Here is a 69,211-nt window from a genome sequence, read left to right as displayed (position 1 = left end):
CGAGAGATTGGGCACTGGTGGACTGCCACAGGTATGCGGGGGTGGGGTGGGTATTCACTCCCACCTACCATTTCTGCTGGACTCTGAATCCTTGGGGGTCAGTCTCTGCCAACATCTTGCTCATTCTTCTTCTGCCCTGCAACTTCTTCCCATGGGATCTCTGGTAAGGGGTAAGTAACAGCAGCTTTCCCTCAGTACTTCACCGGGGCTATGGTTTTTTTTTTTTTTTTTATTTCAGCATATTATGGGGGTACAGATTTTAAGGTTTCAATAAATGCCCATTTCCCCCCCGCCCCCCACAAGTCTGAGTCTCCAGCATGACCATCGCCCAGATGGTGCACATCTTACTCATTATATATGTATATACCCGCCCCCCTCCCCCCTGCCCAATACCCTATTACTGTAGTACCTATGTGACCACTTAGGTGCTGTTCAGTTAATACCAATTTGCTGGTGAGTATATGTGGTGCTTGTTTTTCCATTCTTGGGAAACTTCACTTAATAGTACGGGTTCCAGCTCTAACCAGGAAAATATAAGATGTGCTATATCACCATTGTTTCTTAGAGCTGAATAGTACTCCATGGTATACATATACCACATTCTATTAATCCATTCTTGGATTGATGGGCACTTGGGCTGTTTCCACAGCCTTGCAATTATGAATTGTGCTGCTATAAACATTCGAGTGCAGGTGTCTTTTTTGTAGAGTGTCATTGGATCTTTTGGGTAGATGCCCAGCAATGGGATTGTTGGATCAAATGGTAGATTCACTTGTATCGCTTTAAGGTATCTCCATATTGCTTTCCACAGAGGTTGAACTAATTTGCAGTCCCACCAGCAGTGTAGGAGTATAGAATTTTTTTATTTCCATCTTGATTTCTTCATTTTTGAAGTAATCATTTAGTAGGAGGTTGTTTAATTTCCACGTTTTTGTGTAGAAATGTGAGTTTCTGTTAGGGTTGATTTCTACTTTTATTCCACTGTGATCTGAGAAGGTACATGGTATGATTTCTATTTTTTTAAGTTTCTTGAGATTTTCTTTGTGTCCTAGGATATGGTCAATCTTAGAGAATGTCCTGTGAGCTGATGAGAAGAACGTATATTCAATGGATTTTGGGTAGAATGTCCTGCAGATGTCAGTCAGACCCAGTTGTTCCAAGGTTTTGTTTAAGTCCATTATTTCTTTATTAATTTTCTGTTTGGAGGATCTGTCTTGTGCCATCAGTGGGGTGTTCAAATCTCCGGTGATTATGGAGTTGCTATTAATCCATTTGCTTAGATCCAGTAAGGTTTGCTTTATGAAACTGGGTGCACCTAAGTTGGGTGCATATATATTTAAAATTGTTATCTCTTCTTGTTGAAGCGTGCCCTTCACCATTATATAATGACCCTCTTTGTCTTTCATTACTTTTGTTGGTTTAAAAACTAAATCATCTGAAATTAGAACTGCCACGCCAGCCTTCTTTTGGCTTCCACTTGCTTGGAATACTGATCTCTACCCTTTTACTTTTAGTCTATATGCATCCTTGCAGGTTAGATGTGTTTCCTGAAGACAGCATATACTTGGCCTGTATTTTCTTATCCATTCAGCCAGCCTATGTCACTTGAGTGGAGAGTTTAAGCCATTCACATTTATTGAGAGAACTGATGGGTAAGGTAGATTACTGTTCATTCTGTTGGGTTGGATGTTGTTGCTTTGATTTCTCTCTTAAGCCATTGTATTATCTGGCCTTTAATCTTTGGGTTTTGGTTGTTTTTATATTCGTGAGTTTTTATTATGGTGTTCTGTGCATAACACTGTTTTGAGTACTTCTTGTAGGGCTGGTCTTGTCTTGGTGACTTCTCTGAGACTTTGCTTGTCTGAGCATGTCTTTATTTCTCCTTCATATACGAAGCTTAGTTTTGCAGGGAATAAGATTCTAGGGTGGGCATTGTTTTGTTTCAGAAGAGTGAGAATGGGGCCCCAGTCTCTCCTTGCTTGTAAAGTCTCATTAGAGAAGTCTGGTGTTATTTGAATTGGCTTTCCCTTGTATGTCACTTGCTTCTTTTGTCTTACAGCTCTTAGAAGGGCCTCTTTAGTTGATACTTTGGTCAGTCTGATGACTGCATGTTGTGATGTCTTCCTGTTTGCATTGAATCTCCCAAGGGTCCTCTGAGCTTCTTGAACTTGTATATCGAGATTTTGAGCAAGGCCTGGGAAATTTTCCTCTATTATATCTTCAAATAGCTTGTCCAACCCTTGGGTGTTGTCCTCTTCCCCTTCTGGTAACCCTATGACCCTCACATTAGGTTTCTTCACATAATCCCACAGCTCTTGTAGGCTTTGCTCTTTTCTCTTGTTTCTCTGCTCTATCTCTGTGATGGTTTTATTTAGTTGGAGGGTGTTATCTTCAATCTCTGAGATTCTTTCTTCTGTTTGATCTACCCTGTTCTTGAGACTTTCCACTGTATTTTGTAGTACCCTGAATTGATTCTTCATTTCCAGGAGTTCGGTTAAACTTTTCTTCATTGTGTCTATTTCTTTAGTTAACTTTTCTTCTAGGTCCTGGAGACTTTTTGTGGTTTCTTTGTGTTGGTTATTGAGTTGTTGCTGCAGGTTGGTGAGTGTTCTTATGATTCACATACGAAATTCCTCTTCTGTCATTTTGGTTGCCTGATTTGGGTTGGTGTCTATTTCTAGGGGGCTGGTGCTCCTCTTTGGGGGTGTTTTTTCTGTTTGGTTCTTCATATTTCCTGAGTTCTTTCGCTGATTTCTTCCCATGTCGAGCAGTTGTTGTTTCTTTCCTTTAGGTTTTTGTTTGGGTATTCACACGCCTTATTTAGTTTCTGAGCCATTAGGTGGTGTCTGTGGGTGAGATTCGACCACTCCCTGTATAATGAGTCAGTGGATTCCGTGAAAAGGCTGTGCAGGATGCTGTCCCTGTCAGTAGGTGGCGCTTGCTTGGAGGAACAGGCTATGCTGTTGATTTTGTGTCCTGTTATCAGCTCTTGTTCTGGGCAGAGCTGGGTTGGGTAAGCCTGCCCTCAGGCACCACCAATGCTGTTAGCAGGGGTCAAAGTTCTGTTCTCTGCTTCCAGGAAAAGCTGTCAGGGCAGGGCTGGAATGGTCCCGCTCAGCCAGAAAGTCTGGGTGTGGGGGTGGGGCTGTCTGAGACCCGCAGTCTGGAGCGGGCCTCGCTTCTTTCCACCCTCCCCAACTCCGCAGCTACTCCCGGGCCTCTGCCAGCAGGCCAGACCACATGCCACCAGGCCTCCCCAGATTGTGATGCCGTCAGGGAGGTTCCCTGCACAGAAATGCTGCCCAGGTTGGGCACACGGCCTCCCTTTGGTGGGAGGGTTGCCCTCTAGGATGCTGATCTGCCCCTGGAGCCACACACACCTCAGCAGGCTGTTCACAGTTATCCCTTCTGTGTCCCGGGCAATGCTAGACCTGGGTCCATGGGATCTGGTCTGCAGGTCTGACCTCTGGGTCCCAGAGTTCAAACTGTATCCCCACCAGGGAGAGGAGTTCCGGTCCCAATTCACCCACAGGGAGCCCAAGCTGTGTCTGTGTCTCTCAGCCTCTGAGTCGGCACCGTTCTCCTGGGAACACCGTGCCAGCAGCACCTAGGAGGGTGGGCGGGTAGGGAGCTCACAGTCTGAGTTCCCCTTAGTCAGCTGTAGGGTCCCAAAAGGGAAGGTCCCGTTCCCTGGAGGTGCCTCTGGCTGGTGGGTGTATTGTCTCTCTGGGCAGCCGCAGGGAGGGTCGGCGGAGGGGAGAAGGAGGCAATATGGCGCCTGCCAGGCGGCTCGGGTCTGTGCACATGGAGGTGCCCGGAGGGATTTGGGAGTCTGGTGCTGCATCCGCTACAGGCTCACCGCTAGCTGGTGGTGGCCGTCTCTGGGCTGGTGTCCGCAGGTCTCTCCACCTGCTGGGGAGCCCACCAGCAGTCCCAAATGCAGGGGAGGGGAAAGGTGATTTATTCACCTACCCTTCCCACTGATCTCCGGGCTGCTCTGACGGTCTCAGCTTCCAGTTCTACTCTGTAGCCTCCTCCCGTGGAGTCTCCCGGGGTCTCAGGTACCTCTCCTTCCGGCCCTCGTCTGCTGTATGCTCGCCTTCTTGCTTCTTTTTTCTAATTTCTGCTAGAATGTGTCTTTTCTGCAGCGACACTCTTTCTGACGGTGTTTCTCGTCCGCCATCTTGATCCTCCTCCTGGGCTATGGTCTTTTACCTGAAACATTTTTTTCTTTTTTGGGGTGACTAGGCAACTGATGTCTTTAGTTGGCCATCTTGTCCCTCCCTGCAATCCACTCTTCATAAATTATTTAGAATTCTTCAGCAGAGGGGAGTTGTCTCTTTTCCCCCATTTATTTATTGATTCAATTATTTATTTATATGATTATGGACTCACAGATATTTATTTTACTTTATTTGGTTAAAACTAGAAGTCTCCTCTATTAACTTTTCTTCTCCTGTGGGTGGAGCTGTACAAAACTATGCTATTAGTTGGGTAGCTCTGGCAGGTCGTGCAGGTACAAGAGGCTTGGGCCTAGATGCCTAATGTGTCTCCTTTTTGAAACAAGATCTATGGAGCAGCCTCTGTGGCCACTTATCTTACCAGTCACATGGGTGGGGAGTTGGAGTAGAGCACCAGTTCAGCCTTGTGTCTAGTGGGATGGCCTTACTTCTAGTGGGGTGACCTTACTTCTATCGGGGTGACCTTACTTCTAGCAGAGTGGCCTTACTTCTAGCGGGATGGACTTACTTCTATTAATAGCAGGATGGCCTTCACAGAGGCTGAAAATGAGTGCTTCCAAGAGTGTGGCCCCAGCCCATCCTGAAGGCAGGCCTCTCTGTGGCTTGGAGCAGGAAGTAGCCAAGAGCACACTATGTCAAGGACTGGAAAGAAGAAGATTTATTCTGCCACTAGCAAAGCTTAGCCTTCAGAGCTCCTCACTTGCATGGGCTCCTTCCAGCTCTGAACCCAATTTTGTATTTGCAACTTTGTATTTTTTCTGAATGAGGGCTTCCCAGATCACATAAGCTTTAGGCCTACAACCTGGACCTATTGTGCTTTGTTAAATGAAAGAGGAAGTGGAGCATGGCCTGTTGGCCCAGTGAATGTTCTAGATTCTGATCTGTAACGCCTTATTATTTGGGGAGAAACTGGCAAGAGATGCCTTTTCGGATGGGCTGAGGCTGAAATATGAGTTGATGGGAAGAGACAGTTCCATCTTCCCTCTAGAGTAGATGGAAAGTTCTAGAGGTCAGAGGAGGAAACTGATCAATAAAGTTGAGAAATCAGGGAAGGCTTCCCAGAAGATGGGACTCGACTGGGCATATTTGAGGCTGTGGAAGGAAGCTCTGGTGGGACCATTCTGGTATTTTCTCAAGGACAGAACCTGTTTTCTCATATGTGATTGGTAACACATCCTTGGGAATATGAAGCCATGGAGCTGTCTCTCACTGAACTTGTCAGAAATGGTTGTGTCTCTGGGAGGAAGTCACTGGTTGAGGATTGACGCAGGCTACACCAGATCTGGAATGACCTGCTGGGGGTTCAGAGGGAGCTCAGGGGGACAGGCTGCTGAGAGCTTGCCAGGCAATGGCATTAATTAGGAGGCGGACAGCACCGGAAGGAATGTTGGAGACATGACACTGGTTGCTTTTGTATTATTTACTTACACATCATAAGCAAGTGAGAATACCTAGTCAGCCTGCCCCTGGAGCCTTGGGGTGCAGCCTGGCTGCAATAATTGAGCCAGTGGAGGAGGAGCGAAGGTAAAGATTCCGAGTGAACTTGAAGGGACTAAGAGGCCAGAGAAATCTCTTCAGGATAAGATGATTTGTCCATCTATCCATGCACCTTTGCATCCATGCATCCATCCATCACCTATCCATCATCCATCCGTCCGTCTGTCACCTGCCTGCACAGGGCAATGGGCAGGCCACATCCTCAGTGCACACTTGCCAGTCCAGCAAGCCATTTTTTCTGGCCTTCAGGCTTCTTCTGCCTCCATGATCGGTTAGGTAAACACTCTTTCCTGAGTTCCCCCTGCCCCTGGGCCAGATCCCAGAGGGGATCAACAGTAAGAATAAAGACAGCTGCATCCTCAAGAAACTGCACCTGTAATCGGGGAGACGACACATCCACTCTGGAAAGAGTGTACGCAGTATATGAAGATATTTGGTGACATACTTAAACGTCTGTAGACAGCAGTGCCAGGAAGCCCCAGAAGGGAGTCAGCTCATATTTCAAGGGAGAGGTGAACCTTGAAAGGATTTCACAAAGGAGAATGAGTAAGATGAGACCTAAGAAGGGGGAGAAATAATGTTAACTGAGTATCTGCTTTGCAGGTTAGTATGCCCATTTTGCAGATGAAGAGGCTCAATCCTGAGAGGCTAAATAACGTGCTTAATGCCACAGCACAGGGGCAGAGCTGGCTTTGAGCCCGTGTACTCTCAGACTCCAAAGTTTGTGCTCTTTATACTCCTGTGCCTCTCTGGCCACACGTGGTTGGCAGGGTGTCACCACTATCCCTTGTGCAACTCCCTTCCTTCCTATGCTCACTGGAAAACTTGACTGCCACGAACCAGGTGCTGAATAAATGTTTGTTCCACTAGGAAATGAGTTTCCATTTCCAAGTTGGTTTTGATCTGAACAGCCTCTAGCACCCATTGCCTAACACACATTCTTTTTCAGTGAAGGAGAAAATGGGGGGTAGGGTTGTTTATCATTTTTCATTGCTATCTGGGAAAAAGCAAGGTCTTTTAAAGTATAAGATTATTCCTGATCACGGCTGAGTCCACTGTGCACCCCATGAAGGCTCTCCCAGGGTGCCTGCCAGGATACAGTGCCTGCCTTACTGCCTACTGCCATGAGCTCAGACCCTCTTAGGTCTGGCCCCTCCTGGCCAAATCTCAGGAGAACTGGGGGCTCTCGGAAGTTGCTCATGGTCCCTGGACCAAAGTGCTGTGAAACAACCTTTCTTAGCAATGCTCCCCAGGGGCCAGGGACCCCGGGGACCCGAGGCAAGCCCAGTATGACCTCAGAAGTGAGTTAGCGCCTCTGTGGTGTGCATGACTTAAAATAATGAGGCAGTTGTCTTAGCAGGAGGAGACAAATAAATCACCAGGAAGGGTTTTTCACAGGTCAGCAAGTTTGGGACTCAGATGCATTAATATGGAAAATTACTTCTCTTTCCAAGTGGGGGCTTGAAGGTGGGTGGGGTGCCAGGGCTCCTGGCCTGAGCCATGCTGCCAGGAGACGAGTGGGGAGTGGAGTGCTGGTCCCTACAGCCACTCTTGACCCTGGAGTTCACCACACACCCACCTTGGGGACCTCCCACCCCTCCTCACTGACCCTGGGAGGGACTGCCTCCAATTCATCACTCAGGGCTCCCCCCTACATCTGTAGACCTCCTCCTCTTCCCTCTGCCCCTTCCAGACATGTCTCTGTCTCTCTGCCTTTGCTTGGTTGGTCCCTCCTCTGCTCTGACAAGTCAATCCTGCCAGCAACACCCCCCCCCAGAGTGCCCCCTGCGGCCCACAGGGGATGTCTCCTCTTTAAGCCTCTGCCCACCTCCCACCTTCACCCTCCTTCGTGGACCCCTGCAAGTGCTGCTTGGCTGTTTCTTGGCTGCTCTGTCCCGCTGCCTAGGTGGGACTTCCTTGAGGAGAGGGACTGAGTCCAACGCCTAAGAGCTTGGTTTGGGGGCCAGAAAGACTGGCCTGGTGCTTTTGTGACAGTTCTTCTCACGGTCTGCCTTGAGGAAGGGTCCTGCGGGAACAGAGGAAGGACTTTGGATTTAGATCTGGACAACCCTGAGTTTAAATCCTGACTCTGTCACTGTCTGCTTCAGAAACCTGGAGGGGCACTTAACCCCTCTAAGGCTCCTTTTCTATCTGTGTGGTGGGAATAGCCCGTCTTTATCTTCTCCAGTGGTTGTGAGGCTCAAGTGCTACAATGCAGGGAAAGCACCTGAGGCGGCACCTGGCACAGAGCAGGAGGTGCCGGAGTGAGTGGCGGGTAGTGAGCGCTCGGACCTCCCCGCACCCCTCCTGGGGGCCCCTGCGGCCCGGCCATGCTGGCTAAACAGATTAGTCAAACTTGCTAATGCACCACAGGCCTGTGGGAAGAATCCTCGCATCTTGGAAGAACTAAAGCTTGGTTCTTCCAAGACCACCTCCGGCGAGGTGTCTCGGTGTGGGGCAGGCCGCTGCCTCTGGTCTTTCCAGATCCTCCATCGCAGTTTCCGCACGGGGTAGGCAAGGCTGGATTTTCAAGACCTTCCTATGTTCTCAGAAAGAACAATGAGACAGCAGAGAACAGAGTAGCGATGAGAGGGGTCAGAAGCCCCGGGACTTTGTACAATGACCACAGTCCTCTTCCCAGCAGGCCTCGTGGTTAGAAACTGGACAGAGAGGCCCGAACCACCCCAGGGTCAAAGTCAGTCTCAGCCACATGGATGCCGTGTGAGCCTGGGCAAGAGGCCACGCCGTAGTTTCTTGATGTGCACAATGGGGAGTGCGACAGCATGTGCCTCAGTTGGCAGGTGCGAGATTGCAGCATGTGAGGTGGGCATGGGGCTTGGTGCTGAGTGACACAGAGGGAGGAGACCATTGCTATCCACGCACGTGGTCTGGCTCACTCTTCCTAGCTGTGGCTTCCCCATGGGGACCTTTCTCTTGGCTCCCGGTTCACCTGTCCAAGGAACGCGCCCAAAGACATCTCTGCTTCTAGGTGTTTGATGGGAAGAAACCCAGGCCTCCTGCCCGTGGCGGCCGACTGCAGCCAGGCCCCTTCAGCCCCTCAGGGCCACTCACACCTGCCGCAGCAGCACGGTCTCCCCGAAGCAGGTCTCTTCGGGTTGAGCCCTCCAGAATGCGGCACAGTGAGGCCATGTCCACGCATCCACTCAGAGGAGGGGCTGGGAGGAAGAATGGGGGGCAAGTGTTACCCCGTCATCATGCCAACTGCCTCTTCCGCCCTCTGGGAGCCCAAACAGCACTCCTTATGGAAGGAAGCATTAATTTCTGGGCTTCCTGAAAGAATGGAGACACTCTCAACATGTCATAGCCGCAGGGATGACAGCGCTCATTTACTGACCATCTGCCAGGGCTACACCTGCTTCTGAGTGACTGTGAGTGTCCTCACAGCAACTCCAGTGCTGTAAATGCTGTCATCGTTCCTGTTTGTCAGGTAAGGAAACTGAGGCACAGAGAGGTGAAGCACCTTGCCCAGGATGCCCAGGGTTACACAACTAGAAAGTGGTAGAGACGGGGTTAGGACCCTGGCAGGCTGACCCTCGGAATGGCATCCCGCTGCTTTGCTTTCAGGATGGTCACCTATGCCCTTGTTTTCAAGAAAGGGCGGCAAAGAGACCTACCTGCCCAAGGACACATCCAGAGCAGGGCTGGATCAGGGCTGTGGGCACCAGGTCCTAGCCTGGTCTGGCTCTGTTTCAGAATCGCAATGGTCTGCCTGTGCCCATCGGTCCCCAGGGAGCAGGTTGGTTTTGTCAGCTCGGGCTGGTCTGCACGCAGGGCCTGCTGCGAGATGCTGATCCTGGTGGCTGCTGCCGCTGCTGCCGCTGCAGATGGAAGAGGATGGGATGCGGGGCCAGCACCGAGCCTGGGCGTCCTGCCAGAGCTGCCAACACCAAGTTGCATTTTGTCGTCTGCTCCCTTTGCCTGATTTAATACAACCTTAAATAATAATGGGGCAGGGGGAGGGGGGGGAGCAAGGGAGAAACAACCCAGCCAAGACTCTGTGTAACAATCTCATCAAACCCGGCGTTTTCCCTTTGCTATTTGAGAAGCAATTTCTCCTCTGATGTAAACATTTTTTTTTAATGGTGATTCTGGGCTGAGCGGCACCAGGAGCTGCTGCTCGGTGCTCCCCGCCAGCTCCCTCTGGTCCTCAGATGGAGGCAGAAGGGGGCCTGTAACCATGGCAATTCTCCAACGTTCCCTCCCGTAAACCATCAACACAGGGGGAGTTGTCACCACAGCTTCTTCAAGGAGAAAACAAAGCCTCCCCTGAATGGGGCAGGGCAGGGTGGGGCAGGAAGAGTGGAGAAGAGGGAGGACGTCACACTTTCCTTTTTTTTTTTTGCCATAGAGATGAACTGCGTCAGAATCTGCTCAATCCAAAGTATGGTCCCACGTTTCAGCAAGATTCGCAGCCCAGGGACAGGCATGAAGGGGGCGCTTCTTAGGTATTAATTGGAAACAGGAAGGGAGGGAAGCAGGGAGGGTGTGGTGTGGAGGGGAGAGGATTTGAACTCATGGGGAATAACTCTGGGCGGCCAGATGGACACACTGTTTAAAAGGGTTTCAAGTTCCGCCAACCTGTCGAACGGGCCCTCAGAAGAGCAGGATGACGTGCAGATTGTCCTACCCAAAGACAGGGCTGCCGTCTCGTCCTCCCTGTGCCCACCTGTGCTGGCATGTGGCTGCAAATTGTCAGCGTCAGTGAGTGTGGGTACATTGAATAGAGGAATGAAGGAATGAGTGGGCCACATTTTAAAATTTGTTCATAATTCTGCTGAGGATATGCATATAATGAAAACTATGAATTCTTACTCCAAAATTACACTCATGAAAACACATGTTACATGTCATTTCAGGGTGTTTACAGTCACGGATGACCATTCCCAGAATTCACATTGAGAATTTCTGTGCCACGTTAACCTCTAGATGCCCTTGAGTACTGGTTAGATCTGATCACCACTGAGAGAAGGGTCTACTATGCTGCCTCGGTTTCCCCATTGGGACTGAGAACAAATGGCTCTGAAGAGGCGATTTTGCTCCCAATTTCCAAGTTCTAGGAAGTTAATCAGGATTCACTTGAACCCTTTGGAACCTGGGAGCCTCCAGAGAAATTGCACTCCAGGCACTAACACAGAGAATTTGGATTCTCCTCCAGGGAAAGGGGTAGAAGGTAGACCCTGACCCTGAGACACCGCTCAGCCTTTCTGTTGTCCCTGAGGCTGCCTACATTAGTGCTCTCCTTGTTTGGGGTCTCTTTCCTGTTACTAACTGGTCCTGCTGACTTCCCATAATCACAAGCCAGGTACTACCACACATGCAGATATTTCTCATTTATTTTGGTATAGGTAGTTCTAAAAAGCCTCTTACATTTATTTATATCCTCTGTAGAATGGTTTTTGTTTTTTGTTTGCTTAGAGAAAGAGACTGTCACCCAGGCTAGAGTGTATTGGCTACAAGCTTAGCTCACTGCAGCCTTGAATTCCTGGACTTAAGTGATCCTCCTGCCTCAGCCTCTCGAGTAGCTGGGACTACAGGCATGTGGTACCACACCCAGTTAATTTTTTTATGTTTTGTAGAGAAGGGGTCTTGCTATGTTGTCCAGGCTGGTCTTGAACTCCTGGGTTTAAGGAATCCCTGGCCTTGGCCTCAAAAAGTGCTGGGATTATGGGTGTGAGCCACCATGCCCAGCTTATTCTGAGTGTTTTAAGGACTGCCCAATCTGAAAACAGGGAACTGTATCTTATTCATCTTTCTGTGTCTCCAGGGCCCTGCAGCAAAGTTCAGGGATCCTGACACAGGCTTGGATTAGGTGACTTCCCGAATCCTCTTCAACTCTATCATTCAGGGAAACTGGCATCCTCTGGATCCTTATTATCCAGTACAATTAAAGCAGTTTACAATGTCAGAGACACAATGTTAGCCATCATCATCATTGATCTTGGATTTCTTCTCTTGGCTGGTGAGCTAAGAATCCTTTTTCCCTGTCAAAATCATTCTTGTACTTAGGATGTTCCCTCCCTGCAAAGTATTCCTTGACTTTCATAGACAAAATGTGTCACTGCCTCCCCAGTTCCCAAGATCTTTCCTCACGTTCAAACGTCACCTTTTAATGGACCCATTTGTTTTCTCTATTGGATTTTAAGTTCCTTGAGGGTGGAGATGGATTTAATTCAACGTGGTGTCCCATAGTGCCTTGCGTGTCGTGGAAACTCAGCAAGTATGGGGCTTGGTGGACGGCAGGTGGTTCACTTGCTGCAGGAGATGGGTCCTCTGCTCTATCCATGCCCTTTGCTGTCCTACCTTGTAGATCCTCTCACAAAGGTGGACGATACTTCCCTGCCCTCTGACTTGGGTTTGGCCATTGGACTTGCTTTGGCCAACGGGATGCTTGCAGATGCGGTGCAGGCAGAGGCTTAGAATGTGTTTGTGAAGTTGACTTGCCCTCTGCGCTTGACTGTCACCCGACTCACCTTGTCCTCAGGAGGAGGCTGAGGAACACACAGAGCAGAGCTGCCCGGCCAACCTGTAAGCCTGAGAGTGAAAAGTGAATGCTTATTGTTCAATGCCACTGAGATTTGGAGGCTGTTTGTTATACAGCAATTGTTGCTTCATACAACTGCTAGCCCAAACTGTAGGCTGAGAAACACCCATGGCTGTGTGGCATTTGCTGTCTTTAAGGGGCAGTGTGGACATCTGGGAAAGAATGAAACATTGAGGAGTGACTTGAAGTGGTTGGTTATTCCCCAAATGGATATAAACATTTTCCCAAAGAGCTTCCTCTCTAAGCCAAGCTTGTTGTTGTTAAAACCCGAAGGACGATGACTTTTGTGGGAGGAAAAAAGAAATTAGGCTTCTTTGAAAACCAGCGCTTTCTCCCCCATTGTTACAAAAGGTATTGTTTGCCGTTGCTGACTTCTGTGAGTAACTCTGCAGCTTGAAATAATGTCTGTGTGTGTGCGCCGGGGTGTATGGATTTCAGACAAAGAGTCTGACTTAGATGGCTTTTAGAAAATTGGACTTTTCCATCATTCTGTCACGGGGTTCCCTGGCCAGCTCATGGCATTGCCGCGGGTGTAAGGGGTGGGGCACAAGAGGAGAGGGGGCGTGATTGGCTTTCTACCCTCACTGGTGGCTGGGGAGTTTTTGCACACCCTTCAAAATCTGGAGGTGCAGGAGCACGAGGACGGCCAGGCGAGAGGGTGGTGTTCCTTCTCTAGGCCAAACTCCTCGGCCACTCCTGAGCCACAGCAGTTCTCCATGGAACCGGAGCCCAGTGCTGGGGATAGAAATTGGGGTCTGGAAGTCATCCTGTGGGGCCTTGTGGCAGCCCACAGCTGGGAGGGGGGTTTTCACTTGGCATCCATTCTGTGCCAAGCACTGCCCGTCACCAAAGCAGCCCCTGCCCCGCCCCCCACTCTCATAGAGATTATAATGTAGAGGAAGACAGACATCGATAAATTGTCCCACAAACAAATGTAAATTTGTGTCTGTGACAGGTGCAATGTGGGGTTATGAGAGCAGATAATGGAGGAATTTGCCTTGGGGACATCAGGACCAGAAAGTGATTTCTGAAGCTCCACCTTGCCACTCAAAGCCTTTGTCTTACCAAAGCTGGGAGAATGGAGCATTTGTGCATGTTGGAGAAGGGCGCTGGCCGCATCTGCCAGGCGCCCTTGTGCAGTGAGCAACCTGCAGTGCTGTGCACAGCGGCCCTGTTCCCCAGCCCTGCACCGTTTCATTCCTCCTCAGTTCCCAGCCATCTTTTCACAGCCTCCAGACGTGGGTCTGGACCTACCTCCCCGACTAGCGTGTCCAGGGATGCTGAGCTACACGTGTGAGGCACCGAAAGCATTTCCTTTCCTGGTACAGAACATGTAGCTTTTCCATTTTAGCTGCAACAGACCTGGCATCCTGATGAGTGGAAACAAGTACCTTATGTTGCCTAATCAGGGCTATTGCTCAGTTTCCTTTATTTCTGCCCCACTGTACTGCTGTGGGGAATTGTGGGGGCCTCTCTTAAAGCATGGAAATGCAGAAGCTCTCAGCTCTGCACGGTTCCAAGCGACGTCGCCTGCCCACCTGATCCTGCTCGCTTTGCTGCACTCGAGGAGCAGGGCAAAGGCTGGGCGGCTCCCAGGCTCTGGCGTCCGGGAGAGATCCTGACTTGGCCTCCCCTGAGCGCTTCCTGCCAGAGCTTGCTGTGCGTCTGCCATGCCCTCTGTCTAGGCCTGGCCCAGCTGGCCTATCCACAGCCTCTGAAGTGGGGTCCTTTCACCACGGCCACAGTGGGCCCCGCAGAAGGCCAACTAACACTTGATTTGGTGTCTGCAGCCCGTGTAGACTGAGAGAGGAGGCTTGGGGAGGCAGCACACATTGGGTTGCCCCAGCTTGGAGAGGATGAGCCTACGCTCTACAGGGTACCCTGCACAGTGGTCTCCTGTCAGAGTCCCAAACACAGACCCACCCTATCCTCAGCATTGCTTTTGTTTTCTTTTTTTTTTTTGAGACAGAGTCTCGCTTTGTTGTCCAGGCTAGAGTGAGTGCCGTGGCGACAGCCTAGCTCACAGCAACCTCAAACTCCTGGGCTCAAGTGATCCTTCTGCCTCAGCCTCCCGAGGAGTAGCTGGGACTACAGGCATGCGCCACCATGCCCGGCTAATTTTTTATATATATATCAGTTGGCCAATTAATTTCTTTCTATTTATAGTAGAGACGGGGTCTCGCTCTTGCTCAGGCTGGTTTTGAACTCCTGACCTTGAGCAATCCGCCCGCCTCGGCCTCCCAAGAGCTAGGATTACAGGCGTGAGCCACAGCGCCCGGCCAGCATTGCTTTTAAAGAACATAATATGGTACATGTTAAGCTTGCAATGGCTTCTCCACTTATCTTCCTGCCTCTTTCCTCCTAACCTATTCTTTGTATCATTGTTGCTTTAATTATCTTTTAAAAAAACCTCTGATTATGATATCCCCTACTCAACAACTTTCATGGGCTCCCCATCACCTCCCTAATAAAGCCAAAACAAGGCAGCCAACAAGACCTTCACGCCTGACAATGGATGAGTGGATAAAATGTGGCATGTGCAGACGATGAAATAATTAGCTTTGCAAAAGATCTGACACATGCGACAACATGGGTAAACCTTGAAGACACTATGCTTAGTGAAATAAGCCAGGTACAAAGGACTAATACTGCATGATTCCACTCAAATGAGGTACCCAGAGTATCCAGGCCCCTAGAGACAGAAAGTAGAATGGTGGTTGCCAGGGGCCGGGGTGAGGAGAAAATGGGAGGGTGCTTGTTTAATGGGTACAGAATTTCAGTTTGGGCTGATGAAAAAGCTTTGGAGATGAATGGTGTAATGATTGCATTAAGTATACTCAACAATGTGAGCGTACTTAATGCCCTGAATGGTACACTTAATAATGGGAAAATGGTAAACTTTATATAGTTATGTGTATTTTACCACAATAAAAAGTTGAAGATGACAATAACAATAACAAAAAGAATCAACAAGCACACACAATGGTCTGTATGCAGATTGGCTACTGGCTCACATCTCAGGCTGGGAGCGCTGAGGAGGGTTTAAGAGGGGAGGGGAGGAGCTATTTGGATTCTGTCCATGGGGGATGCGGGCAATCCATCTTCTGGAGTCATGGCTGCCTTGGTTGGGGATCCCCTATCTGAGCCCCCAGGCTGGCGTCATTGCTGGGCAGCACGTTCATTTCCTTGCCCATGAAGCAGGCGGTCAGGAGGCATTCTGCATGCCCTTTGTGCTGTGGGTGTGCATGGAGAATTGCCTTCCACTGTGAGGACCAGCTGCTTGCAAGTTAGTGGCTGTGCTAGGTATTTTCCATCTGCTTTTCCAGATCATCCTCCTCCCTCTCTGCCCTGCTTGGGGCACCCAGAGGCCAACCATGAAGGACCACTCCGTCCTCCAGGTGGGTCTGGCAATGGGAGGGGCCAGCAGGTGCTAGGAGGGCAAGAGATGAGTGAGGTCAGGGACCCCCTCCTGCCCTGCTGGTGTGGCAGAAGCTCTGGTCTTCTTCTGCCATCACATCTGAACACCTGGCAGCACGTGAGATGATGGGAAGGAAAAGGAGAACCTCTCCCCCCTCCTGTTTAATAGAAGACTTACTGGAAGTTTCCCACCATACTACTTCTTACATTTCATGTGGTCAGAACCTAGCTGCCGAGGGAGGCCAGGAAATGCAGTCATTATTCCTGGGGACAGTGTGTCAGAGGAGTCTAGGGTTCTGTTTCTAAGGAAGAAGGGATGGCGGCTGCCAGGAGTGCAGTGGCTGTCTCTGTGTTGGAGCTGATTACAGTCTGTCCATGATTAGTGCAGAGTGAACCATGCCATCTTTCTATTCCCCTGTTTGGTGCCAGGCTTTGGTCCCTCGTAGGGACCTGTGCTGAGGGTGTAGCTGGGTACAAGGTATCCATCCCACAGGAACAGGTAAGGAGTCAGAGCAGACTCTAGTATAAACATCGTAGGTTCAGAGCTCAAAGTCCTCTTCCCAAGCTGCTCCTCCCAGTTCTCCTGCTCGTTCGGATGGGATGGAGGTTGTTATGGTGACAGAAAGATGAGGGAGGGGATTGTGGATGCTCGGGCTGCTTTGACCTTCACATAAAACTTTGTAAAAGTTTCCTCTGAGGAGCTGGACTTGAGATTGGGCAATCTGGAGGTTCCCCAAGTTTTCACCTACCAATCTTGCAAGAAGTCAGAGCTGTAAAATGGAAGAGTCCAATAACATCCCAGGAAGAGAAATTATTCTATGCAAACCTTAAAATATTGGAATGAACCAAAAGAGCTACCCTGCTTCAAAATTGAGAGGGGGAGCAAAAAGAGAGGTCATTGGCAACGTAACCCAGGAAATGACCCTGGTCCCTCTGTATAAATGGACATCAGCCATAGATTGCTACAGTAGGAAGGCTCTGGCATGTTCTGAGCTTGAATCCTTGCTTTCTCACTTCTAGGTATATGACCTTGGGCAAATTTCTTATCCTCTCCGAACCTCTGCTTCCTCATCTGTAAAATGTGGGTAATGCCAGTTCCTAGCTCGAAGGATTGTGGGGGGATTAAATGAGGAATGCACCCAACCTGCTCAGCCCAGTGTCGGGGGCATGGTGTGGTTATCAAACACTGGAGGTTATCGTACTTGGCATTTCTAAGAAATAGAGTCTGTAGGAGCCTCAGTGCCAGAGTTAGAGTCATTTCTGGGGAGTTAAGAAGCACCCAGGAGCGAGGAAGGGTGGGTTGGAGGAGGAGTGCTGTGACAAGCAGGTGAGGAGGCCCAGCTCCATTGCTCCTGAATTATTCATGGAAACAGCCTTTGAATAATTGGAGGCAATTTTTCATTATCATTATTTCCCGGAGAAATGACTCTGTTGCTAAAATCTGAGGCGGGGGAAGTACATTCTATTCATCTTAGATTGCTTTCTTAAAAACTGCTTAGGGATGGCCCCAAACCAGCTGCCTCCTTCTGGGAGGTGTGAACGCAAGGGCAGAATAATCCCACCTTGTTAATTACTTCCCAAAGTGAAAGAGGAGAGAAGAGAGGGAGGGAGGACCGAGGAGAATCAGGGAGGGAAAAGAGGACAGAGGGAGGGATTGGGGATGGTGGTGGTGGTGGGGTGTAAGAAAGGGCTCCAGAAGGACTTGGGGTCCTCAGACGTGGGGCCAGCCCAGCCGGAGGAGCGGGGTCTGTGAGTGCTGCATCTGGAGGGTCTCTGAGGATCCTGTCCACCCCCACCATGCCCACCCTGATATTTTTTTGTTCCTGTTGAAGCACTGAGTAGTGAAAACAGGCACTGCTCCACTACTGGGTTACCTTGGGCAAGCCCTATTCCTGTCTCGGTGCCTCAGTTTCCCTTTCTGATACATGAGGCTGGGGAATGCATCTTTTGCAGAATTGTTATGGAGGTTGATGGAGATAACGCACATGATTTGCCCAGCGCTGCACAAGACTTGGAGACTTTTAAAAGCTGCTGGGAAACCCATCCCCTGTCCCCCTCAGTGTCCATTAGAGATCCAGTCTAATGGTTAAGCAGTACCCTTTTCAAAGTGCAGAGGCAAATTCTCCTGGTAAAGGATCATGCCTTTAATCATAATATATTGGCTATCTTTCTGTCTCTTTGAGATTGATTTTTTTTTAGATTCCACATGTAAGTAAGATCATGCAGCAAGGCCGGGGTGGAGGGGTTGGGGACATGTTGATCAAAGCACACAAAATTTTGGTTAGACAGGAGGAATATGTTCAAGAGATCCGTCGTACATCATGGTGACTGCAGTTAAGAACAGCATGTTGTTTATTTGAAAATTGCTAAGAGAGTAGGTTTTAAGTGTTCTCACTACAAAGGGTAAGTATTTGAAGTAATACATACACTAGTTAACTTGATTTAGCCCTTCCACAATGTATACATATACCCAAGCATCATGTTGCACACTATACATGTATACAATTTTTATTTGTCAATTTAAAAATCCCATGAATGGGCTCTCAGTGGGGGCAGGAGGGGCAACAGGTTTCTATGTGTGTTGAGGGCTGGAGAGGGAGCAGGAGAGAAGGGCACTTAGGGGGACAAACTGGTCCCTGAACACTTTGGGCGAAGGCCAGTCGGAAGATGCACCTCACGCATGCACACACACACAAACACTTGCCCAGCCTAGGTGTTTTATGAACACTTCTTGGACCACCCCTCCCCTCCCCCAGCATTCATACCTGGCAGAGGTGACGTAAGCAGGGATGTCATGCATCTATTTTTGGGAACTTAGGACAACTGGCACATGCTCTTGGCTGTAATTTAATTGTCCTCTGGGAGGTTTTTGGGGGCTACTTCTGTCTTTCCCATCCCTCTTCCATCCATCCCAGGGGCAGGCACAGGCTCTTGATGTCATTGCTCTGCAATAACCTACAGGCTGTTGATGGATCGAGAGTGGTATAAGCAGACATCACCTAGTAATATGCTGTGAACCTGGCTGAGAATTTACCCTGGGCACCATCTGAGTGCACACAGACCCAGTACTGAGGAAAACAAATGTATCAAATTCGATAACTATCAGCCCAGCCTCACGCCACTCCCAGGAGGAGACCTGCCCCTGGGGATCAGTTTTCCCTTTCTAGACCCCCCCACCCACTCCATGTGATGATTTCATTTCTAGCTTCCTCCCCTTCCCCCTGCACTTCTCCCCACCATCTCCATCAAGCAAGTAGGTGAAAGAAGGTGCCCAAATACTTAGAAACACCGATGTTGATGGCTATTTAGTGTCTTTCCCTCCCAGTGGCCTGTGTAGGGCAATGCCTGAACCCAGAAAGGAGGGCATGGGTGGGGGGTCCTCAGCATCTGGAGGTCCTTTCTAGAGCCCCTGCTCCAGAAAATCATGCAAGTAAAGCAAGGCCTTCGGGGGCTCTGGAGGCTCTTTGCTCCAGACAAAGGTTGTCCCACCTTCCCTTTTCTCTGTCAGGCAACTGAGGTATCAGAGCTTCTCGCCCAGACAGCCCTGGGTTTGAGTCTCCGCTCTGCCACCTCTGAGCTGCCACGCAGCCTCCACGGGGGCGCACTTTGCTCCTCTGTGAAACCAGGCTCCTAGGAGAGACCTTTCTCTGGCCGATCTTTCTTGTCAAGGGGTCCTTTTCTCTGCCACTCTCCAGGACCGTTCTGGCCTCTTCGTGGCCACCCATGCTTGGCAAGTGTACCTGTCCTGTCTAATTAAACTTCTCATTACCCTTGGCGGAGGCTGCTGGTTCAATATGTATTTTTTCATGTCCTTTGTAGAACTTCTGATTTTTGTCTGGGCACTTGGCCACCAGAATAAAGACAGTCATTCCCAGCCTTCTTTGTGGATGCATTAAAGTTTAATATTATGGGTCCCAAACACAACACCCACTGTGCAATTCAGCTCTCTCTACTTTTCAAAATAAGAATGAAAACAACAATAAAATCATCAGTACTACCATCGGAATGTACTGCTTTATAACTGTGTTTCAGAAAAGAGAAAATTATTAATAGTGTTTAGAGGGGAAAAGGTTTCATAGCCAAATTATTTTGTAAAGTGCTGCTTCAACAAAATTAAACAGGTTTTTAAACAATTTCTCCCTTTCTTTTTGATTTTAATGGAATTATGGGCTACAATTGAATTCTGTTATATGTATATATTGTACAGTGGTAAAATCTGGGCTTTTGGTATACCCATCACCCAAATAGTGTACATTGGACCCCATAGGTAATTTTTCATTCCTCAATGAAAATTCCTCCCCCCTTTTGAGTCTTTAATGCCCCTTATACACTCTATGGGTCCTTGCATAGCCAAGTTTAGCTCCCACTTGGAAGTGAAAACGTAGCATTTATCTGTTCCTGAGTTACTTATACACCAACAGTGCGTAAGTGTTCCCTTTGCACTACATCTGTGCCAACATCTATTGTTTTTTGGGATTAATTTGTTCCTGAGTTACTTCACTTAGGATAATGGCTTCCAGTTCCATCCAAGTTGCTGGAAAAGACATTATTTCTTATGGCTGAATAATACTCCATGGAGTGTGTCAGTGTGTGTGTGTGTGTGTGTGTGTGTGTGTGTGTGTGTGTATACACATTTTCTTTATTCACTCATCAATGGATGGGCACTTAGGTTGTTTCCATATCTTTGCAATTGTGAATTGTGCTGCAATAAACATATGAGTGCAGGTATCTTTTTGATAGATTTAATTTCCTTTGGGTATAAGCAGAATTGAATGGCAGATCTACTTTTAGTTCTTTGAGAATTCTTCATACTAATCTCCATAGAGGTTGTGCTAATTTACATTTCCACCAACAGTGTATAAGTGTTTTCTTCCCACTGCATCCATGCCAACATCTATTATTTTTTGACATTTTAATAATGACCATTCTAATTGGAGTAAGATGGTATCTCATTGTGGTTTTAAGTTGCATTTTGTAATGTTGAGCTTTTTTTTAAATGGTTTTTGGCCATTTGTATATCTTCTATTGAAAAATACCTGTCCATGTCATTTGCCCACTTTTTAGCAGGGTCATTTGTTCCTTGATTTCCTTGAAGATTCTGGGTGTCAGTCCTTTGTTGGATACATAGTTTGTGAACAATTTTTTCCCATTCTGTAGGTTTTCTATTTACTCTTTTGATTATTTCTTTTGCTGTACAGAAGCTTTAGTTTAGATACATTCCATTTGTCTATTTTTGTTTTTGTTGCACTTGCTGTTGGGGTCTTAGTCATAAATTCTTTTCCGAGGACTATGTCTAGAACAGCATTTCCTAGATTTTCTTCTAGGATTTTTATGGTTTCAGGTCTTATGTTTAAGCCTTTAATCCATCTTGAATCAATGTTTGTTTATGGCGGGAGAGAGGGATACAGTTTCATTCTTCTGAATATGGCTATGCAATTTTCCCCAGCACCATTTATTGAACAGTGTGTCCTTTTCCTAGTGTTTGCTTTGTCAAAGATCACTTGGTTGTAGGTACATAATTTTATTTCTCAGTTCTCTATTCTGTTACATTGATATATGTGAGTACTTTTATGCCAGTACCATGATTTTTTTTTTTTTTGTTACTAGAGCCTTGTAGTATCATTTGAAGTCAGATGATGTGATGCCTCCAGTTTTATTCTTTTTGCTTAGGATTGCTTTGGCTGTTAGGGTTCATTTTGGTTCCATATGAATTTCAGAGTTGTTTTTTCTAATTCTGTGAAAAATGATGTTGGTATTTTGATAGGAATTGAATTGAATCTCTAGATTGCTTTGGGCAGTATGAACATTTTAACAATATTGATTCTTCTGATCCACGGGAAGAATTGTGGGATTCTGGAGTAGGGGATATTTTTCCATTTGTTTGTGTCATCTATGATTTCTCTTATCAGTGATTTGTAGTTCTCTTTTTATAGATCTTTCGCCTCCCTGGTTGTTAAATATAGTCCTAGGTATTTTAACTTTTGTGCAGCTATTGTAAATGGGATTGAGTTCTTGATTTGGTTCTCAAGTTGGTCCTGTGGGCACTTTGTTTCCTCCTGCCACAAGACCATGGCACAGGCTGTCCTCTCTACCCAGAATATTTTCTTATGCCTCTTCTCCTGGCCGAATTCTACTCATTCTGTTGGTCTCAGCCTAGGATACCTCCAAGGGATAGTTACTTTATGTGTCAACTAGACTGGGCTAAGGGGTGCCCAGGTAGCTGATAAAACAGGATTTCTGGGTGTGTCTGTGAGGATGTTTCTGAAAGCGATTGGCATTTGGGTAAGTGGGCTGAGTAAAGAAGATCCACCCTCATCAATGTGGGCGGGCATCACTCAACCCACTGAAGGCCTGGGTAGAACAAAAATGCAGAGGAAGGGTGAATTTGTTCTTTGTTCTGGAGCTGGGGCATTCATTCATCATCTCCTGCTCCCAGACATCAGCACTCCCCTGGCTCTCAGTCCTTGGGACAAGGACTAAACGACACTACTGGCTTTCCTGGTTCTCCAACTTGCAGGCAGCAGATGGTGTGACTTCTTACCCTCTTCCCATAATAAAGCCTTACTTGACTCTCTTTTTATCTTATTGATTCTCTTTCCCCGGAGCACCCTGGCAATGCTGTGAACAAAGGCCCCTGGAGCTGTGCTTTGCGGCTTGCCTGCTCTCCCCAGCTAGGCCAGTCCCTCCTACTAAACGCCACCCATGTGATCTATGTCACTGTCATAACTTTACACTTGAGTTAATATTCATGAAGGTCTGTTTCTTCTATGAGATTCAAGCTCCCTGCGGGCAATACTATGCCTCTCTTAGCTTGGCACTTAGCTTAGTGCCTGGCACAGAGTAAGTGCTGAGCAAAGGTTTGCTGATTGACTAAATGAGCGAAATAAATTAATGGATGAGAAGAACCTGTTGTAGCACTCTGTGCAGCCTATATGCATGATACCCAGAACAGCAGCCTTTGCCAGACTCTAAGGAGGCTTATTCCTGCCTCTCTATATAACTAAGGTCTGATATGGCCAGCGTCTGTGTGTATGTGTGTGTAAGGAGGGACCAATAGGAAAAGAGATTAAAATATTAGTTAATACAAGCAGGCAGGACAGGACTATGCAGTTGGTTCTTTTGCTTGATTGTTCAACTGATAAGTACGTGCCATGTGCAGCAACATGTTGGGCAATGAGAGGGATTCAAGTATGAACAAGATACTGTCCTGTCCTGAAGGAACTCACAGCATCATAGGGGAAATAAAATAATTACAATAACAACCACCCTAACAGTTACAGTACAACTGATGATTTTTAGACAGTTAATTTATGTTAGAGCTTGCTCTAAGACACATGCTCTAAGATATTGGCCCATTTATTTTTCTCAACAACTCTTTGAGGATGGAATATGATTCTTATTTTATGAATTAAGAAATCAGAGAACAGAGAGGTTAAGTCATTTTTCCAGGGTCACACAGCAAAACTCTACACTCTTAGACTCTATGCTGTGTTCTCATGATATAAAACAGAATAGCATGAATGTCCACAAATGTATGATGGTGCCACAAGAATTCAGAGGAATGATACCCTTGTGAGCTTAGAAACCTGTGTGAGAGTGGCATTGAGTGTGAAGGTTAGGCAGGATTTTGAGAGTTGGCTATTTGTCAGGGTGGGATGGCTGCGGGTGGGGGGGGGTGGCTAGGTGGAAGAGTCCAAGGGAGCAAAGGCATAGAGATGAGAAGAGTAGAGGAGATTTGGGGGAATAGAGGGCAGTGCAGAGGGCTGGATCCAATGGCATGTGAAGAGGGAGGTAGAGAAGTCTGGGAACATGAGTGGGACAAGCCTGGGTAAAACCCCAGGTGCCATTTCAGGCCTCCTTGCTGGCTGTAAGGGACAGACAGAAGGACAATGATGAAGATGATGAGGGGCCCTGGGTGCCCCTGTGCTTGTGGTTCACCTGATGTGGGGACAGGGAGCAGCTCTGACTTGGCCAGGCGAATGCCCAGCCCTGGCACCTGGGCGCCCCAGGCTGGCAGCAAGCCTGCTTATTGGAGGAGAGGGGGACGCCAACTCAAGGGATGCTGCCAGGTTGCCCCGAGGAAGCCCTTGCATGCTTCACCACTGCAGAGGGGCCAACTCAGACATGCAGCCGAGGCCGCTCATCAACCCAAGCCGTCGTCTGGGCCCCCAGGGCCCCTCCCCTGCAAGGTGGGCAAACTCTGCTGACAGTCCTTGAGAACCCACACATTTCCTCTGCACAGGATTCACCCTGTCAAGTGACTTTCTCACTTGCTTTGACCAGTAATTTCAGATTTTTCAGTATCAGCCTCAGTTAGAGACAGAGAAAGCAAAAGAGAGAGACGTGCACGTATCTGCCGCGTGGAGCGACAGCAGGAGGGGTCTCGGGCAGGCACAGTGCGGGCTCCTGAGAGCTGCCGGGAGAACACACGAATTCTGTCATTGTAAGTGAAGATGAAACAGAGCAGAGAACAGGGCTGCGCTGGCAGCCACTGGATTAACAGCTTGTAGATTTCGATAATCAGTTTAAAGTCGAATTTATCACGCATGCCGAGAAACCTGGCTTCTTAAGATGAGCTATACCGCTGTTGCTGGAAACGGTTGGAAGCCAGGCAGGTCGATTTGCAGTCTGGAGACGTCACCCTTCAGAGAGGAATTGCCCACTTTTAGGCAGCAGCCTGTTGGGATGGAGAGATCCTGTCGATTTCCTAAAACCGCGAATCTGAATAGGTATGCCTGAGAAATTTCTAGGCTAGTGACTGAAATGAACTGGTCCAAGGAGAGATGGCAACACTCGACAGCCAACAGGGCAGAACCCTAAATCCTTGGCTTAGAGGCCTCGCTTGGGAGACTCCTGAGCCCCTTTATAGCCCCACCTCCTAGGGCCCCCCACAGGCCTGTCCTCCGAGGACCGCCTTCCCTGTCCCACCTTCCTGAGCATCCCTCTGCCTAAAGAACTCATCCTCGTTTTCACCTGTCCAAACTAGTCTGCCCACCACCTCCAAATAGAATAGCCGACTCCTCCACTGAAAGGTCTCCGATCTCCTACTCACTCCCCCAGCGGGAACTCATCTGCCCCTGCAGAGCCCATCACGTTTGCCTTGTGACGTAACATTCACGTGGCTGTCACATGACTCCTATTCGAGTGCAAGCTCCAGAAGGCAGGCGCTACTTTCTGGGCTTCCCCGCACGTCTCGTAGCCTGAAGTCCAGCTGGTGAAGTGCCTTGCCCACGGCCACCGCACCGCATGCTGTCTGCTCTTTCTTGGCTTTCCAATCTCATTCCTTTCCCTACGGTAGCCAACTCGGTGCCCCAGCGTGCCCTGAACTGTCACACCTCTGGGCCTTCCATTCATTCCTTCATGCGTGCAACATTTATCTACTGAGTGCCTACTGCGTGCCAGACTTCTCTACCTCTAAGACCGAGGGTGAGCATGTGACCCAGATCTGACCAATCAGAGCATTCCATTCTCCTGGCTCCAGTAACGAGTGACAGACGGGGAGGTAACACAAGGCATGCTACTGAAATTCAAATCTGATACATGGGCAGTAATTCTTTAGAAAGCAGCATGCACTTTCCTCTGGAGTTGCTTAATAATAGGTGTCGGCATGGAACCACTGGCGGCCACCAAGGAAAGCAGATCTAAGGGGCAGAGAGCTAGAGAGTCCTGGTGATGTCATTGAGTACCTAAGTCCAGCCATGCCTGAACTACCCCTGGAACTTTCAGTTAAATGAGCCAATCAGTCCCTTTTTCTGCTTACGCCAGTTTAAGCTGGACTTCCACAACATACAACCATTGCTCTCACTGATATGAAGATAACATATCTGGCTTCATGGGTGTGAAAAACTATCCTTCGTCCTCTGGGCTGCTCTAAACATGGGTCTACAGCACCTTCACTTTCTTGTTGCCAGGGATCTAGTGGGGTGGTGGTTAATTTGCTTGTCTGTTATCGTCTATGTCTGCCCTTCAGGCCTGGCTGGGCTGGAGCCTCTTGCTGAGTCTAGGAGCAGACCTGAGAGGGGGCCCCTTTCCCATGTCTCCCGGAGTTAATAGCATCCCCATAGTTCATGATAACCTCTAGGGAGTTGAAGGAAGTTGATTCTGAGGCATAGTTCATTCTTGCTTGGGTTGATCAATAATTAGCTGTCAGTATCCCCCGGGATTTGAGGATGAACAGTTGTTTGTTGTTGTTGTCGTTGTTGTTATTTTTTGCATTAGGTATGTATTTTTGTCATTATTGCTGTTGCTTTTCTATCGGGTCTCACTTTAGTTGCCATTCCTCTTCTGCCCCTTGAGATCTCGAGGGCCCATCATTGCCCCGGGGACTGAGAATGTTCCCGCACGTTAACGAAGTCTGCCACGGGTGTATTTTTAGTTGGCTTGTTTGCATCTGTTCTCTCCTGTTCCTTGCCTGATTGACACCTGCTGGGTGAGAGGCACAGAAGCAGAACTTTGCTATGGGAGATACTCGGCTGGGGCGGGAGGCTCCACAGCACCCCTCTGATTGTTTCCAGCCTGAGAGGGGCATGGAGGGTCCATCTCTTTCAGCTTGCATTGGTTCCATGGTTCAAATGGACTGCAAGGGGGTAAGCTGGGCTTGTTCACCACTTCTCCATGGCTAGTGGGTAAGAGAAACAAGGTGCAACTCTGTGCCTGTTAAAGCCCTCCTTGGGTTTAGGCTTAAAGCCCTGCCAGAGAGAGGCATTTCCAGGGTGCACACGTCTCTAGCATGGAGGGGCTTCTCACAGCAGGGGCAGCACTTAGAGACAGCCCCTGGTCTCTGCTGCAGTGCTCCAGGGCCCTTTGCTGGCAGGGAAGCTGCTCAGGGGCCAGGCAGGAAAAAGATGGCACATGCAAAAGGGAGAGAGGGAATATCGAAGAGAGTTTAATAAGGGGAGAGTTCACAAGGGTGTAAGGATGAGCAAGGGATGGTGAAGCACCTCGACATTAGTAACAGAAAGAAACTGTTAATTTACTCGCTCCCCACCAACACATGAAACACCACACTCTGAGAAAGCTACAGCTCAGCAGAGGCTGCCAGACAGCAGCTGTGGTTTTCAGGTGGGGAACACAGCTACTGCCAACCCGTGGTTGGGCTGGGTGGAGCTGGGGAAGGAAGACCCTGACTTCTCTCTCCTCCCACCCTCTTATCTGTTGGATCCTCCTGTTGGCTGAACGCACCCAGCGAGGGAGTCTTATTGATGTGGTCGTGGATATCAGCCTTCTGACAGTATCGTGCATGGTGGGGGAGGATGGAGAGTGGACTTAGAAGGAAAACCAGACAAAATCCAGCCTCCCCCAGTGCTGTCCCCTCATTTCAGATAGGGCTCTCTGGGGTGTGAGAAGCAGTACCCACTCATGATCACTTCAAGGAGAAACAAGTGACAGGACTGGAACCTGACAAGTGGAAATGCAGGGGGATGTGGAGTTTATGAAGACCCCTTAAAAAGCCCCCAAGGGGGACTGTGTGAATGCCAGTTGGGGTGGTAAGAGGAACAAATGATCTACATGGCCCCTCCCACTTTGAGCTTGGTCTTCAGCCTTGGGAGGAAGAGACGATGCTGTCTGGGTTACCCCAAATGTTGAGAGAGCTTGACTTTGCACTATTTGTAAGGCTCACTGACTTCCCCTCAAAGCAAAAGGTAATGCACATTCATGCAACAAGCCAAACAAGGAAAAGACACGCAAAGGAAAAGCCAACTCTCATCTCCGTCTCCAATCCCATTCTCCCAGTCTCAGAAAACAAACTATAACAGTTGGTATATATCCTTCCTTACTTTTCTCTCTGCTCACTCAAACATATTTCAATGTTTATAAAATATTCAGGAAGTATTTTTTTTAAAAAATGGAATCATATAATGTGTATAACCCTACAATCAATTTTTTTTTCACTAAAAGCAAATGGGTATCTTTCCAAGTCAGTCCACATCTATAGCTCCAACTCATTATTTTTAATTGCTTCCTAATATTTCATAGTATCCATGTGTGAAGATTTTGCCAGAAAATCACCCGTCCCTTTCAATTAGCCAACACAGAGCTGTTGGTGACCTAGCAGGTAGAAATTGTCATAAATAAGGCTCACTTTTTGTCTCCAAGGACTTCCAGGCCAGCTAGGGCTGTAAGAGCTGGGCATGGGACAGGAGGGCTCACAGGTCAAGGTAGCCCATAAGTGGTGCATAGGTGGCCCAGGTACTGGATGCTTTAGGGAAGGTTGTGTGGGCTGAGAAGTCCTAGAAGTCCTTATTGAGGAGAGCTGATTGGAGCTGGACTTTGAAAGAAAGGGAGAGTTACTATTGACATTTTAGGCATGTGCAGCAACACCAATTAGGGACTAATGAAGTGTTATGAGGGTCTGATGGACGTGAGCCAGGCTTAGACAGCAATCATTTGTAAGTGACACTGTTCAGATGCAAAGAGAGAGGAACTGATGTCATTCAAAGTTCTTGCAACCAGTTGGTTTTCTCCTAGTAGGTTAATTATCCCTCTTGCCCCTAATCCTTTCACACTCTTGATTTGTGTAACAAACTCTGTTTTCACTGAAAGCTCATATGTCAGCTTGAGTCTTGTCTGTGTCCAAATGATCACAAGTTTGAAATCAGGCATGTCTCTGTTAATGAGCTTTGACAGGATGCCCATTGGACAGTGAATATCACAGGGCCACGCAGGTCTGCGCCAAATCACAAGGGCATTTCAGCACAGGCTGAAGTCAGTTCCCTGTTAGGAGAAAGTGTCCTCACTGCCTGGCTGGTGTGGCAGAGCAGGCTTCTCTCCTTCTGAGCCCACAACAGGTTCATCTGCCATTATCCTGGCTTCCCTTGTACTGCCCCTTACTTTGGCTTCCGCCCTCTTTTGTCCCACGCCAGCATCTCTGAATGCATTCCCTCTGCTTCCAGGTGGCATTCATTGTCTCTCTGCCTACCCAGTTTCACCCCATTCTCAGTCACTCTGGGAGATTCTTCTCCACACCTTCTGTCAAGTTTCTTACTACCTCATGGGGATGTAGCCTCTTAGAGTCTCTGTCTAAAGTAGCAGCAGTAGGATGCCCTAATTTATTTCCCAAGATCCATACCTCGAGGACACACATCTTTATATCCTGCTCTTGGCCCTGAACTTCCAAAATCCCTCACTTCCTTACCTCTCTGTTACTGTAACTCTCGACTCTTCCAAGGTTTGAGGGCATAAAAATTCACCACTCACCTCAATGAAAAGTTCCCTTTCTAGACTCTCTACAGGAATCCATTATAAACCATGATAAAGACTGAAAGGCACACATAATTTGATGCAGTCTCCTTTAAATGGGGAAAAACTCCCAGCTATGAACCATGTGGGGGAGGCAGATTCTCACCTTAAAGAGGCGGTGCCAGGAATTACTTTTCCTCTCACGACACTATCTGAGCTGTTGAAATATCTCCTCTCATTATCGGGAACCTATATAAAAGCTGGTAAACTTTTATTGCAGGCATATTATAGCTTTGCTTTAACACCACCCCCCTCCCACCTGACTTGGCAGCACTAAAGGATAGATTTCACATGCAGTTTGCGGCTGCCATTCAGTCCTGCTGTGAGCAGGGAAGGCAGTGGTGGAATAACAGTGGGCGCCCCCCAGTCCTCAGACAGTCTCATCTGCTCTAAGCTCACTCCCCTCAAAGATCCCACTTTTTCTGGCACTTGCCTTGTCCAGGGCACTGCATGAAGGTCACAGGGACCACTGCATGTAAGGAGGGGAGAGAGTCCTTAGGGTGGAAGAGTGGTTCCTAATGGCTTCTAATCTGGGTAGCTGCATGGAGAAGGCACTAGAGAGAGTTGGAGACTGGCCGATTAAGTGGCTCTAGTTGAAATGAAGATGTGTTGGAGGAGAGATCTGCCCCAAGCTCTCCAGACTTGAGTCTCTCAGGAGCAAGTGCCTCAGCTTCCTTCCTAAAGTGACTTAGGGCTTTGCATCTGCAGGCAGAGAGTGGGTGTGGGAGGAGCATGAGCTCTGACATTGAATTGTTTTCCATTCCACCTTTTGCTCACTACCTGCATGTCCTTGTGTATGTGACTTTATCTCTCTGGTCCTTGGCTCCTTCATGTTTGAATAGAAGTAGTAGTCCATTGAGGGGGAGTGATGAGGATTAAATTCAATAACATAGGCAAATCTCCCAGGGCTGGTCTTAGCATGATGTGCCTAATTGATGTGGAGCCTCTTTTTCTTGTATCTGATTTAAGTTGTCTCTGCTGTGTCGAGGTTTTCCCTTTCATGCAGTTCTCAGTGGCCCACTCTTGTTAATTATTATGGAAATGCTTCTACCAGTGGAAGCACTACATCTTTTACAAGGTCAACTGTGAAACTCCACATGTCCATGGTTCTCCTTTCTATTAACATTTCATAACTGTTGAACAATTTTTTTGGCCTTTCTTGATCTTTTTCACATTTACCCCTTGTTCTCTAGGACTACCTGGGATTTCCTAAGTGGATATTTGTAATAAAGGCTAATGTTGAGGTTCAGGATAATAACAGATAATTCACACTTCTTGAGCTCCCATTATTGGACAGCCAAATTGGGTCATGTATTATATATCTAACACCAGGGATTAAGCAGTACTGGCTAAAATGACCTGCAACTACCCCACTAGATCAGGGGTCAGTAAACTACAGTCTGCAGATCAGATCTATCCCACCTTCTATTTTTGTGAATAAAACTTTATTGGAACACGGCCACACCCATTTGCTTACAAATTGACTATGGATGCTTTTGTGTTGCAGTGACAGAGTTGAGCAGTTGCAACAGAAACTATATGGACTGCAAAGCCTAAAACATTTACTATCTGACCCTTTGAAGAAATATGTGCTGACTCCTGCTCTAGATTATATTCTGCTGATGTGTTTCAGGGTCCTTCCTTAGCTCTAAGAGGACACTGAGGAATTAACTTCATGCAGTCCATTAAGTAAGCTCCCCCGTTGAGCTACTCATTTACTGGGAAAACATCACATTGCCACATGACATATATGTTGGGTATCCTTTATAGGCAATTTGGACCTACTCTGACAAATTATGGTCCTTTAAATTCTGAGAGTTATTTCAGGCAGAAGGCCCATCCTGGAAGATTAACAGCTCAAGGAATACCTGGGAAGAGTTTAGCCCCGCTGGCAGCTGTCCGTGGTGCTGATGGCAAACCTGGATTCTCTTGATTCTAATACCTTAATAAGTAGCATCTTACGTTTGTCAGGCATTTTTAAAATTTCAAGGAACTCTAAAATGTATTTTTACTTGATCCTACTGTCATTTCTTATAGGTATACAAAACAGAGTTTCATGTATGTTAAGGGTAGGAGCTTGAAGTAGTTCAGGCCCCTGTTGTACACCACACAACCCTGTCTGCCTTGTCTGTGTTTTCAAAATTATGACCTTACTATTAACTTCTCATTAAACCTCATTCCACCCTTCCTGCAGACCCACTCAGATAGTTTTTGCTGGAATGACAAAATTTTTGGCTTTACTCTGGTAGTCACCTTTCCCAGACCTACACTTGACTCTGTGGACTCCTTAAGTCCTGCCTGAGCCAGGCCCCTTCACTACCCTCTTTCCTCACCTGCCCCCATCAAGAATTTGCCTATCCATGCCACCTGCTCAAGTTTCTGCTATTCACTCATTGTAGGACAACTTGCCCCTTAGGTGATACACTCTCTGTATGTAAGCTAAAGCTTACAAATAATAGAAAAGTTTTTATCTTCTTTTGTAAAAAGTAGTCCTGAGGTTAAGTATATTTCTTTTTGAAGAGAAATAATGTAACCTTAAAAATCCCATAGAACTCCAGCTCTTGACTTCCTGTTTTGGGACATATTTCAAACTCTTTGGACTAAGGTGGATGCATCACTTTATGCTTCTTTCCCTCCATAACCAAAGCCACAGCCTCATTCCCAGAACCCTTGGCTTACTCTCAATATGATAGTTGCATGTTATTTTCTTCCCCATTTAAGTGTTGAGGTGTGGAGCAAGGCAACATATGGTGACATTATATCATTTAATAGAAGTAAGGATACCCTAGTTTTGGGGATATAGTTATCTCATAGAGTACCAGTAAATATTCATTCAGCATAATAGTCTGGGGTAGGCATGGGGAAAAGACAGTAAAACCAATAATCAAATCCAGCAACCAGAGTCTTCCTTGAGTTCTAGAAGTCAGAGAACCGTTAGTGGTCACATACTCAAGCCTATTCACTTTAACAATGAGAGAGCTGAGACCCTGGGAGGAGAAGTGGCTTGCCCGAGGTCTCTCTGGGAGTTAGTGGTATAACAGGCATTGGAATCCAGATATTCCATTTCCCATGTAACTGGCCCATCTTCTACCAATAGTTTCCCGGGGTGCAGGGGCAGTGTCTTCGGGGCCCCTTCAGGAGGAAAGAGGATGATGGGATCATAAAAGTTTCAATTTGGTCTGTTTGATTTATTTTTAAGAATATGGTTTGCTCCCTAAAAAAGATTTGAAAGTCACTGCAGCAAAATATGCCAACTCTTGGTTTGGGGAGAATGAAAACCTTAAGGGAAAATTGAAAAGTCATTATATAATTGATTTCCATTTACTGAGTGTTATATTCCAGACACTTGACACTCAGTAGCTTATTTAATCTTAATAACATTCCTATGAGTCACATAGTATGATTCTATTTTAAATGGGGAGACTGAGTACCAGGAAGTTTAAAAACCTTGTCCAAGAATATAAGCAAGTAAATAGAAGAACTGGAATTCACATCTAGGTCTTCTTGATGTTAAAACTCTTTATTCATTACTCTTCACTTTTTCATGTCATTTGGCCTCCTTTCTTGATGGCCAACTACCACGTGAGATTCCATGCTCCCTAAGGGATCAGTTATTGCATCTCACATCCCTTGAGTCTAAAGAGAATCCCTAATTTTTGTTTCTTAGGGAGCCTTTAAAGATTGGATTGGAGCAATTTATTCTGGTTCATCCTCTCAGCCCTACCTTCTTGAGTATGAGACTCTCCTGTTCAGTAGGGGAAAAAATGAGCAGTACACAGAACTGACACATTCATCAAGAATGTAGATGATACTAATAAGAGATATGAATGAGATAATATTTTTGAGATAAGAATCTACTGCTTTTCTTCCTATATTACTGATTTTCCCCCTGAACAGTCTTCTATTTTTGTAGAATGTGGAGAGGGATGAATGTTTAAGCATAGGGAGACCTAGAGCCTTCTGGTTGCTATTTGAGGATATTTGTTGGCTGAGAGCCTAGAGATCTAATTGCCTCCTGGATGTGCATCTCTACTTCTCTGATGGTAGCTATGACTATATCAATGAGGTTCATCCATGACAACTGCCAGCCCTGTTCTGGACAGGGGTTTCTAGTAGCATTATTTTTATTCAGGTAGACACTCCTCAACTAGGAATATCTCCAGCAGCCTAGACGGTTGGCCCATTGTCAGAGGAGGAAGCAAACGCTGCACTGTAGCAAGAATCATATTGGTGACAGGATCAAGGCAGACTGGGAACATGCACATAACCAAGACTTCATTGCATAAGAGGCTCAGGATAAAGTGAAGATGGGAAGAACCCTCAAACTGTAGGCTCGTCTATCTTTTGTGTATCTAATTTCAGCCACTGCCAGAAATTACTTGTGTGAAGTCACCCAGTAGAGGAGTTCTCAGCAGGGGAAAGTAAAAAAGAATTGAGTTCTAGTCCTGACCCAGCTACAGGCTCACACTCTGACCTAGGACAAAAGATTCCCTTGTACTGAGACTCAGCAGTCCTCTGCAGAGAGGAGGAGTGGGCCAGCGGCTCCTTTCTTGCTCATAGGTACAAGTCCTGCAAAGGTGAAGTCTATACCTTTCAGGGACAAGGGCTTCTTCTGACACCCTCTGCTATGTATTTGTTGCATCTGCTATGATTGTCTTGGTTGTGTGGTGGTGCATGTGTGCGAAGTTATAAGACATGATGAAGGCAAGGAAGTGGTAGAAGAGTTCTAGGAAACCAAGTGAGTAGAAAAGGCTAGAAAATAAAGTTCCATCTCTTCTTTCTGGATTCCTGAAATGCCCTTGAATGGGGTCTGAGATGCTGCTCAGAGATAATCCTATACCCCCAACCATTCCTGTACCACTTTCTGTGGCCTCCCAGGCTCCCCCCTACACACACTCCTGACACACAGGGTCTGCCCTAGAGAAATCAGGACAAGCCTTCTTGCTGCTAGCATCATGTCCTCCTGCACCTGGAGGGAGTATGGGTGTTTTCCTTGGATAGCGGTGAGAAAATAGTGGAGATTTCTGCTGATTTATGTTTGAAGAGTGCTCAGGGGGGATCAGCTCATGGGCTCACTATCCCAGTGGGAACTTTGACCTTAGTGGCAGAGGTGGTCCCTGCAGCCTACAGTTGTAGGAGGACTTCTTGTTGGTGGGGATGACACAGATGCCCTTATATACTCTTACTCAGAAAAGAATGACTCCAAATTTAGAACAGTAAACTAACCAAATCATCTATCTACCTTGAAATTCTTTCCAGAGCCTTCTCATCCTCTGGTACTGAGTTACAAAGAGGATTTTAGTTACAGTTGGGCATTCAGGTTTCTCCCCTTATTCGATTTAAAAACACTTAATTACCTGATCTGTAGCTAGCTATTCCTGAAATTCCAGTGCAAACACTTAATCTCTTTCTGTTGAGGCATTGCTATCTTTAGGTTCCTTTTTGCAGATATTCTGTACCTTTAAAAAGAATGTAGACATCTATAAGCCTATAACATCCCCACATAAATTAGATTATAAGATACTTTCTTTCCAGTTTGCTGAGAATAAATCCTAAGGGAAAGGTAGTTGTAAAGAGTCAAATGTTAGAGGGAACTGATTTCTTTGGAGCATGAGCTGCCACCCTGTGTCAGGCTTGGTGGTACCCACAGGAGAATCTGGAAAACCAGGAGGCAACATCAGTAGCGTGGCTTTGGGGGAGAGGTGTGAAGTGGGATGGGCTCTGAAGAGAAGGTGGGCAATTGCTGACCTTTATTGAATAGGTAACGTGTTCCAGGAAACCAGCCACATGCTCACATGTGCATCCACTCCTTTAATTCCCAGAGCACCCTTGTGAGACAGGTGGTATTACTATTACCTCCATTTTGTTGATGATGATCCTAAGGCATAGAGAAGTTAAATAACTTGCTCAATGTTGCACAACTGAAAAGTGCCAGAGCCAGGATTCCAACACAGGCTGTGTTACCCCAGAGCCTGCACCCTGTTTTTCTGCAGCATTCACAAATTAATGTCTGTGTTAATAAATAAGTGTATGGAAAATACTTATGACTCTAATATTCTATTAAATCACTTTTATATATGCTAGTGTTGTGGGCTGGGCTGGTGGCAGGTAGGGTCTGCAGAACCAGATGCAGAGGAGCTTTGAATCCTGTCATATCAGAAGGAATGTCTTAACTAGGGGAGTGCGGACCCTCCAGAGTTCCCCCACACACACCCCATAACAGGGATCCCACACTCTTTCTACAAGCTTTATCCTCTCCTTCTCTCTCTCTCACTGGGGTTTAGCCATGAGTTCTGGGAACTCTGAATTCTGGGGAGTTCTCTCCCAGAATAAAGGAACCCCAGCTGATTAGCAGCCAAACCAGACCTGAGTCAGGTTTGGGATTTTAGATTAACTTTTTAGTTATTTATTTTTTTGAGTCATAGTCTGATAATTTTGGACAACAGCCTGAGTTCCATCAAGTCATTTGGGGGTAGCAGGGATGGAGAGGGGCAGAATGGAGCTAGGCTCTGTGTGCTTGCAGTCAATCAGTCCTCCCTTGTTCACTTACTCACTCATGTGTTCATTCAAAATGTTTTCTGTGGTCTTTATGAGTCTTGTCCCATGTGGACATGTATAGGAGGCAAGGCAAGAAGACACCATCCCTGGCTCAAGGAGCTCCCCAGACTGTTGAGGAGAGGAGCCTCATGCCAGAAACAATGCATCTATGTCCAGACCATATATGGGAGGGCAGAGGGTGAGAGAGAGTGGGCTCCCAGAGGTGAGAGGGAGCTGCTGAGAGTGGCAGCTCTCTTTTTAAATTCACTCATCCTTTAGGACCCAACCCAAAGTCCTCCTGCTCTTTGGAGCCTTCTGTACTTTTGCACACACATGTATCTCCCTGCTTCCCAGGCTCAGATGGCATTTCCGTCTCTTACACTACACTTAGCATTGCTCTTTGCCTGGTATTCCCCCCCGCCCCTGCATTCCTCATCTGGACTGTGGCAAAGCCCACTGCTATTCCCATCTTCTGTCTGTGTTCTAACAGTACTTTTCAAAAATTCCTTGTAAAAACTAATCACCTGAGGGATTTGTTAAAATGCAGATGTGCATTCAGTAAGCCTTGAGTGGAGCACGAGCTTCTGCATGTCTAACAATCTTCCAGTGAATGCCGACCCTGTTGGTCTGCAAACCTCACTTGGAGTAAAAAGGTTCTGCAGTATTGGGCACATATCAGATCTTTTAAGCTAATGTTTTAGTTTACTGAGCTGTTTAATGGGCACACCACTTCCTTTCTGTGAGTTTCTTTTTTCCTATAAGTCAGAGGAGGGAATTTTTTGAGGGTTGGTAAATGCATCATTTCCCTCCTGTGTTCATTTGGCCGACATTGATAATTGAACACGGTATTTTTTTCCCACTGAGCTTGGACATGTCCTGTTGAGAAAGATTTCTCAACATAGTGGCCGAGAGCTCCTTTTAGTGCAACAGAGTTGCACTAAAAGGATGAATCCTATTTGCTACTCAGGATAAGATGCGCCTTTAGGTCTCCTCAAATGGAATGGTTTAGGGTTCTGGAGAGCTGTTCAGGGTGCTACACAGACAGGCCCCGGAACCTGGCACCCATGCTGAGGGATGAAGGGTGCCTCCAGAGCCTTTCATGCTAGGAAGGCTTCTGCCCTTCAGTCTAGGTCTGGGAAATGAGAGGAGAGGCAGGAAGATAGAGAACAGGTGCTGGGAGGGAATGATGAAGTCAGTGGTTCTCAACCATATCTGCACTTTAGAATTACTGGAAAGTTTGTTAAAACTTTTCAGGTAATGCCTGAAGCCACCCCTGGATGTTCGATTTAATTGGTGTGAAATGACCAGGCATTAACATTTAAAAATCTCGCAGGTGAATCTAATGTGCTATCAGGGCTGAGAACCAGTTATTTAAGACCATCCAGCCGTACTTAGCAAGTGGAAACGGATTGAGGAGTTTGGTTCAGTTCAAGGCTCAGAGAGGAGCAGAACTCTGACCTTCCCTCAACTGGACACTCCCGGGCTGAGATAAGGTAAGCTCTTAGAAGTAGCTTCTGTTGGAAGAGCTTTCTGGTTAGAACTGATTTCTCCTCTAGAGGTCAAATTAGAGGCAATGGTTTGGGGAAAGACAGCAACTCCCAGCCATTTTTTTGCTCAAAGTGGATCTAGCCTCAAAAAAATGAGGTAAGGTAATTCCTTCCCATACATGATCATTTTTTTGGAGGGATGTTGTTGTTCTTATTGGCTCTGTCAATCCAAATTGGCTTTTCACATCGTCCAACTTTTCTGAGGGGATCTCTTCTCTTTCTCAGTTGAGGGATTGGAGCTGAGAGGCAGACCTGTGCACATTTGTCCTGCCTGGATCCTCAGTCTTCAGCAGGGCCCTTCCCATTTCCTTCCCTGATATACACGGTCCATCCACTCCATCTCTCAGTCCTGCAGAGCTCAGGTAGTTCAAACAAAGGATTGGGGCAAACTGATTTGTCCACTGATTAAGGTGTGGATGACTCACACCCTGCCCCTCCCTGGCCCCCTTGGATTTGAAAAGAGGCTGCTTGCTATCCTAGTTTACCTTCAGTTTGTAGGATTCTAGGTAATAGAGGAAGAGAACTGAAGGAACTACCACTGTTGGGGAGACTTATAGGGCTTTATAGAGGGGAATGGGGAGAAGGGATGGTGTTCTTATGCCCCCTTGTGTGGGTGTCTTCTCAAATGGTGAGAACAAACCAGGTACCTGCGGAAAAGCAGTCTATGCCTCTTTCTTAAAAAAGAGACAAGAAGTGTGTGTGTGTGGGGTGGACTTAGGCAGCTTCAGCATATTTCTAATTATAGTGCCCATTTGTAACCAAGACTTTGGCCTTCCAAGAAGGCTTGATTACGACATTCATAATTCATTGGCAGTCAGTCTATTACCGATTCAATGATTTCTCCAGCCAGGGAGAGAATCTTGATCCTTTAAAAACTGATTTTTCACATTAGAATAGCAAAAGCAATTAGTTTTATTTTTAGCTCAGTTAAGCAAGAGCTCTAATGAAGGTGAAAGGAGATTTTCTTTTCCCCTTCTTTCTTTCTCCCATTCTTTTTCATGAGGTGCTTTGGGAGAATTCAACCTGGATGTTTGCCCTCACTGCCATTGGGTCTTTGTGGGATGCCTCTGGCTGCCACAGAAAACCTACAGGAGTTTGTGAAGGCTGAGAGGAGTTTTCAGAACTTTGCACTTATCCTTGTATTTCCTGAGGCCTAGACTTCCACTTCAACTCTCATTATGGAGGTGGGTGTGGAAGTATGGGTAGGGGTGAACTTGGCAGCCTTAGGCCCTAAATCTCACTTTATATCTGGGGTTTCTGTTGTGAAAAGCTGAGAATACTATTACCTGGCATTCAGGGCCCTCCTTCCCACAATATGGGCTCAACTTACCATCCTCAGCCTAACCCACCCCCCACCGAGGTTCTCCGGCATGGAGCCCCACTCTGGCCGGAATGGTTTGGTCGTGGGCCCCAGTAGGACCACACACATTGCTCACCCACTTCCTATACTGCTTCTCTCGCCCTTCCCAACACCCTGGAGCAATCTTTTCTCTGGATTCTTGGGGGCCACCTTATGCCTATAACTGTAAATCCCGAGATGGTGTTGGGCACATGCTGCCTTGGACCACTAGTTAAACTGGTCAGGCTTATTAACCAGAGAAATGCCTACAGGGTCCAGGGAGGTGGCCTGAAAGAGGAACGCTGGTTGAAGTGGGAACTGTAGTGATTCAGAGAGCACAGGCCCTGTCTACAGGACGGAGCCAACCTTCAACTACAAAAGGCTATTTCCATGTTCAGCTTCTGGTCTGGTGGTGTCAGATTTTCTGACAGTTTGCAAGAGCAACTGATTTTAAAATGTGAAGTCTCCTAACTTTTTTTTTTCCCCAGCATATTGTGGGAGTACAAATGTTAATGTTATGTATATTGCCCTTGCCCCCCTTCCCCCTTGAGTTAGGGCCTCAAGTGTGTCCATTCCGCAGTTGGTGCACATTGTATTCATTAATTTTTAAATGTTGGAACAAATTCAATTTTCTTTTTTTTTAAATTTTTTTTATTTCCAAGTAATACGGCGGTACAAATGTTTTTGGTTACAAAGATTGCTTTTATAATGCTTGAGTCAGGGTGATAAGTGTGCCCATCATACACATAGTGATCATTGTACCTGTTAGGTAGGTTTTTGTCTATCCCCCCTTCCTCCCTCCCCCTGATTGATTTCCATTGAGTTATACTTCCCTGAATGCATATATGTGCTCATTGGTTAGTTCCAATTTATGTGAGTACATGTGGTGTTTGATTTTCTATTCTTTGGATACTTCACTTAGGATAATGGTTTCCAGTTTCATCCATATTGTTGCAAAAGGCATGAAGTCATCATTCTTCATGGGTGAGTAGTGTTTCATGGTATACCTATACCACATTTTGTTAATCCACTCATGAATTGATTGACATTTGAGTTGATTCCACATCTTTGCAATAGTGAATTGTGCTGTAATAAAAATTCAAGTACAGGTTTTTTTTTTTTTTTTGATAGAATGACTTCTTTTCCTTTGAGTAAATAGCCAGTAGTGGTATTGCTGGATTGAATGGTAGATCTACTTTTAGTTATTTGTGGAATCTCCATACTGTTTTCCATAGAGGTTATACTAATTTGCAGTCCCACCAACAGTGTATAAGCATTCTTTTCTCTCTGCACATATGCCAGCATCTACTGTTTTTGGACTTTTTAATAAAAGCCAGTCTAACTGCGGTAAGGCAATATCTTCTAATGATTTTAATTTGCATTTTCCTGATAATTAGTGAAATGGAGCATTTTTCATATGTTTACTGGCCATTTTTCTACCTTTTGAAAAACTTCTGTTCATATCTTTTACCCACTTTTACTGGGACTGTTTTATTCTTGCTGATTTGCTTGAGTTCTTTGTAGATTTTGGTTATTAGCCCATTATCGGATGTATAGTTTGCAAATATTTTCTCCCATTCTGTAGGGTGTCTATTTGCTCTGGTGATTATTTACTTGGTTGTGCAGAAGCTTTTTAACTTCATCAAGTCCTATTTATTTATTTTTGTTGTTGCTGTGATTGCCATTGAGGTCTTCTCCATAAATTCTTTGCCTAAGCCGATATCTAGAAGAGTTTGGCCAACATTTTCTTCTAGAGTTCTTACAGTTTCGTGCCTTAAATTTAAGTCTTTTATCCATCTTGAATTAATTTTTGTGAGTTGTGAGAGAGATGGATCCTGTTTCATTCTTACGCATGTGGCTCTCCAGTTGTCCCAACACTATTTATTGAATAGGGATTCTTTTCCCTAGTGTATATATTTTTGTCTGCTTTGTCAAAGATCAGTTGGCTGTATGGGGGTGGTTTTATGTCTGGAGTTTCTGTTCTGTTCCATTGATCTATGTCTCTACTTTTTGTGCCAATATCATGTTGGTTTGGTTACTATAGCCTTGTAATATAGTTTGAAGTCTGGTAATGTGATGTGTCCAGATTTGTTCTTTTTGCTTAAGATTGCTTTGGCTATTCAGGTTTTTTCTGGTTCCAAACAAAGCATAGAATTATTTTTTCTATGTATGTCAAATATGACATTGGTATTTTGTGGGGAATAGCATGGAATCTGTAAACCACTTTGGGAAGTATGGACATTTTAACAATGTTGATTCTACTGATCCATGAGGATGATATGTTTTTCCATTTGTTTGTATCATCAGTGATTTCTTTCCTCAGTGTTTCATAGTTCTCTTTATAGAAATCTTTCACCTTCTTAGTTTGGTATATTCCTAGATTTTTTTATTGTATAGGAGTGCTACTGATTTGTGTGTGTTGATTTTTGTAACCTGAGACTTTTCTGAATTTATCAATTCCAGGAGTCTCTTGGTGGAGTCTTTGGGGTTTTCTAGATCATCAGCAAAAAGCAATAGTTTGATTTCCTCTTTCCTGATTCAGATTCCCTTAATTTCTTTCTCTTGCCTGATTGCCCTCACTAGGCCTTCCAGGACTGTGTTGAATAGAAACAGTGACAATGGGCATCCTAGTTTTGTTTCAGTGCTTAATGGGAATGCTTTCAACTTTTCTCCATTCAGTATGATGTTGGCTGTGGGTTTGTCATATATGGCTTTTATAATCTTGAGATGTGTTTCTTCTCTGCCTAGTTTGTTGAGGCTTTTTATCATGAAAGAACACTGAATTTTGTCAAATGCTTTTTCTGCATCTGTTGAGATGATTATGTTGTCTTTGTTTTTGCTTCTGTTTATGTGGTGAATCACATTTATTAATTTACATATATTGAACCATGAATTGAATTTTTTAAAAACCCTATCCGGGCCAGCAGCCCATATCTGATGGCCACCATTTTATTTCCTCAGTTAGAGGTTTTGAGAGCTGAACTGACAGTCCCAACTCAGAATGCTTGTTTTAAAGCATCGTTTTCTCCCTGTTGCCTTTCATGTCCTGATCCATCAGGTAGAGGAGCCAGTCTTATGTGGCACCAGGTTCCAAGAGGTCCAGGTGACCTAGGGTGAAGCCAGCACTAACTCGAGGCCCATGGCCCAGAATTCTTTCAGCCAGGACACATAAATGAATGGTGATACTACCTGAAAGTGTGGTGTCAGTTTTTGTAGTATCCTTACTCTTGTTCAATCTTAAGGAAAAACGAGGAAAACATGTTTCCCCACAGACTGGATTAGTTAAGGGAAAATAATATAAGACTTAACTCCTGTAGGTTTTTGCATAAAGATTCTGCATTAAAGAGGCAGCTCCTGGGTACCTACTATGTGCCAGCCACCGTTGGGAGCCACAGGGCAGAGTGAGCCACCCCAAGACCTACCCTTGGTGGGCTTACAGTGACAGGCTCAAGACTATGAGCTCTGGAGAAGGTATTTAGTCATACTCATCACTTAGTGCCACCCAGCTCCCAGTGCTCTGCTGGCACACAATGAGGACTTAACAAAGTGAATATAAACATGGCAACACAAGGGAGACACAAAAAGGAGAGGCAACACAGATCTTCCAACTTAAATATTCAAACTGTTTCATCTTGATTTAAGGATTTTATTTCTCATATGAATCTGATCTTGGCATGTCATGGCATCATTCTCTCTTGGTGAGCAACTGCCTGCTGTGATAGAGTAGTATCCTGAACAGATACTCAATAATATACCATTATTCACAATGATATTGCCTGGAAACCTGGCATGGGGCTGGGGGAGTGAGGACATGAGTGAGAATGGCAGAAAATAGGTAACAGGCTGTAGTCAACACATTCCTTTATGAATCCTCCACTCCTCTTCCCTCTTCTTTGTTTATCCTGACTCCAACCTCTAAGAAATTTCCAGGAAAAATTGGAACATTACTGTGTGTCTCTCCATCTCTGGGATCTGAAAGATTGCCTGCCATTCTCAGGGAGAGGATATAAAAATTGGAGCGTGATGGAGGCCAGCTCGGGGTGTTGGATGAGCCTCTGACAGAGGATATGAATCTTGGCCGCAGGTGCTGGTGAAGAATGGTGGGGCTGACAAGCCAACATCAAACATGTCTCTGTTCTGGGGGAGCCATCAGTCACCCCTCTGAGCTCTGGTTTCACATGTTAATGAGGGCCTACCTCATGTGCATCCCCTATTCCAAGGTTGGGGCTCAGCCTCTTGGCAGACAGGAACAGAGCAGTCTTGGAGGAACTGTGAAGGTGACAGCTTTCTGCCCTCCCTACCCTATTTTCCAGTCCCCATTTAGGCTTTTCTCCTATCTTCCTCTGTACCTCTGCTTCATATTCCCAGTCCTCTATCTTTGCATGGGCATGGCTTCCTTTCTCAAATAATGAAATGAATGCTATAAGAATTGTATGTGTTCTTCATTCCTCTTGGTTGCTTTCATATTTATAAGGAGACCCCAGGCATAAGACAAATGCTTCACCTAAGGACTAAATGGCTGATGGTCACATTTCAGCACCTGCTAGGAAGTGGGTTGGAGGTGGTCTTGAGAGCTCTTTTGAAAATGGAAGTTCTTTTTTTAATCCATGAGTGATCCTGACTATCAGCTGAGGGGGAGCTGAGTATAGATGATGATGATGACAGTGATAGTCATGATGGTATCAACTAACATCTGTCAAGTGTTCTCCATGTACCATGCACTGTGTTAGGAGTATTGCATCTATAAGCTCATTTACTCCTCCCATGAACTCTGTTCTGGTTACTATTATTCATAAATAAAGAAAATTGGGTCTCAGAGTGGTTAAAAAACTCATCCATGTAGCTAAGAAGTAAACATTGCTGGAAGTGCTCTAGAAATACTGACTTTTCACAGTAAAAAATGTACAGGCTTAGGCTGCCACTTCCTTTGTGCAGCTTTCTCAGATCCCACCCAATGATACAGATTTTAAGAGCAGCAATTTAAGAGATGGGTTTGAATCCTGCCTTTGCCACTTAGAAGCTCTGTGATCTAAGGCAAATGCTCTGGGACTACTTCCTACTTTATACAATGGGGAGTGAAGGCAGAGCCCTTTGCACTGTCCCTGGCACATGCTAAACACATGGTGCTATCACTCACTTCTGTTACAGAGCACATGACAGGCAGCCCACAACTCCCCCCACACACAATGTTTTATGTATGTGTTTATCTTCCCCATAAGACTGTATCTGGGGAAATTTCTTTATTCATCTTTTCAAATACTTCCCTTAGAACTTTGAATATAGTCAATTAAATTAGATGACTAGAAATGGAATAATCATGACAGCTAACATATAGAATGCATACAACACACTATGCACAGTCTGAAGTCCTTCCAACAACCTTGTTGGGTAGCTACTACTATTATGCTTGTTTTTAGGTTGAGAGAATCATGGCACAGATAGGTTAAATAACTTTCTTGAGATCCTACTATTGGTAAGTGATAGATTTTGGAGTAGCCCCGAGTGGTCTAGATCCTAAGCCTGTGCTCTTAATCTCTATTCCATCAAACCATCCCTTAAATATCCTCTGTGCCAATTCTCACTGCCTTTTACACGTCTCAAAGCAGCAGGAACCTGAGACTCCCAGAGGGTGAGCTACTTGCTCTGCATCACATGGCTAATTTAGTAGTGGAGCTGGGGCTGGAGCCGAGCTCCCGGGACTGCCAGCCCGGTGCTCCTCATATGAGGTGTGCCCTGTCATATGGCGCGGTGATTCACTGGCAGAGAAGCCGTAGGAGGCTGACATTTTCCCAGCCTCATCTGTGTTTCCTGCCCACACACCAGGCCCTGAATGTCAAAGCCCCCCACGCTGCTATGCTGGAGGGAGGAGGGAAGCCCACTCACTATTATTAAGCAATTAAAAATATGGGCTGAGCAGATGTGGGACAGCTTCACTTCCCTGACATGTTGGGCAACAAGGTAGCTGGCTGCATCTCACTCACACTGAAACACGTTTAAGGGACTAAATGTAAAGCAGCTCCCCTCAGCACTCAGGGAAGCTGGTCCTGAGTGCTACAGATCATAACCTTTCCAGCTCAGCAGCCCCAAAGCAGTCTAGGGACAATGGAGGAGTGGCGATTGGGGTGTAGTCAGTGGCTTCTGAAGCCCCATGGTCATATCCCCAACAGTGGGGTGAGGTCTGACAGCCTTCTCTGGGCCCATGGATCTGTCTCAAAGATGATGTGTGCCTCATTCTGCTTCCCTACGAAAATCCAGAAACTTAAAAGTCAAATTCATGTTGGGTTGGACCCAAATCATCCCCATTTTTAATTCCTACCTATAAGGATGAGCATAGGACCTAATCTATTACAGGAAGAAACAGGGACTGAGGTTGGTTGGTGAGAAGGCCTCCTTGGTGTTAGACCAGAAGCTCCTGCTGGAATCTGGCCACAGGCATCCAAAAACAGGACCAGAGGATGGACCCTATGATTCTTTCCTTTTCTCCTTTCGGACACCTCCATATCCAATTAATAATTAAGTGTCCTCATTCATCCTTTAAATTCTGCCTCACATTGATCCTGACCTGTGCTCTCCACGTGTCTGTGGGTGTGCACTCATCCCGTGGGTTGAGACTAAAACTGGACCTCTGGATGGGTCACAGGACGGGTCTGGGCTCATCAGAGAGGGTGTGCCTCTTCTGTGTTGGAAAAGGCCGAATTGGAAGGGAATCATTTGCCATCGCCCCACAGTACCTGACACAATGCATGTTTATTGAATGAATGAGATAGCAGATAGGAGTTTGTTGGAAGTCCCTTGTTTTTTTCTACCCACAGTTGACTCAATTTCAACTTCACAAATACTACCAAAATGTAAATTTGAGTATGGCTTGTGGGTATGAGAATTATGCAGTATAAGTGGAAAATTACTTGTTTTGGCACACATACATAATATATAGATTATACCACTGCCATCTGGGATGATGGCAGAAAATGTCAATGCTGTTAGGTTGGGGCAGTGTTAGGGTCAGGACAGGGAAGGGGAAATAAATCCTCTGAAATGCTAAGAACTGCATGCCCACCAGGGCCCTAGCACATGGAGAGGACAAGGGGTTGGTCGTGTAGAGAGACAGGCAGGAGAGTGAGGGCTCCCCATGTGGGTGGAGAGTTCGAGCAATGAGACCAACTATCAGGTACAACTAAGTCTGCGGTAACACAAATTTCAGCCAACTATCCACACTGGAGCATCTTGGAATTCCAGGAAGAGACCACTATCTGCTGGTCATTCAACTCTTGAGTCTGTATGCTACTTGGAGCTGTCCACTTCTCCTTTGCTTTGGGATTGGGTGCTCCTACCTTGGTGATGCTAACGGAGCTAGAAAATTTGTCCTTTTCTCTTTGCCTTTCCAGTTAAATTGAGGAGCAAGCAACATCACTTTTTAAACCTTTTATTTTGAACCAATTTTAGACTTACAGAAAAAGTTACAAAATAGTAGAGGTTCCCTGTACCTTTCTCCCAGCTTTCCCTAATGTTAACAACTCCTATAGCCATAGCATAGTTGTCAAGACTAAGAAATGAACATTGTACAATACTATTAACTACAGACTTTGAATGTTTTTCCACTAATGTCCTTTCTCTGTGCCCACACCCTATCCAGAATCCCACACTGCATTTAGTGGTAATTTCTCCTTCATCTTCTGCAGTCTCTAACAATTTCTTAGTCTTTCCTTGTCTTTTATGACCTTGACACTTTTAAATAGTATTGCACTGAGAACAAGACTTAGCATCTGTGGTATTTTTGCCCCAAAATGCACAACCTTAGTTTGATCATGAGAAAATATCAGACAAACCCAAACTGGGTGACATTCAACAAAACAACTGATCAACCAAAGCTTTTTGAAGAAAACTTGAACTTCTGCTCCTGTACTCTATTTTTCCTAAAATAGCTCTGGGAGAAACTGCCTGCTGGGGTAGAAAATTAGGGTTTTAAAATGCAGCATTCTGAGGGAGAAATGGGCCTTTTCTCTGGACATGGAGATAGCCCTGAGCAGGCAGCTGGGGCTGTGGATTCTGGTCTCAGCTTCCTCGTGTCACTCAGAAGCCTCCCTGATGTCTCTCTGCGAAATGGGATAACCCTTTCCTGTTTCTCCAAAGGACAGCCCAAGGACTTGATGAGGTTGTGTGGAGGGGACTTAGTGATTCTCCAGCGATGAACACAGAGGACCTTGTTATCTCTAAACCCCAGTGGGGATCCCAGAAGGTGAGAAACTGGAGCTCCAGGCAAGCTGGAGCCTTGTTAGCCAATCAACTCCCTCCCCCCTCCCCCCATTTAGCTGTCATCTTAGTGGGAAATCAGGAAGGACTGGAAAGAAGAGAAAATGTTCTAGATTTCTACCCCCAAACCTTTTCTAGAGGCCCCAAAGAAGAGATCTTGTAGAATTTCATCCAACAAGTATTTCTGACCACCTACTACGTGCCAGGCAATATTGTAGGATCGTGCATCTGTCAGTGAAGAGAATACACTCTGCCCCATGGAAGTAACGTGCTAGAGAGGGAGGCAGGCAATAAGTGAAATAAGTAAATACATAGGTAAATATTTGAAGGAGACAAAATTCCATCTTTGAACTGATAAAACTTAAAATGCTTTCAGATGAAATCCATGCTGGGAGGCAGATGGTCTCTGCTGATGAATGGGGATGGTTATAAAATAACACATTGCATATATTAGGGGTGGGAGAATGGGTGTTGCCAAATGTCTCACCCACTTAAGCTGTCTCATTTTAGGTTTCAAATCAAACTCCTACTTTGTGTAATTAGATGATGCGATGCGTGTAGTGGTTGAACCGTCATTCCTTTGACCTGGGAAAATGCATCCTAATCATTTCCTCTTGGCCCCCAGTATCTCGGGGGAGGAGAAGAAGGAATGAAAGCACACAGGAGTAATTCATCTTTGGAATACTAATTCCGAGATAATAACCGAGAGGTGGATTGCACGCATCATTTGGGGGATATTTGAATAAGTATGAAGAAAACCATGGGAAGATACACACCAGACTGTTAATCTGTTAATACTGGGAGCCTGGTGTTGTGAGCGGGCAGAGGTGCAGTGTTATGGGGTGGAGTGGGCAGGTTGTGGGAATTCTTTGTATACCTACCTGTCTGTTGTTGGTTTGTAGCAATGACTGAGTATTGCTTTTGAAGTTGGAAAAACAAAACCTGAGGAAACACTTAAACAAATAAAAAGGATGAATGAAAGGTGAGGAAGATCTTATAGGATTTCTAAATCCCCCAAATGTATATGTAGTTTTTCTTTAGATCATTCATCCAGACAACACTATTCATTATCTGTCTTTATGTGTTGGCCTGTGCCAAAGGTCATGGGGTTGAGGGTGCCTAAGGATGAAAAAGACATGATTTATAATTTCAGGTAACTTTGTTTTATAATAAACTTAAAAAAATCAGTTTATCAGGTTTATTCTCTTTTTCATTGAGGTGAAATTTACATAACATAAAATTAACTATTTTAAAGTGAACAATTCACAAATTCCCTCAGTGTTTGCTTGTCTGGAAAAGTTTTTATTTCTCTTTCCTATATGAACTGCATTATACATGGATCAGCACAATAGACACTCACCAGAGTAAAAGCACCCAGAGGTTAAAGCTCAGAGCTCATATAAGACAATAACACAAGTGGCAAAACAAAGCAATAAGGTATACCCAGCAGGATAAACAGAAAAGCATCCCACATATCAATTCTGTCAATCAATGTGGACACTGTCAATCGAATGGCCCAGTCAAGAGACACAGGCTGGCTGAATGGATGAAACAATGCAACCTAAGTGTCTGTTGTCTCCAGGAGACACATCTAACCCACAAGGGCTCATACAGGGTCAAGGTGAATGGATGGAAAAAAATAGTCCATGCAAATGGAAACCAAAAAAAAAAAAAAAAAAAAAAAGCAGGTGGAGCCATTCACATGTCAGATAAAATTGACTTTAAATCAATAATAGTAAAGAAAGACAAAGATAGTCATTATATAATGACAAAGGGGGCAATTCAAGAAGAAGATATAATAATCCTATATATTTATGTACCTAACACAGGAGCTCCCAGATTCATAAAGCAAACCTACTATATCTAAGCAAAGAGATAAACAGCAACATAGCAATTGCTGGGGACTCTAACACCCCACTGAGAGAACTGGACAGATCATCCAAGTAGAAAATAAATACTGGACTTAAATGGGACTCTAGAACAAATGGCCTAACAGACATTTTACCCAAAAACGATTGAATATACAGTCTTCTCATCAGCACATGGAACATTCTCCAAGATTGATCATACCTTAGGCCATAAAACAGGTCTCAAAAAATTCCAAAAACCAGAAATCATACCATGTATCTTCTCAGATCACAGTGGGATAAATCTAGAAATCAACATAGGAGAAACACTAAATTCTATGCACAGTCATGGAAATTAAACAACCTGTTGCTCAACAACGATTGGGTCAATAATGAAATTTAGATGGAAATCAAAAGATTCCTCTAACTGAATGACAAAGGGGACACAAGCTACCAAAATCTATGGGATTCAGCAAAAGCAGTCCTAAGGGGACATCAGAAGACAAAAGTGGTGGTATGGATATTTTAACAATATTAATTCTTCCAATCCACAAACACAAGATATCTTTCCATTTATTTGTATCATCTTCAATTTGTTTTATCAGTTTTTATAGTTTTCAATGTGCAGAACTTTCACCTCCTTGGTTAAATATTTTTCTTACATTTTCTTTTTTTAGAAAGTTTATTGTTATTGTATAGAAATGCTACTGATGGGTAGCATTTAATTTCTTTTTCTTATCTAATCCTTTTGTGTGGAACTTCCATTACAATGTTGACTAGCAGTAGTGAAAGTAAAAGTGCTTGTATTGTTCCTGATCATAAGTGTAAAGATTTCAATCTTTTATCATTGAGTATGGTGTCAGTGTGGTTTTCTCATAAATGTCCCTTATCATGTTGAGGAAGTTTCTTCCTATTCCCAGTCTTCTCTGAGTGTTTTTTTTTAACTATAAAATGTTAGATTTTGTAAAATACATTTTCTGCATCAATTGAGATAATCAATTTGTTGGGCTTATTGTTTTTGTTATTCATTAATATGTACTATATTGATTGATTTTTCTTAATGTTGAATCAGCTTTGCATTCCTGGGATTAATACCATTTGGTCATGGGATTTTAATAATTCTAATAATTTTATAATCATTTAAATATTCTGTTTGATTCAATTTGAGAGTATTTTATTGATAATTTTTGCATCTATATTCATAAAGGTTATTAGTCTATAGTTTTCTTTTTTGTGGCATCTTTCTGCCTTTGGTATAAGAGTAATGCTGGCCTCAAAGAATGAGTTAGGAAGTGTTCTCTTCTCTTGCATTTTCTGTAAGTGTTTAAGAAGGATTACTATTAATTCTTCTTTAATTGTTTGGCAAAACTGACAAGTGAAGGCATCTGGTTCTGGATTTTCTTTCCTCTGACAGTTTTGTTTTATTTTATCTTTAAAAAATTACTGATTCAATATTTTTGCTTACTATAAGTCTGATTAGTTTCTATTTCTTCTTGAGTCAGTTTTGGTAATTTGTGTGTTTGTAAGAATTTGTCCATTTCATTAAATTTATCTAATTTGTTGGCATAAAAGTGCTCATAGTATTAGTATTTCTTTTAATCCTTTTTATTTCTGTAAGGTTTGTGGTAATCTTTTCACTTTCTTTCCTGTTTTTAGTTACTTGTGTCTTCTCTCTTTTATTTTTAGTCAGTCTAGCTAAAAGTTTATCAATTTAGTTGATCTTTTTAAAAACCTATTTTTAGTTTTGTCGATTCTCTTCATTTGCTATTCTCTATTTCATTTATTTCAACTTTAATATTTATTGTTAGTTCCTTCTTCTAGTTTTAGATTTAGCTTGATTTTATCTTTCTAATTAAGATGTAAATTTAGGTTAGTGATTTGAAATATTTCTTCTTTTATAATACAAACATTTACAACTATAAATTTCCCTCTGAGCACTGCTTTAGCTATATCTTATGAGTTTTGGTAACTTTTGTTTTCATTTAATTTTTCTGTGTTTTATAATGTCCCTTGTTATTTGTTCTTTGACCCATTGATTAAGAGTTTATTAACTTAATTTTCACTTATTTGTAAATTTTCCAGATTTCTTTCTGTTACTGATTTCTAGTTTTATTTCATTGTGGTTGGAAAAAATATTTTGTATGATTTTAATCTTTATAGATTTATTGAAACCTATTTTGTGGCCTAACATGTAGTCTATATTTGAGAATTTTATATGCACTTGAGAAACATATGTATTCTGCTATGGTTGGTGGAAGTGTTCTAAATATATATATATCATATATATAACTGTTTGGCCTAGTTCTTTATCATTTCATTCAGGCCTTCTATTTTCTTATTGACTTTCTGTCTAGATATTCTATCTGTTATTAAAAATGGTAAATTAGAGTCTCCAACTATTATTCTAAAACTATCTATTTTTTCCTTTAACTCTGTCAATGCTTGTTCATGTATTTTGGGACTCTGTTGTTTGGTGTGTATGTGCTTATTATTATGTATTCTTGATGAATTTATCCTTTTATCAATATATAATGTCCTTTTTCTCTTGAAATAGTTTTTTACTTAAAGTATATTTTATTTGATATTAATATAAGTTCTCCAACTTTCTTTTGGCTACTATCTGCATATTATTTTCTGTGCTTTCACTTTTAACCTATTTGTGTCTTTGGATCTAAAGTAAGTCTCTTGTAGACAGCATATAGTTTGATCCTTTTAAAAAATTCAATTTGTTCAATCCCAGTCTTTTGATTGAGAGTTTAATCCATTTACATTTAAAGTAATTACTTAAAAGAGAGAACTATTTCTGTCATTTTGCTACTTTTTCTTTATGTCTTGTATCTTTGTGGCTCTTCATTTCCTCCATTACTGCCTTCTTTTGTGTTTAATTGACTCTTTGTACTGTAACATCTTGATCCCGTTTTTATTTCATTCTGTATTTTTTAGATATTTTCTTAGTGACTACCATGGGATTACAATTAACATCATACATTTATAATAATATAGTTAGAATTGATATTAACTTAGCTTCACTGGCGTACAAAAATCTCTGCTCCTAAATATCTCTGTTGCCTTTTATGTTGTTGTCACCAAGCACATTTTTCATTCATTGTGTGTTCATTAATATAGATTCATAATTATTGTTTTATGTATTTGTCCTTTAAATCGTGTGGGAAATAAAAATAGGAGTTATAAACAAAGAATCCAATAATATTGGTTTTATATCTACTTCTAGTTAACTTTACTGGAGTTCCTTATTTCTTCATATGGCTTTCAGTTACTGTCAAGTGTCTTTTTATTTCAGCCTGCAGGATTTCCTTTATCATTTTATAAAGTGCAATTCTGCTAGCAAGCAACAAACTCTCTCAGCTTTTATTTATCTGGGAATGTCTTAATTTGTCCTTCATTTTAGAAAGATAGTTTTGCTGGATATAGAACTCTTGGGTTGACATTTTTTCTTTCTTTCAGCATTTAAAAATGTCATTCTACTCCCCTCTGATATCGTTGGCTTCTGAAAAGAAACTATATACAAGTCTTACTGAGGATATCTTGTAATGATGAGTCACTTTTCTCTTTCTGCTTTTGAGATTCTCTCTTTGTGTTTTGAGAATGTGATTGTAGTATGTCTCAGTGTGGATCTATTTGCATTTATCCATCCTAGAGTTCACTGAGCTTCTTGAAGATGTAGATTTGTGTCTTTTATCAATTTTGGGATGTTTGGAGCCATTATTTCTTCAAATATACTTTCAGCTGACTTTTCTCTCTTTTCTCCTGCTGGGATTTATAGTTTTTGTATGTTGCTACACTTGAATGGGTCCCACAGATCCCTTAGCATTCCTCCATTCTTTTTTTTTTTTTTTCTTCATATTTTTCATACTTGTCAGACTGGACAATTTTAATTGGCTTATATTCCGGTTTGCTGATTCTTTCTTTTGCCTGCTCAAATCCACTATTGAAAGCCTCTACTAAGTTTTTCATTTTAGTTATTGTACTTTTAAGCTCCATAATTCCTTTTTAGTTTTTTTTATAATTTCTATCTTTTTATTAATTTATTTGTTTATACATCATTCTCCTGGTTTCCTTTAGCTCTTTGTCTATTGGTTCCTTTAGCTCTTTGAGCATATTTAAGACAGTTGATTTAAAGTCTATTTGTCTATTAAGTCCAATGTCTATGCTTCCTCAGGGAAAGTTTCTATTCATTTCTTTTGTGAATGGTCTATACTTATTTCCTTCCATGCTTCATAATTATTTGATACAAACTGGATATTTTGAATATTGCAATGTGGTAGTTCTGGAAATCAGATTCTTTCCCCTCCTCAGGGTTTGTTTTTGTTGCTTACTGTAGGCTTTAGCTATTTGTTTCGTGATTTTTCTAAATTATTTTTGTAAAGTCTGTATTCTTTGTCTTGCATGGTCTCTGAAGTCTCTGCTCATTGCTTGGGTTCAGCTAATGTTTTGACAAAGATTTCTTTGAATGCCAGGAACCAAAAGGAGAGAGGGAGGAAGGGAGAGAAATGGGGGGTAGGGAAGTGGGGAGAAAAGTGGGAGATAGAGAAAGAGAAAGAGATGCAAAAGAAACAAATAAAAAAAATCTCTCCTAGCCTTTGCAGACTGGCTCTGTACTAGGGAACTCCTTTAATGCTTAGTCAGGCCATTTAAAATTTTGCCTTAACCTTAAATATCTGCCTTCACTAATCTTAAAAGATCAGCCATAAGTAAAAGCTTAGCATCTTCTCATGTCTTTTCTAGCATGTATTTTGCCCTGGGCATGCATGTAGCTTTCTTAAATCCCCAGTGTGCATGGGTCTTTTGAATGTCCTAATTTCCCTGAGAAATTCTTTCTCTAGCTTTTCTAGCTTTCTCTAGCTTTTCTTCCCAGGCTTTAGGCACTCTAATGTATGTCTCAATTGTAATCTTTTGTCCCACATGGCTGCACATTCTTCATTTGTCTTACAATGTTTTAAAGAAGTGACCACTGCCTTTTCCACCCTGAGTGAGTTCCAGGTTAGGCTAAACAAAGACAAACACCTTGCATCAGTCCTTCATGTAGTTCCCAGACAAAATGATTCTTTGTGAGTAAGGTCTGCTTTCCTCCTTCAAAGTCAGGACCAGGGCCTCATACTGCGAATGCAGGCTAATGTCTTCAAGACCACTGCCAAGCTGGGGAGAAGGGAGGGCAGGGGCAAGTAAAAAGCCACAAATCTTTTATTCCACTTTAAAGTTAACTCTTTCTTGATTCAGCATTCACTTTGTTGCCATAAACTTTGAACTGTTTTCCAGCATTCTGACAAAGTGATTCTGACAGTTTTTCCTTGATATTTTGATATTTCTGTGGAGGGATGAGCTCGTAGAGCTACCCACTCCAGCCATTTTTGCTTCTTCAATGTTTAAATTGAAGTATAATGTACATTCATAAAGATATACAATTCATAAGTGTGCAGCTGGATAATTTTTGCATTTTCACAAGGCATACAAACCTCTGTGGCCACCCTCTAGGTATTTCTCTGTTTTAAAACATATTTGTACCTCATTTCATTTAAAAAAAAAATTACTCATTGTGACTTACAAAAATGCATAATGTGCTAATTAGAGAAAGATAATTTTAACTGAGGAATGTGGGGTGGGAGGAGGGAAAGCATGAAAGGAAAAGAAAACAAAGCCAGTTTTCTATTTTTGTTATATGGCAAGTGCATGGAAGAATGTCGTGCACACTTTGCTAGAGGTGGGATAGAAATTCATCTCTAGGCTTCCTAGCTGCAAATGCAAAAATGGAAACATCATAGTTGTAGAATTTTTGTAATGTCTGAAGATAAAAACAAACTAATTGTTCAGTAGGCATGCAGCTATATCAGGTACTATGGCTGGAAGAAACTTCTCCTATAGTTATTATAATTAAGGCCTTATTGGAATTAGTGAAAGACGTTTGATATCTCCTGTAGTAAACAAATCCCACAGCAGGGAGCCCAGGCCTTTCTGTATGCACATATCATGGGCTGTCAATGCCACAATGACCCAAGTGAGGAGTTGTGATGGCAAGTCTATGAGGGGTCTGAACACTGCTATTTGGGAGGGTGGGGCAGAGGTTTATCAAAATAAGGGTGGGTGAATTAACTGCCTTAAACCTCAGTTTCCCTAGCTGTAAAAGTAGGAATAATAATAGTAAGTACTCAAGGATATTACCAGTAGAGGAGAAATTGTGTATGCGTCTGGTGTGTAATAAGTGTTTGCTAAATCTAGTGATCATTATTGTAATTCCAAGACTTGTTAGGAAACTCTTGATGGCCTCTAGTCCCTTGGTTGAGTAACCTCATTTCTTTTTGACCTCTCCTCTATTTCTAAGCCTGGGCCATACCACCAGGGCTTGCAAATGTTAAAATGTAATCAGAGCATTTTGACCTTGTGGGCCTAAGGTGGAGTGGGAGTGTGTGAGACGTGGGATCTTCCTGGTTCTGGGGACCCCAGGCTTGTGATGGATGGCTCCCCCCAGACTCAGCGGGAGCAATATGCATGCTCAGTGGGGAACAGGAGGAGGCACCTGCACCCACCCTACTACACCCTGTTATCCTGAGACTGGGCCTAGTGGCTGCAGATCTGCATCCCACCTGGTACACAAATCGGCTTTAAGAAGGAACAGAATGACCACATCTGTACTGAGTGCTGTCACATTAAGAATGCAGGTCTTTACTTCAGCAGCACAGCCCATGGTTGCTTTCAGGTTTTGATAAATGCATAAGGCAGTTGTGCTTTTCCTTGGACAGTGACCACTGTCCAGGTGGACATCACCTCTGTGGCCCTGGCGTGGCACTGCCTGAGGGCAGTAGGCTGCCCTCCGACCTCTGCTAGGATGAGCTTCCACCTGCAGTTACAGCCAAACCTGCCTAGTGTCTCAGGAAGAAGCACCTCTTTATAGCTGGCCATGAGTCCTTAATATATTACCCTTAAATCATTTAAAACTGGACTAGCCAGAGCAGCAGTGAATATGCCAATGCAGCTGGGAGCAATCTCGGGCAGCCCCAGCGAAATGGCCGAGATGATCTAATAGATCTTACTTCATCTCCAAAAGTCTATTACCCTGCCTCTTGCCTCCTTATTAAACCAAAGCTCCCCACTCACAGGAAATAAAACTGCTACCTGATATTTATATATCTTCAGAGAGTAGTGTGATTCAGAAACCAGGGAGAATGGTTTAAAACTATTTATTGAAAAGGAGACTGTTTCTTGCATGAAATAATCTTATTGGAAAAGTTACCTTATTTCTTCTACTGCCCTTGGAAAATCCAGATCGTTTGTAAAGCAAAGGGCAAAACAGAAATTGATTTTTGTCGGCATGAGATCGGTTTTTTGCACTTTGATTAGTGGCTTAAAGCTGGTGAGTCATGTGACAGTTCTGGTATTTTGGGGCAGGGTATTCAGACTGAGATCATAATAGCTATTTCTGACCTTGACTTTGAGCAGAACATTGCGGGAAGTCTTATGTCACCCCAATGTCTAGCTATTTGCAAACTTATGTTATTTCTGATTGACTATTGGCTTAACAGTTCCCTCCCCTCCCTCACTGTGCCGTCCCTAGACTCTAAAGTTCTGAATGGATTCGCATCATCTACAGGGCAAAGTCTAGACTCCTTGTTCTGGCATGAAGGCCCTCCAAAGTCTGACCTGATCAACTTCACCTCCAGACCAATATCTCTTCTGCCTGCATGGTGTGAATGCTCTGCTGCTGGCAGCCACTCTAGCTCACACCCAGCACTCCAGAAGTCCACTCTTTGCACTGTCCTCTCTGTTAGGAGGCCTGCTCCTGTCCTAGGTGTCTGTCCATAGATGCCCTCAGAAGTCACGCCTCCTATTGTGCCTACCAGTGGACTTTCTCTGTTCCCTGCGAGCTCACTATCTCAACTCGAGCCTGTTACTGTACCTGCCATCTACACAGCATGGATCTTGCACCTTGAAACAGCTCATGTTTGTGGTATGTGCATCGACCTTATGGAAATTCAATGCTACCTGCTGGAGAGAGAGAGGGAGAGAGGGAGAGAGGGAGAGAGGGAGATGAAAGGGGAAAGGGGGAGGGAGAGATTTTTATCTATCTCCCCCAAATTCATAAGTTGAAGCCCTAAGCCTTGTACTTCAGAATGTGACTGTATTTGGATATAGGGCCTTTAAAGAGATGATTAGGTTAAAATGAGGCCCATAGGGTGGGCTCTAATCCAATATGACAGTTGTCCTTATAAGAAGAGGAAGTTTGGGCACACAAGGAGACACCAAGGAGGCATGTACACAGAGAAAAGACCATGTGAGGACACAGCGAGAAGGTGGCCACCTGCAAGCCCAGAACAGGAGAAACAAACCCTGCTGATACCTTGATCTTAGACTTTCAAGCCCCAGAATGTAAGAGAATCAATTTCTGTTATTGAGGCCACCGAGTTTGGTATTTTACTATGGCAGCCCAAGCAGATGAATACACTCAGGGAGGGTGTGCCCTGGAGTGAGTGGGAGATCAAAGGTGTGAATCTGAGTCTGCTCTTCCCTGCTCAGCCTCAGTTCCCGCAGCTTCCCAGGAGTGTGAGCGGCTTTCCGTGCTGGTGGGAACCGAGTGTTTGAAGACCAGCTAGTTGGCTGGTCTAATCTACTTCTTTTAACTTGCCCCTGTCCACAGCTGACTCCGTCAGGGGCTCTGACAAAGAATCGGCTGTCTATTCCAGTGCTGGCTGGGCTGGGCTTGTTGGGAGATGTCATTCTACTGACTGGTAATGGTTATCAAAGGCAGTTTGGTTTTTTATTCCTTAGTGCTTAAAGGTTCTTGATTATGACAATAAAAATAATAGCAGCCAACATTTCTTGAGAATTATCTTGGGCCAGGCACATTCTTTATATTTGTAATTTTGGTTAATGTTCTTGAGAGTCTTACGAGGCAAATATACTATTATCCTTATGTGTAAAATGTAATTGATTTTGTTCAAGGTCATGCGTATAGTAAGTGTCAGAACCAAACCTTTTTGTTTGTTTTTTTGAGACAAACTCTCTTTCAATTGCCCAAGCTAGAATGCAGTGGTGTCATCACAGCTCATTGCATCCTCCAGCTCCTGAGCTCGAGTGATTCTCCTGCTTCAGCCTCCCGAGTAGCTGGGACTACTGAGTAGCTGGGACTACAGGTGTGCACCACTACGCCCAGCTAAGTTTTCTATTTTTGTAGAGATGAGGTCTCACCATGTTGCTCAGGCTGGTCTTAAACTCCTGGGGTCAAGTGATTCTCCTGCCTTAGTCTCCCGAGTCACTGGGATGACAGGCATGAGGCACCCTGTTTGGCAGAACCAAAATCTTTCAGAGCTCAGAGCCTGTGCTCTTAACCACTACGATGGTTCCACTGATAGATGAGGCAAAGGAAAAGAAAGAAGCCTTTCTTGGATAGGTGGGAATATGGTAGATGAAGATGAGAAGGCCTTTCAGATATGTGGAAAGGCATGAACAAAGTCAGGGAGGTGTGAGGATCCTTTGGAGGTTTTCCAAGTTTGCTGGGAACTTTTTGGAATTAAGTCTGGAATTTAATTGGGGACTAGATCTGTACATAGTCTAATAAGAGCTAGTCCTTTATGCAGGTTTCTTCCATATATGATCTCAAAAAAGAGTAATTTTTGGCAGGCACCAGGAGTAGGATTATTCTTCCCATGTTACCCGTGGGGCAAGCGAGGCCTAGTGCAAGAGATGCCTGCTGAGAGTTCACTGTCCCTCTTATGTAAAGCCCAATTTCTGCCCTCCAGCCCAGGACTGTGCCCCTCTCCCCATCCACAGTAAAAATAAAATCTGGGGTTGGAAATCACCAGGATAGCAGCTGTGGCTCAACCCCAGGGCCAGCCTGAAGAGACCTTTGGAGGAAGCCGTGGGAACAACCATATAGGCAGAAAGAAGGTGTCTGGCTTGCATAATGGCTAAGAACAGAGACTCTGGAGTCAGGCCTGGTTTTGATTCTCAGTTCCATGAGTTAAGGTGTTACCTTGGGTGGATTATATAACTTCCCTAAGCCTTAGTTTCCTCATCTGTAAACAAGGTAAAGAACAATAGCTATCTAATAGGATGGTTCATGAGGTCTGAATGCGGTATTGCATATTAAGAACTTAGCACTCTCTTCCTCTTCCAGTCCGGTCTCCTCTTCCTCGTCCTGTCTAGTCTGGTCTCCTCTTCCGGTCTAGTCTCCTCTTCCTCGTCTGGTCTCTGTCTCATCTCCTGTTCTGCATCCTGTCTCGTCTCCTCTTCTGGTCTGGTCTCCTCTTCCTCATCTGGTCTGGTCTCCTATTTATTCCTCATCTGGTCTCATCTCCTCCTATCAAAGGTATTTTTAAGGATAATATTAATTTTGAGTGATTTTCACTTTCAGTGATTACAGAAGAGCCAAGCTCCCAACTCCACTCAATGGTCACATAAACAGAACCTCTGTCTGGCTGGCCCATGCCACTGTGGCCTCTTCCCACCCACGCTCCCAGCAGCAGAGCAATCTCTTCTAAAAATAGGTCTGATTAGATTACCCCTGTCTTCCCCCCAATAAAACCCTAATTTTATTTGCTTAGGAAAAAAAAAAATCCCAAACTGCTTTTAAAAGGCCTCTGAGGTTCTGTGGGGTCTGGAGCTCACTGGCAGACCCTCCTCGCGGTGCCCAGTTCCAGCCACCCTGACCTGCTTCTGTGTCTCCTCCTCGCAGTGGGCATCACACACACGTTCGCACTGCCGGGAACACGGTCTCGTCGGCCCTTCCCCACGCTGTCCCCATTTCATCCTTCAGACTTAATTCCTGTGTCCCCAGCCTGAGCTTCCACTGGCGCCTGACCAGGCCCCGCCCCAGCCTCGGCGCCTCTCCCCCGGTCCCTCTCCCTCTCTGTGTTCACCTCAAGGCCTTTTCACATTCGTCCTGTGATTGGTTGATTCCTGCGTGTCTCTCCCTAGATTCTAAATTCCATGCAGATGGAAACCATGTCTATTTTTGTGCCTGGCACATAGAAGACACGCAGTAGGCACTTTATTGAATGAATAAGCAAATGCCTCTCTTTTCCGTCTCCAAGTCAGTTCTTTCACAGTAGAGACCATCTCCTATTCACCCTTGTAGCCCCATTCCCAGGCGTGTTAAGGAGTCTTAGAGATTTCTTAAGCAAACCCCATTCTTTGGTAGAAGTCATTGAAAGCCAGGGAATCACCATGACTTACATACAGAAGGCTCTCAATAAGCGTTGGTTCAGTGAATAACCGAGCAGTTTCATCCTGAGTCTCTGCCAAGACCTCACTCAGTCTGCAATCTCTCCATCCAGGGCTGAGCCCAGCGCGTCGCCCTGCAGGGACGTGGGTCAAGGCACAGCCCACCCTCCCTCCCGCGCCAATGCCCTGGGTCGTCTGGGCCTACAGGTTTCCACTGCAGCCCGCTCCTTTTCCTTTCCTGGGGCCTCAGGGCCATCCAGCCTTGCAGCGACAATGTTTCCAGCAGCACCTTCTGTTTCCTTCACTCTTTAGGGAGTTTAAGATTGTTTAAAATTGAGAGCTTATAATGGGTGAAAGAGTTCTGAACAAAAATTCTCATAAAAGAAGAGACTATATCCTGGATTTCTTTCTGTCCTATGGGTTAGCTTTCTCATGGAGGGTTGTTTTCGATTTGGTATTTGGGATCTTTACTGCCAATGTTTACTGAGTGTCTGCGATGTGGCATGCACAGAGGGGGGAGTAGGTGAGGATGGGGGTTGAGGGCGAGGCAAAAGGAAGGAAGGCTTTTTGGAAACAGGCTATTTTGCAGCAGGCCCCAGAGATGAGCTCTGCAAGAGTCAGTGTTGGTGGCTGTAACGTACTTTGGGCTACGGACGGAAGTCCCTGGGAAGGGTTTGCCTTGTGTGGGACACCCCAGGGTGTTTGTCAAGCTCAGAACACTTGCTGGGATCTTGCTGATGTGATCAAGAGAAATGCCGGGCTGCTCTCTCTCCCTTTGGGCCAGTGTCCCCCTGTCCTGTCAGGGCTGCAAGCCCTGCCACGTGGCTCTCTCCCACCTGTTCCCATCAGATGCAGGGGACCAGTCTGTCAGCCCCTCTGTCCATCAGCGACGAGCGATTGGTACCCTGAGCCTGGGGTGGGACTTCTGATCTCAGCTTGGGGCTTGCTGATGAACCGATGGCTGCTGTGCTCTGAGAGCCATCAGGGTGACTGCTAGCTCACTGAACACAGCGAAGTGATGAATCGTGCTCATGTTTATTCTGCAATTTCAAAGGCAGCCATCGAATGTTAAAGAGCGCAGAGATTTTAAATGAACAAACGGTGTGGTGGAAAATAGAAGAGATGGACTTGGTCACGATTTTTGCTACATGGTAGATGGACTTCATTTTATTTCACATGGCTCAGGTGGATAGCTTGAAAGGCTCCTAAAGTGCAGATAAGATTTAGAACGTCTCAATTGTGCTCCAAATTTGGGGAGCAGTACCTTATGCTAATGAGATTTTTTATAAGAAGATGGTCTCTTTTTTACCACCAGATTGTCCCTTAAATTAGTTAAAGCCTTGAGGCTTTAAATTAAAAGCAAGAAATTACAATGTAGCAGATTGAATTTAGGTTCACGTGCCGCATTTGAAATATATGAGTGGCTTTGGAAAGCATAATTTAAAATGAATGGTGGGTTCCTTATGCACAGGCAGCGTTCCCCTGAATGTCTGGCTACTGTAAGCCTGGTTTCCACACAGTTAGTGCCACCAGTTAGTGTCCCTACACTACCACTCCCCTTCCCCATCACCATGGCACTCTCTCCATGCCATGCCGTTCTGGCATGACCACAATGAAGTCTGCTGATGCCATCACTTCTGCTGGCACCTGCTCCCAACTTGCTGTCTCTGCTCAACCTTGTGAAGGCAGATCCAACTCCTTGGGGCCCCAGCCTCTCCTTGGCCATAAATTAGTGAGGTTTCCCAGCAGTGAACACTGGAATTCTTCATCACCCTTGGGCTTGAGATCCTGCCTTTCTTCCTGATCTGGGCCTGAGGGTGCTTGAAAGGCAACATAAAATCTTGCTTTTGTTTCATTCATAATTGGTGAATCTGTGCTCTCTGGGCAAAGGCCAGCTTGTTCATGGCAGTGGTTTTTAACCCTGGATGCACGTTAGAACAAGCTGGGGAAGCTTTAAAAAAATTCTGATGCCCAGGCCATGATCCCTAGAGATTTTAACTCAATCGGTCTGAATGGGGCCCAGGTATTGGGGTGGGTGAGTGAGCGTGTGTGTGTGCGCGCGCGCGCGCGTGCGTGTGTACAAGCTTCCTGGCTTATTCTACTATTCAGCCAGAGTTGAGAACTACTGATTTGGAGGAAAAAGTTGTCCACTTTCACTGTTAGAATTAGGCAGATTTTCTCTAATCAGACTAAGACAATGTGACAGGCAGACAATGAAACATTAGCTGTGGATGTCAGGACTCCAGGAATTTATGGCAAAATTAGCCATGTTCCTTTTTTAACTCTATTCACAGTAAGAGATGTAGAAATGCTAAGGGGACAGGAGCAGTGTCCCTGGGCTCGCGCAGGCCTAGGAGGCAAGCAGCTTCAGAGCCAGAGGCAGTAGCCACTGCAGACATTTCCTCAAAATAAAGTTTATTCATTCATTTATTAACTCATTCATGCACAATAGGCTCCGGGTGCAAGGATGTCTGTCTTTAAGGCAGGGACTCTGAAAGGGCTGGCAACACAGGGAACGAGGGCTAGTTCTCTTAATCGCAGACATGTGACTTTTCACCTGGGCACCGTTTCTTTGCAAATGCCAGAACCCAGCACCTGCCCTTGAGTGTACCTGGGGAAGATGGCAACACCCACCTCTCTGCTTCACCACTTGCAGTCTTGTCGCTGACATTTTCTCTGGTGCCATTTTTGTCTGATGATGGTAGCATATGGGAACCTCTTCGTCAGACACAGTATTTCAAGTACCTCCTCTCTCCCATTCTGCCTGACTCATTCGGCGATTCCAGAAAGCTCGTCTGCACAGGCAAGGGTGGAGGGGGGGGGAGAAGCATCATAGAATTCATCAAGAGTGAGTACTAGAATACTCTCTCTTTTTTTTTTTAAAGCAACAAGAAAAGTACAGATGATGTCATAGCAGCTCCTTGGCACCCTCACTGTGGGATGGCTGTCAGGAAGCAGTCTACTTCTTATGTAAGAGCAAGCAGGAATCTGAGGCTTAGAGGAGTTGCACTTTAATCTGGACTCCTCTCCCTCGGGGTGGTGGACGTGTGTTCCTGAGATTGCACCTGAGAGTACTTCTCTTTCCAGCTTCAGGCCCCCCTGTGTGGATCCAGAGCAGCCCCCCAGAGCTGCGAAAAGGAAGCTTTGCTCCGCCCGCTACCCAGACATGCCGCGAGGGGGCACCAAAGAGTTTCCATTCCTCTGCCTGGCGCTGCCTGCTCCCTGCCGTGCGTGCAGCAGACGCTGAAAGAAAACAGTGTGAACTAGAAGAAGCGGTGATGTTGGAAGGCAAAGCTTAAGCCCTAGGTAGAAAATTGTGACTAGATGGCAGAGGGGACACCCCTAATTTTTCCATTGGTTGGGGAGGTGGGGAAGTGCAGTGGGGAAGGGGTACGTTTCTGATCACTATCAAAACAACCATGAGGCACCACATGAATGTTTTCATTTTTCTTTAAGAAGCAAAGGAAGATGGGGACTAAGGAACATTAAGCAGGCATTCGTTCAATCAGTTGTTCACAAACTGTGTGGCAGGACACGTCCGGAAGGTAGGCTGCTGCTTAGCAGGACCTCAGCAGGGCAGTGCAGACCATGGAAGGGGTCTGGGTTTTATTCCAAGTGCCATGGGGGGGGGGCCACTGGAGACTTCCAAGCCAGGGGCTGGTGTAGCCTGTCTTACATCGATGCTCTGAGGACCTGCCCATGGGGCGCGAGCGTGGACGTGGTAGAGAGGCTATTGCAGGGTCCAGAAGGCCCAGGGTGCCATCGGTGGGGGTGGAGAGAAGACGACACACTTAGAACATCTGCTGGAGTTAGAACTGGCGGGACACCCTGGTGGACTGACACCAGCCACGTGAGAAAGGGGGAATCAAGGATGACCCTCAGGTTTGGGGTTTGGCACCTGGCTGGATGGTGGTGAGACTGAGCAGGAGGAGAAGGGGTGTGGCAGGGCCAGGCTGGGGGACAGGATTGGTGTCTCCTTTGTCCCTGGTGGGTGTGTGATGCTACCCGTTCCTGCCTGCAGAGGCCCAGCGGGCAGCCAGATTTATAAGTTGGAGCTCAGCGGAGAGAGAGGTCAGGGCTAAAGGTATACATTTGGCACATCCATATTTTTTTTTCTTCATTTAATGCTCACATCAGACCTACATTGAAGATGTTCTTGTTCCCATTTCATAGACAGGGAAACTGAGACTTAGGAAAGGGAAGGTAATGTGGCTTGAAAGTAGTGGAGCTGGGATTTAAACCAGGTCTGCGTGATTCAAAGTCCCTGTTTCCAAGGCATCTCCACATTCTTCCCTGAACTGACCTCCCTTAGGGAAAAGTCTACACCTCTCCTGCCTCGGGCAGGCGTTCATTGAGTGCTGGCCAACCAAGGTGTCGGGTCCCGCAAAAAATCACTGTAACCAGGTAGCTCTTATTTTTCCAACTAAACAGCAGATTCTCTGAGAGCAGAAAAAAATCATGCCTTTCTATCCGTCCGTGTGGATGCCATGCAGCATGTAGCAGAGGGCCTCACACCAGGCAGAGAGGCCAGTGGGGTTACCCATTGAGGCTGCATAGTGGCTGCCAGGAATGCTGTGTGGGGGTTGGGGTGGGAAGGATGCTGAGCTGGGAGAATGTGCTGGGATCCATTAGTGATGTCTGTTCTGGGCCTGGGTGGGGTGAGAGGCAGATCCTTCAGTCTAAGGTGGAGTTGAGGACTCCACTGAGAACCTGGCCCGTTACAACCTCCCCATTATTGACTCACCAGCCAATGGAGACTCCACAGCACAGGGCTGAGCCTTCCCTTTCATCATTACTCGGAAGTCACATCACACCAGGTGAGGACAGAGTCTCAGGAAATGGAAGTTATGGGTGAGCCAGCCTCTCCCTGCTCCTGCTGTGAGGATGGCCATCAGGACAGACCTGCCTTGAGCAGTAGCAGGCGCTGAGTACAAATTGTTCTCCGGGTGTGGCTGTGGCAGCTGCAGGAGCAGATAGCAGCTCCCCCAAGGGGGAGGCTAGCGGGGAGTGGTGTGCAGTGAGCAAGCTAACTAGCTCTCAGGCAGCCAGTGCGAGTGCGTGGTAGGGCACATTCCTCCCACACCCCCATAATCTGGAACTGTCAGGTGTGTGTACCTGCAGGGTCTCCTGTGGCTTGCAGAGAACACTGACAAAGGGTTCCCCAGATGCACTCGGTTGTTGGGGTAATTGGCACACTTGTGACAAGGGTAGGAGCTAGAGGCCCGGCGGCAAGTGGGGGTTTTTACCAGTTAGGAGAAAGCAGGGGTGCAGGGCTGGCCCCTGGGATTCCAGAGATGGCTGACTGCCCCCTGATCAGAGGATTTTGGGGGATGGGGTACAGAGATGGGGCTGGGGGTGTCAATGAGGCAGGACAGACCTGGTCAGAGGGCCCAGGGCCCAGAGACTCATTAGGCACTCAGTCTCATTATGGGCTAATTAGGGGGAGGGGGTTTGCTGATAGGATAGCCCTGGCTGGAGGGAGCAGAGGACTGCCGGAAATGTCTGTGGGAGGTAGGTGTCCACTCAGAGAGAGGTCCTCAGGGAAGGAAACTTTAGACACGTGGAATATAGGGGAAGCTTCTTGGGGCCCTTTCTATTTGCGATGTCCCTTCTCTGGGCTAGGTCCCTTCTGTGCTTCTAAGACAGCACTTCTGGGTCAAATTAATCAATTATGTGAACACTTAATGAGGAGTAAGGAAACCAAAGTTTGTGCCTGATTCATCCCGACAGCTAGCATGGCAGTTCTGGAGCAAGGGGGTCTGAAGGACCCCCTTGGTGGTGGTGAATCGGAATGATGGAGCTGGTCTTGAGCCCAGGTGGATGCAAAAAGCATTGAACCTGAACATACTTCAGAACAGCAGGACCTGTGGGCATCTGAGGTCTGAGAGCAGGAAGCCAGAAAGTTTTTCTGGGCTCTGAGATTTGCATTGTGGCTTCAGAAAACCATGGCACAGAATTGTTATATTTGGATGGGAAAATTCTGCAAAGATGATAGGGTGGGGGAATTTCTGGGAGTGAGCAGGTCAGGGAGTCCTTAAATCAGTCCTATCTAGTGCATGGGTAGGACATATCCACAGGCTGCCCAGGCTTGTCTTGTGTGTCTGCTGCCCTGTCCCTGGTGGACTCCCAGTCCCCTCCCCCTCCTGCTGGGGCCTGCTGGCTGAGTCCTCAAGCTCTTTCCTGCATCTGGCGTAAGAGATAAAATCAAGGTCTCCAGTGGGAGCCTGGGTCTGAATGGTTCTTGGGGCATGTAGCTGGTTCAAGTGTCCAAGCTGGTGGCCTGGCTCCATGAGGGTAATTACAATCTGCCCCTCTTACTTCCTCTCCTGGAGTTGCTGCAGGATTCTCACTTGTGTTTTCCATTTGGCTTATGTTAAATTCGCTGATGGGGCTGTCAGAAAAACCACAGCCAGAAACTGTACTTTGTTTTTCCCGAGAGCACTCAGTAGGACATAAGCAAAGAGTAAAGCCTTGGGAAGGGGTAAGAGGGTCCGAGATAAAATCTCAGCACAGGGAGAAGACCTGGAGTAGGGGTTCCCGAGTAGAAAGCAGAGTGGTTCCTGAAGAGGCGAGAAAGTTGGTGTGTCCTCTGCAGACACCTGGAAAGTGTCCTCCTCCTCTTAGGGTCACCTTGATGCATGCCACCTGAGAGGGTCAGTGATGGAGGATGAGGAGGGAGCAGAGGCGTTCTGCACCTGAAAGGTGCCCTGGGGACGCTAAAGAGCCATCCTGCTGCCACATCCAGATGTCTGCCGCTCCCAAAGGAACCCAAATGCAGACATCACTGCAAGATGCGTTCCTCAGGAGAATGTCATCTCCATCACAGCTAGCTAGGGCCCAGAGTGGAAGCGAGGGAGATACATATTTGGGGGGATGAGCCTGCAGGAGGGATGTGTAGGCAGGGCACGTGATGGATCGTGTTTTCCTGGGGGTTCTCCCGCAGCTCAGTAGCAAGACTGCCCTTGGGTCTGGGGTTCATGGCTCATTCATATCAGTCAAGTTCCTTCTAATCAATGTCACCCAGGGAGGAAAAGCAGGATAGCAGATTTTCACTATGGGCGTGTGTGTGGGGGGGTGGGTCTACATCGGCTGTCCCAACCACAGGACACAGAGCAGAGGGGTTGAGTGAGACAGGCAGAAATGTATGGTCTTCTCTATTTAAATGGTATGATGGGAGACATCAAGAATAGGAGATTTCAACCCATTTGTTAAATTTTGTCAACTTCTTTTTCAGAACCTTTGCAATGTTCCTGTCTTGGTGTTATTTTTTATTTTTAGTGAGGTATAATTCGCATGCCATGAAATTCACCCACTGTGCATGTGCAATTCAACGAGTTTTAGCAAATGTACAGAGTTGTACAACCATGACTGCAGTCCCAGTTTAGAACATTGGTTGAGTATTATCCTGTTTCTCTGAATAATTAGCTTGAATGCTTCTTGGAGGGGCTTGCCAGGTGCAGCAGGAGGGTGCACCGTCAATCTTGCAGGGAGAATAAACCGAAGAAATGAAGTTGGAGGGGTGGCCTGGATGGGAAGCTTCGTTTAGGAAGGAAGGATGACCCTGACCCAGGGACCATGCCAACCCCGTTACGTGTATTATAGCATTTGATCCTAACAGTAACTCAGTACAACAGGCAATCTTATTATTCCCACTTTACACATGGAAAAACTGAAGCTTACAGAGGTTGAGTAGCTTGTACAAGGTCTTGCTGCTAGGAAGTGGCTGCGCTGGGATCTGAACCCATCTGGACTGTGGAATTCGCATACTCAAACCATTACCCTAGGGTGCATTTAAAAACTTTGGTCTGGAGTCTAGACACTACTGTAAGGTGACTTAAAATGCAACAGATCCTGATGACATGCTTAAGACCTCTAATCTGGTGACTCTTGATCAATCTGAGTTTATTAAAATGGAAAATGTGCCCCTAGCTCTAATTGATCCTAATTCTACCTATACCTGGTTTCACTTCATCTTGGCTTTGGCTCCACCTGGAAAAACAAACACCACAGGGCTTTGTCTACTCTGGGGTTCGTGCTCTGACCCTCACTCGGCACAAGGCACCAAATGGCTGGTGCCTTCTCCCGTGCAGAGGAATAAAGGAACCTGAAAATACACTGCTATTTCAAAAAGAGCCTGCCTGCCACGAAAGTAGTGGTGTTTCATGATACTACTGTATTTCTTCCTCCCTTTCAAAATCAATCTTTAGATTGTAGGCCTGAAAACCAGGTGCCACTGTCTTCTAATGGTATGCCAGGGGTTAGAAACGGAATGCTACACACCACTTAACATGTGAAATATGATTTATCCGTTGGGCATATGTGGAAAAAATGAAAAGAAAATTCCAACAACAACCCTTCTGTTGAGTTTTGAAATGTAAATGTTTGCTAATGCTTTGCCGAAGACAGCTTCACTTGGGCTGAGAGCTATGTGTAAAGAAACATTAAAATGCATCATTTGCTCAGGGCTAAAAGTCATCAGCTTGTGATATTAATGCCCTTTAAAAAATAATTTGACGGCATGAAATCAGAGCATGCCTTGTGCAAAGGATTGGCTCTTGTCAATTTTCTCATGGATCTACTGAGCTATAATTGCATTTAGATCTTGCCAAAAATGAAAGTGTTCTTTTCTTCCCTCCACCTCTTTCATTTGCTGGAAAAGAGGTAAGGGGGTTAACTCTGATTTCTTCTGGTGTGAAGGAGCCTGGCCCTGTAGGCTGGAACTTGCTGGCTTCTCCATCTAAGGCCAGAGGTTCCCAGCAGGGCTCATCTGGGCAAGTGCTCGGAAGGGGTGAGGGCTCCGGGCATCTGTAAGAGCTGACTAACTAGATTAAGGCCACTTGGGCTGCAAGTGACAAACACCTTTCTCAAACTGGCTTAAACAACACATCTTTAAGGACATAAAGGGTAACTCACAGAGTCTAGGGATGGGAATGAGGTCGAACCTTAGCCCACCTGGAAGCAGGGGCTCAATCTGCCAAGAATCTCAGTGTGTCCCCTGGGTGTGCCTGGGGTGGGCTGTGGCCACTGACAGCTCCTGGGATGGAGGCTGGATGGGGGCAGGGGGCAGACAAAGAGGAGGTCGATTCCACCGAGCTCTGGCCTTCCCTTCCTGTCTCTTCTGGAGCAACCCCACTTTCTCGGGAGGGGTGTGGTATCAGATTCCATGGGAAATAATGAGTCTCTTGTAAGGAAAGAAATTGGAAATAACTGAACTAGATAATTCCTTGGCCTCCTCTCAGACGTGATAGCTTTGAGGAATCGGCCTCCAGGAGATTCTTGGCAAAAGCATCACAACAACTTGACATTCACAAGAGACACGTGCGGTACTTGCAGAATGAGCCGTCTCTCCACTGTGTGATTATTTGCGTGGCAACACAGAGCACCTGTTAGGCACTGGGGCAACATGCATAGATAAGGCGCAGAGCTGGCATTATTTGGGGGTGTCTGGGGGTTCTTACGGGTGGCTGAGAGTTCCCAGGACATGCTTCATCACTCATGGCAACTGCACTTTCCTTTTTTCTTTTTTATTAAAAATTAAATAGATTCTTTAAATATATATATTC

The 69,211-nt window shown here is 45.4% G+C and overlaps 1 long non-coding RNA gene across 1 annotated transcript; it reads left to right on the top strand.

The window, feature by feature from the left end:
- The first annotated feature begins 24,850 nt into the window (after positions 1 to 24,850).
- On the top strand, positions 24,851 to 63,080 carry LOC142875633 (uncharacterized). The gene is made up of 2 exons (XR_012922941.1): positions 24,851 to 25,143; positions 62,736 to 63,080. It is a non-coding gene; the product is annotated as an uncharacterized LOC142875633 (long non-coding RNA).
- Positions 63,081 to 69,211: the final 6,131 nt, after the last annotated feature.

This window comes from Microcebus murinus, chromosome 14 (assembly GCF_040939455.1).
Source record: "Microcebus murinus isolate Inina chromosome 14, M.murinus_Inina_mat1.0, whole genome shotgun sequence".
Lineage (NCBI taxonomy): Eukaryota > Metazoa > Chordata > Mammalia > Primates > Cheirogaleidae > Microcebus > Microcebus murinus.
This window is presented reverse-complemented; position numbering and strand designations above follow the sequence as displayed.